Source organism: Heptranchias perlo, chromosome X (assembly GCF_035084215.1).
Source record: "Heptranchias perlo isolate sHepPer1 chromosome X, sHepPer1.hap1, whole genome shotgun sequence".
Classification (NCBI taxonomy): domain Eukaryota; kingdom Metazoa; phylum Chordata; class Chondrichthyes; order Hexanchiformes; family Hexanchidae; genus Heptranchias; species Heptranchias perlo.
Genome location: NC_090370.1, coordinates 2,654,676 through 2,726,764, shown reverse-complemented (window position 1 = coordinate 2,726,764; position 72,089 = coordinate 2,654,676). Strand labels below are relative to the sequence as shown.

General features: G+C 44.8%; 1 protein-coding gene across 1 annotated transcript; it reads right to left on the bottom strand.

Annotated features, from left to right (window-relative positions):
- Positions 1-16,042: 16,042 nt before the first annotated feature.
- LOC137306930 (growth/differentiation factor 11-like) lies at positions 16,043-64,312 on the bottom strand. The gene is made up of 3 exons (XM_067976309.1): positions 63,919-64,312; positions 19,860-20,233; positions 16,043-16,423 (listed from the first exon to the last, which is right to left on the bottom strand). The coding sequence occupies exons 1-3, from the start codon at positions 64,310-64,312 to the stop codon at positions 16,043-16,045; spliced, it is 1,149 nt and encodes a 382-aa protein (XP_067832410.1).
- Positions 64,313-72,089: the final 7,777 nt, after the last annotated feature.

Below are 72,089 nucleotides of genomic sequence, written 5' to 3'. Positions count from 1 at the left end.
AATCTAGTTCCTTGTGGGTATTAGCCTACAGCATGAAACTTGCCCATAGTTTAGCGCTAATTAGTAATCTCACTCCAAAGACCATAAGGTGGCTTATGTGTGAAATGGACAAATATCATTTTGGTGCAGGAGAGTGTGCTGTTGAAATTGGGATGGAGGTTTACTCTGCATCTAACTGCTGTATCAGACTTGGAGCCATAGAAGTGTACAGCCGGGAGGAACCCATTAGGCCCATCTTGTCTCTGCCAGTACTTTGCTGGAGCAATCCAAAACAAATTCTACTCACCTGGTCTCCCTATAGCTCAGTATCTTCCTTTTGTTTCAAATATCTATCCACTTTTCCCTTTTTAAAATATGCAGTGGTCTCTGAACTATTCTTTTGGAGTTTGACACTGAATACGTGAAAAAGGAAGTGTTTCATTCTCCAGCACAAGCTTCCTTCATCTTAATGACCGCATATTCATGAAAAAAGGTCAGTTGATCTATCCTATAACTTTATTTTGCTGCAGCGGGACTTTCCGTTTTTAAGAAAAGCTACCCCACATAAGGTCAAAAATATCTAAGATAGAAATGAACTGATTACACTGGTGGCAGTGTTGTAAATAATTAGAAATGCTTGCATTATTTTTAGCCTCCTTGTGCTCCATCGTTCCTTGATTGGGAAGGGAACTCGCGCACTGACCTTTTCCATTGTGTCTCTAAAGTAGCCTGGGGTGACTCATCTGTGCTGTTTAAGCCTACAAAAGAAGGAATTTCTGAATGTTTTGAGGGAAGGGGTAGTGAAGAATATCATCACCTGACTTGGTTGAATTGGGTTGGGATAAGATTGGCAATCCAGAGTTTCCACCCAGGTGGCCAGTATGTTTTGATCCTACTGTGCTATGGAAGGAGCCAGTGATAATGAGCAGTATGGTACCACAGTACTGGAGTCTACAGCTATGCTGAAATGTATTTTTGGATACAGTTTGTGCTTTTTAAGGTAAGACGGGAAAAGTACACATTACTAGGGCTTATGATTTGTCACTCAGAAACCGATATTTTCACCGCATCCTTGACTTATGCAAAATACTCTAGTAGCAAATCGTAGCAGGTGTAGGAATGCTCAATTTGCATCGTACTGTGGCAAATTACTTGCCCTACCCATCACATTCCTCCTCTTAAAAAGTGATGTATACTCCTTGACTGAGGAAGCAGACAAGTAGTAAACAGCTTGTTTTAACACTCCCAATATCATCCCTCACCCCCTGCCACAGTTGACCTTTCACCCTGAATTGTTCCCTTGTTCCACTCCACGTCACTGACCAGTGTCTGGCAGGAATCCTGCATTATAGCTCTTCAATGCAGAGGTACATGGCTTATTCCTTTCAGAAACCTGATAAATATTTGATTAAAGATTTAAAAATGGAAGTTTTCAGTTGAAACCAAACTTGCAGTTTTATGGATCTTACTAATGTGCTTGAAACAAAAAAAAATCAGTGAAAAATCAAAAAAGTCTATCCTCTTAAGAATTGAAGGAAGCTGGAATCTGAAAGATGGTTTGTGCTGCCTCTTTTCACACGTTCCTACTAGTTCCGCTTGCTGTATTAAATAGCTCCTTACAGGTAGACGACAGAACTAAACTGGTAGTTTCCTTTCTCACAAGTCCCTTTACAACCAAGTGCTTAACCCTTTGAGGACAGCACTGGCTCTCCCAACTGATGTCTTTAACTTGACAGCTTTTTTTCATGGCCCTAATGGTGCTTTTCTCCTTTCTATTTCTTCCCCACCTCTAACTGCTAAACTGTTTATTCTCACAGTCCATCTCCCATTACTAGCTGCTTTAGATATATCTTGTTCTTCAATCTGAACTACCTGCTGAGGAAATTAAAGAATTAGGTGCTGATTGGAATTAATCTTTGATGTTTTGCGATAAGGGGCACATCTGAGCCTAAAGGCCTCTTGTTGATCCTAAACATACTGTAAGTTTATTTTAGAGCAAAGATATTGCCAATTATATGTGAAACCAGCTTCTTCCCGCACTTGCAATAATTACTTGCCAAGCTCTTCCTTCAGTTCCCTGCCCCCAGCACGTTGACATCAAAGTTCTCATTTTCAAGTCCCTCCAATCTTACTCCACCTTACTAGAATGATTTTCTCCAGCTATACGTACCAACCCTAAATCATCTCTTCCTCTACCTTGAGTACACTTGTTGTTGTCGTTATTTACCCCAGTTCAGCCTTGCTGGGGTACGGAGCTGGCTGTCCTGCAGTACCTCACCCAAGTGGCCGTTCATCATGTTTGAGCCAAGACAGGTAGCAGGCTGACCAACTGTTGGTGTGTTGCTACTGGGCCTGACTGTACCTGATGTGCACTTTCAAAGTGGTGCTCAATGAATAGCAGTCAGCTGCAGGAACACACATTAGCCTAGATTTTCCATTATTTTAATGCTGGAGGTAACTGGAGGAACCTCAGTTTGAGATCTTCCCTCCCATACAGACCAAGAAGTTGCTGATTGGAATATTAGGCCGCTGAATTTTAGCAGTGAGTGCAGGTCGACTTGGCAATGATGTAAATCAATGTTTCTTCACCAGCTCCTGTGGATGCTGAAGTAAGGATTCAAGGACATTGAAAAAAGGGCTTGTGAAATGCTGGAGAGCTAACGAGTAAAACTGAAAGTTCAAAGAATCTGTCCTTGGAGGCATGGGTAGGTAAGGGTTAAAGATTTAGCCCTATTTTGTCACTGGAGAAAAACCAAGTAATTACACTGGAATTCCTAAATGTTTTTTCTTCCCGTGTTGTCGTTGGTTTATGGAGAACAGGTAGGGGGTCTTCCTCCTCACATCCGTTACATGTGGGAAAACCTGGTCTTAAAACGGAAGGAATCTTAACCAATTTGCATCTAAAGGGCAAGGGATCAAACCCTGCTCACTTTCCTGCCCCCAGGTCCTTTGTGAAGTTCCGAGCAGTGGTACAATTTCATTTACTTGAGTAGAATTTTTTTTTTAATTGAATCTATTCCGAATTACATTTCCTTACATTAAAGGAGGGAGTAACCAGGGTAAGTACTTTGAACGTGAAGTGCTAACTTCTGTCATTCCTTCTCCATCCCCCTTCATTTACTTCTGTTCTGAAGGCGATGACTTGTGCTGAGGTACAAGTCCATAGACCATTCTTCATTGCCTGTAGAGTATTTGGTCATGGGGGAGGATCACAACAAGCACAATTCTGACCAAAAGCACCATAAACTCATGTTTTGAGCAAAATGGGGGAGGGGTTGTCATTAGAAAACAATCTGGAACCCTTGCTAATTTTTCTCAAGCCCAGGGTTACTGAAGCCAATCGTAGTGTCCCCTCACTGCAGCCCCATTTTTAAGGACCCAGGCAATCATCTATGAATGTCAAAGGCCACATTGAGGGTGGGGGTATTGAGACCCCCTGTCAGAATGAACTTTCACAGACTTGATGGTACCATTGCTGTAATCAATCTGACTGTAGGGGACACAGCAGACTGTTATGGAGGAACCTCAGTTTGAGATCTTCCCTCCCATACAGACCAAGAAGTTGCCACATTTCGATTCCTGCTCTGTGCTGCGCTAGCTGGTCTTATTCTGAGCAGGGGCAGTGCAATTGGTGTCAGCAGCCCTGCAGTGGGGAGGGGCAGAATCAGCTAGGTTCCTGTTCCTAATCACTATCCAATCACACCTGTTGGAAAGCATATGTGCGCGGGCATGGTGTGAGGACCGGATTGGACTCAGTTATCCAATAGGCTTACCTGTGAAAAATGGTCAATTGGACAAGAGGCCCATCATCACCTGTGGAACTGCAAGAGGTAGTGCTACGGGAGAGGAGATTCTTTAAGTTAGAAAAGAAAATGAGACATGGGTATAAAGGGTTAAATGCTTTGGGCAGTAGCAGGAACATGTGCACTCTGTTGAACCATGCAGGTGGTGTCCATGGATTTATTGCCTGCTCTGTACAACGTTGATTTTCTTTTTGATGAGAGCTGTATGAAGTGCGTTGTGAGCGAGGCTTGAGTGCTATTGCGTGACTGAGTGGTAGTAAAAGTTTGCTTCCTCTAGGTTCAAGGACTTAGATTTTCAGAATCATTTGAGGAAGGGAGGGGAAGGTGGCAAAAGGTCCAAAATGAGCTTGTAAAGAGTCCAAATGCCTGGGGCAGAGGAAGGCCAGGTATGCAAGTGCTGTATATCATGTTTCAATTGAGATTTATAGCACTATGAAGATGGACTGTCCCTAGGACACTGGTTGTGTGGGATGTGAGGGCAAGAATTTGGCATTCTTGTGCAGCTAGGGGGAAGGGTGTCAAATGGAAGACACTGGCACCAGCATACAGAAAACTGGTAGCAAAATACAAACCTAATTCTCTACATTTATAATATAGGGAGTGTTGAGATTCTATTTGTGTAATTTATTTTGTCACAAACAATCCTGTTTTTCCCTGCGCTTCCCGAACCTCTCGCTAACTTGGAGTGCTGGGGGAGTGGGTGACTTGCTCCTAGGTTTTCAACGTTTCTCTTGAGCGTGAGAGGTATATCGCATTCACCCAGAGACGGTTGCCTTGTTGATGTTGATTAATATTTTAATTTATACCAAAAGGTCAGATCAGAACTGCCTATGGTGTCTCAAAAGTTATATTTGAGCTGATAATAGGCGCATAGAAATGCAAATTTCCTCATTTATTCATCCATGAGACACAGTGGTACAGCCCAGGGTGCCGGTGCATGGTGCCACAGAGGCACACTTGCTCCTCACTCCACTGAGCTGTTGACCTTAGTTGCTTGTGGAGAGGCACCAGGTGGAGACTAGGCATATCTCTCAAGGAGAGAGAGAACATCAGAGGGAGAGACATAAGAAATAGGAGCAGGAGTAGGCCGTACAGCCCTTTGAGCCTTCTCCACCATTCAGTAACATCATGGCTGATCTTCGACTCAACTCCACTTTCCTGCCCGATCCCCATATCCCTTGATTCCCCTAGAATCCAAAAATCTATCTATCTCGGCCTTGAATTTATTCAATGACTCAGCATCCACAGCCCTCTGGGGTAGAGAATTCCAAACATTCACAACCCTCTGCATGAAGAAATTCCTCCTCATCTCAGTCTTGAATGGCTGACCCCTTATCCTGCAACTATGCTCCCTAGTTCTAGACTCTAGCCAAGGGAAGCAATCTCTCAGCATCTACCCTGTCAAGCCCCCTCATAATCTCTTATATTTCAATGAAATCACCTCTCATTCTTCTAAACTCCAGAGAGTATAGGCCCATTCTACTCAACCTCTCTTCATAGGAAAACTCTCTCATCCCAGGAATTAATCTAGTGAACCTTTGTTGCACCGCCTCCAAGGCAAGTATATCCTTCCTTAGATAAGGAGACTAAAACTGTACGCAGTACTCCAGGTGAGATCTCACTAAAGCCCTGTACAACTGTAGTAAGACCTCCTTACTCTTGTACTCCAACCCCCTTGCAGTAAAGGCCAACATGCCATTTGCTTTCCTAATTGCCTGATTTACCTGCATACTAACTTTGCGTTTCTTATACGAGGACACCAAAGTCTCTCTGAACACCAACAGTTAATAGTTTCTCACCATTTATTAAAGTGTTTTTCTATTCTTCCTACCAAAGTGAATAACCTCACATTTCCCCACATTATACTCCATCTGCCACCTTCTTGCCCACTCACTTAACCAGTCTATATCCCTTTGCAGACTCTCTGTTCTCCTCACTGCTTACTTTCCCACCTAGCTTTGTATCATCAGCAAACTTGGATACATTACACTCGGTCCCTTCATCTAATTCATTAATATCGATTGTAAATAGCTGAGGCCCAAGCACCGATCCTTGCGGCATCCCATTAGTTACAGCCTGCCAATCTGAGAATGACCCGTTTATCCCTACTCTCTGTTTCCTGTCCTTTAGCCAATCCTCTATTCGTGCTAATATATTACCCCCAATCCCATGAGCCCTTACCTTCTGTAACGACCTTTTATGTAGAACCTTATCGAATGCCTTTTGAAAATCCAAATGTACTACATCCACTGGTTCCCCTTTATCTACTCTGCTAGTTACATCCTCAAAAAACTCTAATAAATTTGTCAAACATGATTTCCCTTTCATAAAACCATGTTGACTCTGCCTAATCATATTATGATTTTCTAAGTGCCCTGTTACAACTTCCTTAATAATGGATTCCAGCATTTTCCCGATGACCGATGTCAGGCTAACTGGCCTGTAGTTCCCCTTTTTTTTTCTCTCTCTCCTTTCTTGAATAGTGGGGTTACATTTGCTACCTTCCAATCCACTGGGACTGTTCCAGAATCTAGAGAATTTTGGAAGATCATAACCAATGCATCCACTATCTCTGCAGCCACCTCTTTTAGAACCCTCGGATGTAGGCCTTCAGGTCCAAGGGATTTGTCGGCTTTTAGTTCCATTAGTTTGTCCAGTACTTTTTCTCTGGTGATATTAATTGTTTTAAGTTCCTCACTCTCATTTGCCCCTTGGTTCCCCACTATTTCTGGTATGCTTTTTGTGTCTTCTACTGTGAAGACAGATACAAAATATCTGCCATTCCCTATTATAATTTCTCCTGTCTCAGCCTTTAAGGGACCAACTCTTTCCTTTTACATACTTGTAGAAGCTCTTACAATCTGTTTTTATATTTCTTGCTAGTTTACTTTCTTCTATTTTCTCCTTGTGTACACCCTAGAAGGTTGTGGAGGATAAACACCAACATGGTCTGGTCCAGCTGAACAAGCTGTTCCATATTGTATTTTCTATATAATCCAAATAGTATCACTGCCACTTTATGCTTAGTTATGGCCGGTTTTGTGTTGTAGACCTGTACGCACTAAGGATCTGAATTGAGACTGTCCAAACTCATTTCACTCAGGACCCTTGCAGTAAAAGATAGAGACTTTTCAAACCCAGGCCGAGAGGTGAAAGGCCCATGTTCTAATCCACTGCACCATCTTATGATCTTTTCATTTTGCCTTAAGTCCACTCTCTAACTTCCACCTCCCCCATCACATTCTCCCTTCAAGGACTGCGCACGGTTTTGCTTCATTTTTAGAATGGAAAAATGACACTGTTCTGTATAAATGTTTTATTGCTCCACAAAGAGATGCTCCAAAACCACCACAAACTAAAGCAAAAATTGAAAACAACATTTCAGCACTTGGCAGAAAAGAAAATGAATCTTCTTTCCACAACACACTGAGATTTCAAGGACACAATACAACTTAGCTTTTTTTTAAAACAAATCCCCTATTTTTTCTATGTAAATATTTCATGGTACCAAAAATACTGAAAACAACAAAATGGGACAGATGTAAATGGAATAATATACACAACACGAACATAACTAACACAAGCAACTATATTAACTTTAGTTTATACAATAGTGTATATTTAAAGCTTACACAACAGATTTACAGCTGATTTGATTTTATCCTCTGAGATGGTTTATGAAGATTAGTGGTGTGTCAAGTCCATCATGTACTGGTTACAATGAGTTGCTCCCCCTTCAAAAATTAGGCAGCTGTTTGAAATCAGACAGTGGTGGCACTGGGCCACTTTCTGCACGCACGATGCCATTCTTGCTCAATGCCCCCTCTGCTGGGTATTGAATACCATCCCGTTCTTTTTATGATGGTAGTCATTGACCAAGTGGCCTGCAGGCTGGTTCTGTGCTCCTTTCAGAGCCTCCTATCCATGACCCTCACTCTTCTTGCAGGTGACGGTGTTTGGGTTGAAAACACAGTAACAGAATGTATGCAGTCAAATGGCAGCTGGGCATTTGCAAGATTTAACATCAGTACGCTAATAAATGTCTAACCTGGCCCCTGAGGGATGAAAGATTAGCTATCGTCGGTCTCCAATGTTGATGGTGGCCATGTTGGATTTTTGCCAAAATGGCCATTTTGCTTAAATGTTTAACTTTTTGTTTCTCTCAGCCTGGTCCAAAATGGCTAAAAGCACCCACTTGGATTGTAACACACCCCTACTCAATTTGTGACTACTAAAGAAAGAGCTTGTTTCATAAACCACTGCAGACAATAATTTCACTAAGCCTCGATGCTATTATGTATTGTATTCATTACACACCCTATTTTAATATGCTTACAAAATAAAACTTATGAATGCAGAAAAAATGGCTTATGTTTCAATTTTGTGTGGTGAGATAATTTCTCCTGAAAGGCTGTCTAAACTCAAGACTTTTTTGGTACTTTACACCTTGTTACACTGGGGAGCTGAATAGGCACAAGATTTTATTTGCAGTGAAGTCTAGGAATCTTCAACAATGGTACTGAACATGGCACATTTCTGGAGGTTGGCATTGTGTGCTACTTTCCCCACTGGCCCAATAATGCACACTAGGTAAAAGCTGGCATTGATACATGTACTTGATTTGCACAATGACATCCACTTGTATTTGCACGTGTATCATGAGCTGTACACAATAGGGCTGTTTTAATGCAGGTGTGTAATAAACATCCTTTCATTTCTTTGATTTCCCAAAGTGCAAGATTTAACATTTCCAAGGCCAAGTCTGAACAAGGTTTTACACATTTGAAAATCTCTCTTTTCTCATCCTTCCAAACCTCATTCAGTGGCACAGTGCTTCTGTTTCAGTCCGACTATCCCTGATACTTTTATTCCCTCTGTATTTGTTATTTAGGCTTCAGCTATTGGTTGTGAAGTATGCTGATATTCAACAATGTACAAGGAGGGGGTGGGGGGAAGGGAAGAACCAAATGGTGGTGTGCAACATTGTGAAGGTTTGGAACAGAGAGCAGACTTAGGAAATGGGGTTATCCAAGCCTGCAGTAACTAAATGGAATAGAGGGGACATTTTTTTTCTCTATACACAGAGGGGCCCTTAAAATTGGGAAAAGCATAAAGTCAAGAGTGATCCTAAAATTCTTAACTCCTCCAGTTATTACGTGAGCTCCTCCCTCCTCCCCCCCCCCCCCCCCCCCACAGACACTCTACCTTTGCCCCAACCTTGACTAACAGATTTCATTGAAATGTTGCCATAAAAGTCCTGACTGCACAAGATTTAGAAAAAACTTGTTTTAAAGTAAATACTAGTTTGCTAGTTTTTAAGTAAGGACCAGTTATACTTTGAATCAAACCCGAGAAAGAGACCGTGGCACTTCCTAATTCTCGTCTTATTTTTGGATCTTCAAAGTACTTCTGTAAAGCAGGGTGGTCATCCATCTTGCTACAGCCAGGACAGTTCAGATGTTCCACCTCACTGCTTGCTGTATCCTGAGCAGGGTCTATTTTGGGCAATAACCGGGGAAATGAACACATCACAGGCAAAGGAGAAGGTGCATCCCATACAATCAGAGTCACTCATATCTTGGACACTGTCTCAGTAAACTATGCCTGAAAACCTCCACTTCATAGTTTGTAAGGCCCAGCTATCGCAGCAGATGTCACCTTACAGTCCACTGGAGGTCAATGCAAGGTGTGCCTTGTGTCTCCAAGGTGATTGACTGATTATACAGGGGTAGGTTCCCTTCGTAATATACACAACATTTTTCTGTAATCTACTGTTAAAAGATATGGTAATGCTGCAGACTCTCTAACAGTCCTCTAAACCTTCAGGTCCTATGTCGTAAATCTGTTCAATAAATACAGTACTCCATTCAAATTCAGGTGACTTTTTAAAACCTCCACTAGATAAAATGGACTACCACTTCTGGTACGAAAATAACAAGATGAATATTTAATGTCTGACTTATATACAACACACGAATTTAAGCCAACCATCCAATCTTGGACTTTGTTTGACAAACAAACAAACAGCTTGAGCTTTGCTTTCATGCTCTGTAATATCACTTGAACCCCAAGATTGGATTGGTGGCTGAATTCCATGGCGCGTACCCCTCATCTTTGATCGGCCTTCCTAGACTTCACTTTGAAATAGGGAGAAGACCACTTATTGGGAATGTGAGGCAGCTTCTAGTCTAGGTTCTTTTGCAAAGGACTGACAAAAAGGGGATGTTCTTTCTCTGAGATATAAGTTAATAAAACATCCAGTAACCAAACCGGTTGTCTCACTTTCAGTTCAACATGCCTCACCTCTGAAGGGGCTTGTTGCACCAGTCCAATTCTAAGCTAGAAACATAGAAAACTAGGGGATGCATGTGGAACTACCTGCAATTAGGCTCTAACTATATCTGCTAGACTATAATGTTTGACTCAATAGCATATTGTGTAAAAATATCAAGTATTTCACATCATGCAAATCCATCTTTTCTGATGTGTAGAGGATACTTTAAAGGGATTGAGTTTGATTTTAAAATTTCATCCGTGTTTTCAAATCCCTCCATGGCCTCGCACCTCCCTACAACCCTCTGAGATCTCTGCATTCCTCAAATTCTTACCTCTTGTGCGTCCCCGATTTCCATCACTCCACCATTGGCGGCCGTACCGTCAGCTGCCTGGGCTCTAAGCTCTGGAATTTCCTCCCTAAACCCCTCCACCTCTCCTCCTTTAAGATGCTCCTTAAAACCTACCTCTTTGACCAAGCTTTTGGTCACCTATCCTAATATCTCCTTATGTGGCTTGGTGTCAAATTTTGTTTGATAATTGTTTCTGTGAAGTGCCTTGGGATGTTTTACTCCGTTAAAGGCGCTATATAAATGCAGGTGGTTGTTGTTGTTACTCAGGGTGGAAGACCAAATCCATGTGTGATAAAACCACAAGGGAGTGCTCCTGTACTGGGACACACCTCATTCCAAAACTTCTATAAGTATAAAAATCCCTATCTTTATCTCCCTATCTCTGTAACCTCCTCCAGCCCTATAACCTTCCTCCTTACAAACTCTGCATTCCTTTGATTCTGGCCTTTAGTGCGTCCTCCCTACCTTTTGCGGCCGTGCCTTCAGCCGTCTAGGCCCCACACTCTGGAATTCCCTCCCCAAAACCCTTAAACTCACCACCTCCCTCTCTTCCTTTAAGACGCTCCTTAAAATGCACCTCTTCAATCAAGCTTTTGATCACCCCTTCCTAATAACTCCTCCTTTGGGTCGGTGCCCCTTCATTTCTGATTACACCTCTGTGAAGCACCTTGGGACTTTTTTCGGCGTGTAAGGCACTGTATAAATGCAAGTTGTTGTTGTTATCTAAACAGCTTGGTCACTCTCTCTGCCAAAATGAAAGGCCATTTTCTAACTAAAGCAGAGAGCACGCGTTGGGACAGCTTACTGGTTCAAAGATATCGAGAGTGCAAGACTTTCTGGTTGGTGATGCACGGGCCCACAAAATAAGCCAAAAAGTAGGAACAAAACCATAATGGTGAATGAAAATAGACCGTGAGAAAGAAACTGAAAGGGAATGAGAATTACATAGAACGTACAGCGCAGAAACAGGCCATTCAGTCCAACTGCTCTATGCTGGCGTTTATGCTCCACACGAGCCTCCTGCCACCTTACTTCATCTCACCCTATCAACATACCCTTCTATTCCTTTCTCTCTCATGTGTTTATCTAGAGAAAGGTAAGTACATTAACTGATGGGGTGATCAAAGCTCATTCATTTTGTTCGTTAACACCCCATCCACCCAGGACATTGGAATCCCCTAGTTTGAAAGCCTGAGGGGCTGCAAGGTCATCAGGTTCCTGTTTATCTGGGACGGGCATTCTGTGCACCATGATGAGCACACGCTCTTGAGAATTCAGTGTATTTAGGAGCACATCATTTCTATTGCTGTGCATGTACTAATATAAAAAAAATTTCTGCAAGGATAGCACCGTTTTCCTTTGAGAAGCTGACTCTGTGTATTGGAAGTTATGACCAGGGGCCCTGGGGTAGTGTGTCATTATTTGCCAGGAGCCCTCCACACAGACCAAGATAGGTACGATTTGAAGCTGAAACAACCCATGCTTGTGCCCTTCCCCCTCCCCCCTCGGAGAGGAGAGGAGAGAATTACACATGTACTCAATAAATGGTCATTAACCACCACAAACCATGGTGTTACAAGAGGGTTCTTCTTTTGTCCCATCTAAACTCCAAATGCCCTGTCCTACGCACACTTCCTCCTTCCTACATCCTCACAGTGCTGAAATCAAGACCATTTCCTGCTCTCTTTCCTTCCCATAACTTCAGAACTGTAGAACTCCTCACTCCCTCAGTCTTCCCTTTCTCCTACAATCTATCGGCTTTTAAAACCCAAGCTTGGCGTCATCTAATCCTGATTTCTCTCCTCTTCTTTCCAGCTCTTCGTGGTGTCCTGCACTTTGGGCCTCAACTGTTCATCTGACTTTCTCGATCTTTATTAAAAAAACAGGTTCGCTCATCAGTTTTGTTTTTAGTTAGGGAGGCTGTAGAGGTTACAGTGGTAGTTTGATCCCCATCCAGTATGTGAGATGGACTATATTTGGGACTGTGGAGACCTGGGTTTGAATCCACTAGGTAAGGCAAATGTCTGTCTGAGGATAAATAACTATTGACTGACATATTTTTAACAGAATTCCTCCAGTCCCTGGTCTGAATTCAGTGCTGATTAACTTCTCCAAGTTGTGGACCTGATTGAGGCTGTACAAAGCTGAGGTCACTATGGGCCTAATATTTTCTCTGCCAATTAAAAAAAAACCAAAATTCTGTCCCTCTCTTTGGATTCCTTCCGCTCCAGCATACAAAGCAGTGAGCTGGCAATCTGCTCACAGGTCCCTGCCAGTTCTATTCTTAATCTGACTGCTAGGGCACACATGCATGACAACAGCCCAGGTTGGTTCATCCAGGATTGTGTCAGAGTGGCCTGTTGTGGGGAAAGCTGATGACTCTTGTTGCAGTTTTTCCTCAACAACAACAACAACGTGCATTTATTTAGTGTCTTTAACATAGTAAAACGTTCCAAGGCGCTTCACAGGAACGTTATCAGTAATAACTTGACACCAAGCCACATAAGGAGATATTAGGGACAGGTAACCAAAGGTTTGGTCAAAGAGGTAGGTTTTAAGGAGCGTCTTAAAGGAGGAGGGAGAGAGGTGGAGAGGTTTAGGGAGGGAATTCCAGAGCTTAGGGCCCAGGCACCTGAAGGCACGGCCGCCAATGGTGGAGCGATGGAAATCGGGGATGTGCAAGAGGCCAGAATTGGTTCTTGAAGCAGGAACCCCCATCATTCTAATAGTAATCACAGTAACTGTTGAGAGAGGGGATAGCAGGCTGATGCTTATAAATATTCACAAGAAGCTGATTTAATATGCGCATAGTGATGCTGACCCCTAAGGATCTCATTACTATTCCAACATTTGTATCATAGTGCATAAAATAACACAATCAGGAAATGTGCCACAATTTGCTACAGTCTAACTTATTTACATATTCCTTCAATCTTTGGCGTTTAATGAAACTACTGTTTCTCGACGCAGCTATTTGTATTCGATTGCAACATCTGTCAACTCTTCGTCCATTCCAGCCACTGTACACTGATCAGCATATTCATGAGCTGTTTTGCAGGTCAGCATCACGGCATGCATATTAAAGAGCAATGCTCATAAATATTAATGAGCCTAGGAAGAACACTGCAGCTCAACAGGGAACCCCTGTCACAACCACCTGGAATGTTTTAAAGTGCTAGTCATGGCGTTTGTTGTGATCTCCTTACGGACCTCCTGCTTGTCCACCAGAGTATGGGATGGTATGACCACAGTCCAAGGTGAGGATAAAGTTTGATCTGCTGACTTCATTTATGGGTAAATAATAATTAGACTACAATAACCTGCTAGAAATGCTCAGAGGATAGGGATACAACCTTGGTCAATGCTGCTCTGAACTTTCCTCTTTTGTTCTCCCTAATCTCCAAATACTTTGTCCTACACACTCTTCCTTCTCCCTGCATCCTCCCTGTATTCAAATGAAGACTCATTACACCATTTCCTACCCTATCGCATTCTTTTCCAGGACCTCAAAACTGTAGAACTCCTCACCTTCCCCAGTCTTCCCTTCAATCTACAGGCTCTTAAAATCCAAGCTTGGTATCATAGGAACAGGAGTAGACCATTCAGCCCCTCGAGCCTGTACTGCCATCCAATTAGGTCACAGCTGATCTGTAGCTTAACTCCATTTACCCGCCTTGGTTCCATAACCCTTAATACCCTTACCTAATAAAAATCAATCAATCTCAGTTTTGAAAGCTCCAATTGACCCCCAGCGTCAACAGTTTTTTGGGGGAGAGTTTTCCAGATTTCCACTCCCCTTTGTGTGAAGAAGTGCTTCCTGACATCACCCCTGAACGGCCTAGCTCTAATTTTAAGGTTATGCCCTCTTGTTCTGGACACTCCCACCAGAGGAAATAGTTTCTCTCTATCGACCCTATCAAATCCTTTAATCATCTTAAACACCTCGATTAGATCACCCCTTAATCTTCTATACTCAGGGGAATACAAGCCAAGTTTATGCAACCTGTCCTCATAGTAGGAGGTTTAGGGGTGATCTTATAGAAGTCTATAAAATAATGAGGGGCATAGATAAGGTAGATAGTTAAAATCTTTTCCCAAAGGTAGGGGAGTCTATAACGAGGGGGCATAGATTTAAGGTGAGAGGGGAGAGATACAAAAGGGTCCAGAGGGGCAGTTTTTTCACTCAAAGGGTGGTGAGTGTCTGGAACGAGCTGCCAGAGGCAGTAGTAGAGGCGGGTACAATTTTGTCTTTTAAAAAGCATTTGGACAGTTACATGGGTAAGATGGGTATAGAGGGATATGGGCCAAGTGCAGGCAACTGGGACTAGCTTAGTGGTATAAACTGGGCGACATGGACATGTTGGGCCGAAGGGCCTGTTTCCATGTTGTAAACTTCTATGATTCTATAATTTAACCCTTTTAGCCCGGGTATCGTTCTGGTGAATCTGCGCCTCACCCCCTCCAAAGCCTTCCTGAGGTGCAGTGCCCAGAACTGAATGCAGTAACTCCAGATTGGGTGTGACCAACGCTGTGTACAACTGAAGCATAACTTCCTCCTCTCTGTATTCTAGCCCCCAAGCTTGTACTCACACAGTGTACCAACTCCTTAAGTCAAAGAAGCTAAAGTGGTCCCCTGGCCAGAGACTGTTTCTCAGTTGTTCAGTACTTACTAGTGAGATTCCCAGCATCTTGCTTGTGATGCTGAAGGAAAACTGTGAATTCTGGAAGTCTGAAATAAAACCAGAAAATGCTAGAAATGCACAACAGGTCAGTCAGCATCTGTGGAGAGAAAAGACAGGTTAACGTTTAGGGTGAAACTCTTTGTTAGAACTATTCTGGGTGTCTGGCTGATATCCTGTGCCTTCCCAGTATTCCCTGGTGTTATCTTTCAGATGAATATGAGTTCAGCTATGAATAAAAATGGAGAAAACAAACACTACACGTCCTCTTGAGGGCCCCTCTTCTTCTATCTACAGCTCACTGAAGTCTTCATTTGAACATTTTTGAGGAGCGTAAACTTCAAGAGCGTCCCTGCTCCGTATTTTGACTCTCTTTTTGTTTTCCTCTTAAAGTGGGAGTCTCACTATCAGCACTCCCTTTTAAAAAAAATCAAACTTTTGTAGAAAATCATTATTAACATCAAGACCCATTTGATCTTTCTCTACTTCTGTTTTTTAAAAAATATTTTTTATTTAAACAGTGAGGTTTGATGACATCATCAGGGACACTGTCTTGGAGGGTTACTGATTTGAAGAATGTGTGGGAACGGAACTCAGGTCAGTTGAATCCATTTACTCAGGGTGTTTCAGGGTGTTTTGCCTTCACCTATGAATATGTCAATTAATTTCACTCATACTTAGTAACTCCTGCAAAACAATTTGCTCTGCTAATACCATCAGCACTCACTCTGTGGAAAAAAAACAGAAATTGGAATGAAAAAAATCAAAGTTAGTCCTAGTTATAATTAACCTGATAGTTTTTAAAAGGGTTCCTGATGATGAGTCTCCATCTTGAGGCCCAGTTCTCTCTCTCTCTCTGCTTATTGCACAGTGCATGATGTAGTTTTGACATAACATTCAAGAACAATGAGCATTTCAGTTCCCAATGACAGGGGAAAGGAAGTTTGGCTGATTTTTAAGAGCAGCCACATCGATCGACCACCATGCCTGGAATTTGCCCGTTGATAATCTGTTGCTTGTCGTTGAAGTAAAGCATGTTGATAGGCGACATTTTGGTTGGTGTGCAGCAAGGACCTGCTGAGCCCCGGGCATTGGCATGGTGCACCAGGTGGGTATGTGGGTATTTCTGCATGAACATGTACTCGCATTGACCAGAGCAGTAGTTGGCTTTGTATCGTTTGGGAGCAATAATCCAGTCCCAGCCAAAGGCCTCAAAATCAACTGTTAATGGGTAGCGGCAGCAGCGCGACTCCGTGGAGTGCTCGTCACAGTCTAGCCCCAGGTTTCGCCGGGTACGTTTGTTTGTTTCTGCCACTTTGACTTCCAGGAATGGTTGCTGTCAAAACAAAAGAAACATTTTTTTAATTGGACTGTTTCTGTAAATCTTTCTCATTCTAATTCTGCTCTGCTACAATGATGTGGAGATGCCGGTGATGGACTGGGGTGGACAAATGTAAGGAGTCTTACAACACCAGGTTATAGTCCAACAGGTTTATTTGAAATCACAAGCTTTCGGAGGCTTCCTCCTACGTCAGGTGACGAAGGAGGAAGCCTCCGAAAGCTTGTGATTTCAAATAAAGCTGTTGGACTATAACCTGGTGTTGTAAGACTCCTGACATCTGCTACAATGGGACAAAGAGCAAAATATAAAATCAAGAACAAAATGCCTTGATTTCCTCCTCTATGCTAGTTTGCGATATTCACTCCACATGCGGTGCAGGAAAGAAACACATTGTTAAAATTCATATACTCCTAACACATACGTGGCCAATATTCACGTACACCTAATGCTTTGTTAAAATCCACAAACTCCTAGCAGCCATTTTAAATGCATTGTGAGAATTTGCGTCCTTCTAGCACCCATTTTAAATGCATTGTTAAAATTTGCATACTTCTAGCAGCCATTTTAATGCTTTGTTAAAATTGACATGCTCTTAGCAGCCATTTTAAATGTATTGTTAAAATTGACATGCTCTTAGCAGCCATTTTAAATGTATTGTTAAAATTGACATGCTCTTAGCAGCCATTTTAAATGCATTGTTAAAATTCAAATGCTCCTAGCAGCCAATTTAAATGCATTGTTAAAATCCGCATATTTCCAGCAGCCATTTTAAATGCGTTATTAAAATTCACATACTCCTAACAGCCATTTTAAATACATTGAGAAAATTCATGGAATCCTAGCAGCAATTTAAATGTAAAAAGCAAAAATACTGCAGATGCTGGAAATTTGAAACAAAAATAGGAAATGCTAGAAATGCACAGCAAGTCAGTCAGCATCCATGGAGAGAACAGACAAGTTTATGTTTCAGGTGTGGACCCTTATTCAGAACAGAATGTTTTATATGTCTGGTTAGATTTTACCTAATCCTAGTAATCAATGTAAATGCATTGTTAAAATTTACATATTCCTATTATTCAATTTGAATGTAAGGAGTCGTACAACACCAGGTTATAGTCCAACAACTTTATTTGAAATCACAAGCTTTCGGAGGCTTCCTCCTCACCTGACGAAGGAGCAAAGCTCCGAAAGCTTGTGATTTCAAATAAAGCTGTTGGACTATAACCTGGTGTTGTGCGACTCCTTACATTTGTCTACCCCAGTCCATCACCGGCATCTCCACATCATTCAATTTGAATGCATTGCTAAAATTCACACTTGGCAGTCATTTTAAATGCATTAGAATTCACATAGCCTTAACAGTCATTTTAAATGCATTAGAATTCACGGAGCCTTAGCAGTCATTTTAAATATTGATGATATTCAGATACTTCTAGCAGTCATTTTAAAACGCATTGTTAAAATTCACATACCAGTGGCAGCCATTTTACATACATTGAGAAAATTCACATACTCTTAGTATCCATTCTAAATCCATTGTTAAAATTCACATAATTTTAGCAGACATTTTTAATTAATTGTTTAAATTCTCATACTTCTAGCAGTTGGTTTAAATGCATTGTTAGAATTCACATTCTCGTAGCCATTTAAGGCACATTGTTAAAACTTACATACTCCTAACAACCACTTACCATTGCATGCTGGGAGGAATGAACCTCATCAACCTGCCTTAAGGTAAGACACTGTTCAATTTGGTTTTCCCATTCTATATTCGTAGTTCAGGAGTGAAGGAAAATTATACTGGTGCATCTAACTGTATTCCTTCCCACTGCTGTACCTCCTCCTAGGAGTCTATGCATTAGCTCTCCACCATGTGGATTAATGAATAGGACTGGTCAGTTGAGACAATGAGATAATGGCGAGCTGTAAATATTGCCCTGGACAGAGGCCTCACCATGGACTTGGATGAGATTCAGCTGCTTGGTTGGTGAGGAAAGCGCACGTGTATCAGGGTTGCTGCCCCCTCTCTCCCCCCTCACCCCCCCCCCCCACCCCTCCTTAGTTGCGACACTCATTGTTTAGGCTCGCTCATGCAAAATGGCTACTTGGGTGATGTAACAAAGGGCTATTGGTGCCTGTGGAACTGTACCTCACCATGAGTTCAGTGCCTTCAGGAGCAGTGAGGAGTGAGCATGCTGCAGTGATGCATGTGGCGTCATCAGGCATCAATACAAATGAAAGTCAAGTATATTGTTGAACACTGCTGTGTAAGCAAGGAATTCTCTAGCCATTATAAAGAAGAAAGAAAGACTTGCATTTATATAGCGCCTTTCACAACCTCAGGACGTCCCAAAGCGCTTTACAACCAAATAAGTACTTTTTTGAAGTGTAGTTGTAATGTAGGAAACGCAGCAGACAATTTGCGCACAGCAAGCTCCCGCAACCAGCAATATAATAAGTGACCAGATCATCTGTTTTAGGGTGTTGGATTTGCGCAGGAAGTCATCATGGGAGCTCAGTTTAAAGTTCCTGCTACGTTGCCACAACCTTAGAACAGTGCCCCCCTATTGCATCATTGTGACATTTCCATTTCCCACAGCAGCCGTCATTGTGGCCTCACAAAGTGAGATTGCCAATTATGGAAGATGTTTTCTGCAGTAACATCTGCATTGAAGCTTGCGGAAAACTATGCTTGTCTTTTTTCCTTTTTTTTGCGCGACTCTCAGTTCTCTTCCCAAAAAAGGTATGAAATTTGTAACAACTTTTTTATCCCGAAAAATCTGCGGTTGCTCGTGAAGGGCTTTTCGTGGCCCTTCAGAGAAAGATTCATCAGTTTTCCACTGCGGGGGAAATTAAAATGACCAGGTAGGAATTAGCCCACCCACTGAGCTGGGGGTAATTCAACAGTGGAGCAGCTAACCTCTTTGACAGAGTATCTGCTCAACGCGGATTCCGCTGCAGTTGTCGCATTAACTGGTTCAGTGTAGCCATTGATGTGAGAGGGCTGTCCAGGAGCATAGAGCTTTTAGTATGCTGCACTCACCAGCACTTTGATCAGCTGAGCGGTGATTTTTCTCGAGAATATTTTAAACAGACAAGCAGTAAACTATTAAAAAGCTTAGCTGTGCTGTTCAACCTGTCCCCCTCCGATGTCCTGCTCAGGCAGTGCATTCCAGATCATAACAACTGGCTGTGTAAAAATTTTCTCCTCATCTCCCCTCTGGTTCTTTTGCCAATTATCTTAAATCTGTGTCCTCTGGTTACCGACCCTCCTGCCAGTGGAAACAGTTTCTTTTTTTTAGCATAGGTGATCAGTGACACAATGGTGTCTTCAATCGCCAATCACATCCTCTATATGTGTGTGATGCTCATGAAATTGGAGATACCTGTATCTCCTCGACATGGAGGACTTAATGTGAACAGTACTCACCAGTCCCTTCTCTCCAATTCCTGGAGATGTGATAGCCAAGTCGTTGCCGTTCATATCAAAGGCGTTGATCTCAATGCCCCAGTTGGTGTGAGGTTGCTTGAACCAGTTCTGCAGCACGTGTTTAAAGTCGATACTTTGCCAGCGCCCGTTGCGGGAGTTCAGATCTATTTTTAAGGATCGGATCCGCGAGTGCCTGCTGCCTTTCTCTGTTACTGGTTTCAGCCTGAGGATCTGCAGGTACACAGTAGAGGTGTGCAGGACTGGACGCAGGTAAACCCACAGGTGAGCTCGTACCACTTTTGTAAATGTTATTTTGGGGCTAAATTTAAAAAAGCAACATTTTGGGCTCCCATCCACTTGGACACAGGGGTCAGCTACAAAAAAAACAAATCAAAAAATAGAATCACAGCCAACTAATACAGATCTGATTGGATATAACTCTGATCCAAACATAGAATTTAGTTTTATTATGTAAAGAAGAACAGTCTGGTACTTAAAAAAAAATGTCATCTTCAGTAGAAATATCAGGAACCAAACTGATTGCAAGGATGTCACCTTACCCAGAATGCACCATTACATTCAAGGCAAAGAAATCAATTGTTATATACCGCGTGCCTCTGTGTACTCGAGGAATGAGGCTTCAAAACATTGAATTTCCAAACTATTAAAATGAAAGCTATTCCTTCACCGTTCTGCAGTGGTGCATTATAGGTAGGATGATGCGCCAGGTTTGGACTCTGCTTCTGTGCTAAATAGCAGAAATTTAGTTTGTAGACCAAATAGATTCTTATCTGAAAAGCAAATTTAGTAATTTGTGAGCCACAGTGGTATGGAAAGATATACAGCACAGAGTGGCAATTGGCCATGGTGATGCCCTCCTACCCAGAACGCATCACTGCAGGAAAGTGAAGCAATGAAGTCTTCCCTGGTAGTGAAAATATACAAGATTACAGCAGGAAATCTTTACAACACAGCATCCATCAGATTCTGAGAAAAGGGTTTTATTTCTGAGTAAACTATTGATATATTTTCTGTTACCGGTTTTAATAATTTTATTCTGGATGGGCTGATTTATAACACCCGTCTAGAAAAATGCCAGTGAAATACAAAATGATCACAGTGACGCAGTAACATCATTAGGTAGCCTCAGTTTAAGTGTTTTAAGTATAAAATTACAAAATATTCCTTCAGGTTTTTTTTTGGAAAACCTGTTGCAGGATATGTACTGGCCAGCAATATGACAGGAGAAAGAGATCTACCCAGGAGTTATTTGGTCATCTTCGTTTATGGAGACAATAATCATATACATACAGCTGTCCACAACATATCTTCTACGTGGCTCCAAAGAGTTAATTTCAAAGTATTTTTGGGCTCAGTTCATAGGTTCCATGCCCAGTGTCGAGCTGAGCCCCACAGATCAGGAAGGTCCCAGGTTTGATCCCTGGTCTATGTTGAGTGAACCTATCTCAGCTGGGTTGACGGTAGTGGAAGTGTGACCCTTGACCTCGGTATCCCTGAGCTACACGTTCAGGTTCCTGCTCCTGACTCCTGTGAGTCCTGCTGGAAAGCACATGTGTAGATATTATCTGAAAGTAGAACCCAGCTTGGCTGTGATGCCCTTCATGTACTAATAGTCTGCTAACATTCCCTGTCTGGGCTTACCATTTGGCAAGGTACTGAAGAGAGCCTGGTGCACATGGAGCAGTACTCCAACTAAGAGTCAGCACCTTCAGGAAAGGAGGAGAGAAAGGAGTGGGGAATTGCTCCCCAGCACCTCCCATTATATGTGATCCAGGACAAGCAATGTTTCCTTCATGCATGTATTCAGTGTCCCTCACGCTACAATCAGATTATTGCTGAGTTTCACCTAAAGACAAGTTCAGCCTCTGATTTTTACACTTTAACATATTCGCAAAAGGATATTTTATGTTCATTATTTTTTATTATAACAAGGAAGTATTCTGATAGCTTTTTGCTGTTTCAGTCAGAAGCAGAATTATGGACAACCCTTGATCAAAAATCTGGGTGTTGTAAGGAATTTATGGCACCGACTACTTTAGTCTGCTTCCTCTGACTTCAGCCCTCTGTACTGCCTTCTGCTATTTCTGTACCAATGGATGAGGGTATCCCAAGGTACCTCACAATAGGTTATTCTACAAGAAAGAATCTTGTGGAATAAATGGTAAATTGCGACAGTGGATTTAGAATTGGCTGCATTGTCGTAAACAGAAAGTTGTTATTAGCGGCTTTGGATCTGGTTGGAGGCTGGTTACCAATGGTGTCCCACAGGGATCGGTGTTAGGGTCATTGCTTTTTACTATCTTCATAAGTGACCTAAGTATAGGTGTTGGGGGATTGTCAGCAAGCTCACGGATGATATGAAAATTTGTGCAAGTGTTAGGACTGTGGAGAGCAAATGTCTGCAAGCAGATTTAGATACACTAAAGGAATGAGCCAAATTCTGGCATGTGGGCAGGACCAACACCAAGTATACTTACACCTTACGTGGAACAGAACTGAAATTGGTTGAGAGAAAAAAGGATCTTGGCGTTATAGTTCATAATTCTCTAAAGGTTCATGACCAATGCTGAGAAGCCATAACCAAAGCAAACAGGGTATTAGGTTGTATCAACAGGACTATTCAATATAAAACAAAGCACACCATTTTCTCCTTGTACAAGACCTTGGTTAGATCACATTTAGAATACTGTGTCCAGTTTTGGTCCCCTCATAAGGTGGGTAATATAAAGGTTTTGGATAAGGTTCAGAGAAGGACCATAAAAATGATTCCCAGCTTAAACAACTGTAGTTACTCAGATAGGCTTAAAAAGCTGGGTCCATTCACTTTGGAGATGTGTAGACTTTGGAGTGATTTGACAGAGGTTTATAAAATAGTTAATGAGCTAGATTGTGTTCCTATTGATAGATTATTTCAATTTAATAGATTGGGAAAGACCAGGGGTCATGCATCTGTTACACAAGGATAGGGCTAGGTTAGATATTAGGTGGCTCTGCTTTTGCCAGAGAAGAGTAGACCTATTGAACAAGTGACCGGCTCATGTGGTGACTGCTGACTCTACATAACTTCAAAAGAGAGCTGGACCAGTTCCTGGCTCGGGGATCACGTCTTATAAAAGGTAGGTGATGTACAAGGTAATATAAGCATGATCAATGTGGTCTCCTGGACTACTTTCGAATGCCTGAAGGGGTCGGAGACGAATGTTGACTCTCAAATTATCCATCACCTTGAAAGTTCTGCTCAATCCATGATGGTTTTTAGCATGGCTGTTCCCCTGGTGATGATGTCACTCATGTTACACACCTCTGGACCTCTGCTACTGAGCACTTTGGTGAACAGAATGGAAATGAATAGTTTATTTTGTTCCTCCCTACTTTGCCTGAAGGGGCTGGCTGTTGCTGAGGTACAGGTTCCACAGATGCCAGTTGCCCTCTGGTACCTCACTCAAGTGGCCATTTCTTCATGTGTGAATCTAGACAGGGATTTTCCATTTGATGTTATTTTAGTGCTGGCATCAAACCAGTCATTTTGATTAGGTTAATGCTGGCATTAAAGTAATGCCAATTGGAAAATCTAAGCTAGAGCCTTGGCAGGCTATTTGAATGTGGGGCATCAAAGCCAAGCCCAATCTTCTCTGTACCTGGGGAGCACCAGGTACAACAGCATTGCAAATGTATTTGTGAAGGTTTCATCTGTTCAGTATTTCCAGCAAAATCCTAAATGTTTTGAATATAGCATGGACTTCTTATACGCATCACACTCACTTCCTGTCACACTTCAGTATATTCTCCAACTTATCATAAGCAATGCCACGGGAGACCAAACTATATGTATATGAATAAAATCTTGTCTGCCTGCACTTCTGGTCAGCTTTTTCCAATATAAATTCCTATATCCCCATTTATAACGGAAAATGCCTATGTAAACTTGTCACACTGTAATTACACTCTCCCGCCAGTGGTGGTGCTGTAGTGCTTGTTTTGTATCTCTTCGCTTCTCACAGAGAAACTCCTATGCTCCAACCAACTCTACTTCTCTGCTTCCTAAATTGGTACTTAACTGTAAAAATAATGATATAAAATCAAAGTGTTAAACAAAACAAGGACAGAATGTATGACTTTAAAATGGGGATTGAATGATGTCTGCATGCCCTGTTCCAATGATTCCCTGCTCTTCAACCCCACTTCACTTGAAGACTACATTTAGTCTTAACTCCCTGGGGGGTAAGTTTAACTTTGGGCGGTAGTGCAATAATGACCGATATCGAATTAGCCGCCGATTCTAGTCCCCACCTGATTTCCACTTCCATTGACCAACAGAAAGGAAAATCAGACTGTGTGTATAACGGGTGGCTAATTTGACATTGTCCATTTTACACTAACGCCCAAAGTTAAAATTAACCCCCTCAGTGGGCAATGCCACGGGCACGATTAGTATATATGCAAAGATCTAGAAAGACAATCCTGGTCATTTGGTTAAAAAAACTTTTCTAGATTCTGGATCCGCAGTCCTGTGAATAAGAGACATGCTGTATATATTTCATCTATGTATCTATCATTATAGATACAAGTACTGGAGGATCTAGGATTCTGAAACAAGGGGCTCAATTTTGAAATGGTGGCGGGTTGTCTGCGGGGGGGCGGTGAAGGTGGGTGTGGCAAACCCCAATAAAAAAAATTAACGTTTCCGACACGATCGCAATGTAATTGATGGTGATTAAAGTTCTTTCCGGGTTTTGCACCCGGCAGCCCCTGATTGACAGGCTGGCTACCGACAGGAGCTGCAACGCCGAGGGTTGGGGGGGTGGGGTGCGGGGAGAAAGAGAGAGAGTGAGATGTCATCCGGCGCTGGAACGGAAGATCGGGGGGGGGGGGAATGGAAGATCAGGGGGACATCAGGGGGGGGGGGGGGGGGGGAGAGGGGGAGATCAAAGAGGGAGACATCGGACATCGGAGCAGGGTGGAAAGGTAGGTTGATTTTGAGTTTTAACTTTGGCAATAGTTTGTTATTTAATTTATTTTGTTTCTTTTTGCCTGATCCGGTCCTTCGCCTGGTTTAACCAGGCGTGAATCAGAAGCCGTGGGAAAGCCGCCCAGGTAAGTTAAAAATCGTTTTAACTACCGAATATGTCATAAGTCAAGTACCTTAAGTACCTCAATGAGATTCATTTGGTTCTTTAACTATCATCTCGCCGGCTTTAATTGCCAGCGGGACTTCCGGATTCGGGACTTCCGGACTCGGGACTTCCGGATTCGGGACTTCCGGACTCGGGACTTCCGGATTCGGGACTTCCGGACTCGGGACTTCCGGACTCGGGACTTCCGGACTCGGGACGCCCGCGCGCACACAGGTGCATCTGTGGGAAACTCGGAAGTCAGCTGGCTGGAGCCGGCTTCCGAACCCGCTCTGCATTTCTGCAATTTTCATAGCCCCCGCCCCCAATGCACCTGCAATTTAGGTTTAAAATTGAGCCCAAGCAGTCCATTCAGACTCCAGTATTAAATTTAACAAGGCAAAGTGGAGGAAGAGCTAGTGCAGTAAGGGTCATCTAATCATAGATATCATTTACAGGCTTTGTAAATATAGGATATATTGGAGGGGGGCGGGGGGGGGGGAAGATTTGTGAGCTGGATTCATAAGCCACAATTAGTGAGTGGGTTACCTATGATTAAATTGCTTGTGAATGAGGCAGAATCGTGAACAAAGATTATGCATTTCCTGGAAGATGCTGAGTACCCGTTTGTAGTTAGAAAGCTGACTCTCTGGAGACAATTCTCATCTCCCACTGCCCAGCCATTGGCAAAAAGCACCGAGTTTTTAAATAATCTGAAATAAAGATGTCCTTCTAGTTCAAGGGTTTACTCCCAACTCTTACACCTGAATTCCAACTAATCTGATTTTATTTTTCGAAATTAATATTTTGAAAACTGCTCTCTGCAGGTTGCAAGTGGTCCCTACCGGGGGGAAACGTGGGATATTAGACAGGAAACAAATACGTTAATAGTAAGTTTGTTGGGGGGGCGGGGGAACTGGGGGAGCAGGGCCCAAGAGATTGAGAATGAAAGGAAACGGAGAACGAGGGGCAGTGGGGACAAGCTGGACACAAGGAACTGACCAAGATTTACTAGGATGCTACTGGGACTTGATGGTTTGACTTATAGGGAGAGGTTAGATAGGCTGAGACTTTTTTCCCTGGAGAGTAGGAGGTTTCGGGGCGATCTTATAGAAGTCTATAAAATAATGAGGGGCATAGATAAGGTAGATAGTCAAAATCTTTTCCCAAAGGTAGGGGAGTCTATAACGAGGGGGCATAGATTTAAGGTGAGAGGGGAGAGATACAAAAGGGTCCAGAGGGGCAATTTTTTCACTTAAAGGGTGGTGAGTGTCTGGAACGAGCTGCCAGAGGCAGTAGTAGAGGCGGGTACAATTTTGTCTTTTAAAAAGCATTTGGACAGTTACATGGGTAAGATGGGTATCGAGGGATATGGGCCAAGTGCAGGCAATTGGGACTAGCTTAGTGGTATAAACTGGGCAACATGGACATGTTGGGCCGAAGGGCCTGTTTCCATGTTGTAACTTCTATGATTCTATGATTCTAAGTGAGTAGGGGGGAGGTGAGCCTGAGGGACTGAGAGTAGCTGATAGTCTTGAATTTCTTCCCTTTATTCTGCTATTTCTAATTTGTCTGTTGTGATTGTGTTTTTCCTCAGGTTTTATGGCAGCAGTATCTCTGTGCTATATTTTGCTACCTTTGGGAACAGAACACTTTTCCAGTCTCAACATCCGGATAAGGTTAGACGGTGACTCGGGCTGAAGCTATCACTTATTCTGCCCAGCAACATGCTGAGGGTGACTGTTCCCATTATACACAGTAGCCCTCCTTGTGCTTTCTCTGCATGGCACTGATTGCTAGAATGGAGGTGAATTCCACCCACTTTTGTGCTTTGGTTAAAGGTTCACCATGACCTGGGTTGAGAGTGCCCCAATTCTCTTAGGAACTTTACAGTCAGTGGAGAGAGGAGACTTTTAGCCATCAATCAAACCCAGCTCGCAGAGTTATGCGGGTTTATAACTCTGACCTTAACCCACTCCACCAACCAGTCCCTCTTACAGTGAAGTACTTTGTATCTTTCTGTTTATCTAATTTAAAAAAAAATTACAGTCCCATTGCTGCCAGGTCCAGGTTGCAAAGGTCCTTTCTGGGGCAAAGTCGGACAGGGATTAACAATCTTCTTAAAATGAATGGTCGGAAAATCACACTGACTTTTTGCACCTGAATTTCTGAAATATATTTCTGTTACATGAAGCCCTGTGTTTGGGAGCTCTCATTCATAAAATGTACTCCCATAATCGGAAAATATACCTGATAGAAATTTGAGCACAGGAAGAGACTCCTCTTTGTGTTTTATTTAGGCTCCCCCTGGGGGCTCACTTGACATGGATCAGTTCTCCTGCTTTCGGCCCAGATCTTGTATTATTCCTTCAGGAATTATCCAGGACAAATTTGAATGCTGTTATTGATTTAGCATCGATTACACTTGTGCCAAGCACTTCACATTGCATAATTGTATGAAAAAGTTACTCCGATTCTCCCCATTCATGTATTCAGTGCTTATATTGATAACTTGGCCTCTTGCTTCATTTTCCCGACCAATGGAAATAATCTGGCAACAACTGAACACATGGATTTTAGTTGTTCATTGCGTAGTGCGATCGGTAATTGCTTCCACTCAGAAACCGGGAACTCAGAACAACTCAAGCGCCATGTAAGACAAGCTGCTCCAATGACAATTTATGATCAAGCTTGCATCAATTATGTCACTGTTAGATGAGTACAGTTAGAAAACAGGACCCAGGGTTACAAGGGTGAGCACAGATAGAGAACAGGACCCAGGGTTACAAGGGTGAGCACAGATAGAGAACAGGACCCAGGGTTACAAGGGTGAGTACAGATAGAGAACAGGACCCAGGGTTACAAGGGTGAGTACAGATAGAGAACGGGACCCAGGGTTACAAGGGTGAGTGCAGATAGAGAACAGGACCCAGGGTTACAAGGGTGAGTACAGATAGAGAACGGGACCCAGGGTTACAAGGGTGAGAACAGATAGAGAACAGGACCCAGGGTTACAAGGGTGAGTACAGAGAGAGAACGGGACCCAGGGTTACAAGGGTGAGCACAGATAGAGAACGGGACCCAGGGTTACAAGGGTGAGTACAGATAGAGAACGGGACCCATGGTTACAAGGGTGAGTACAGATAGAGAACGGGGCCCAGGGTTACAAGGGTGAGTACAGATAGAGAACGGGACCCAGGGTTACAAGGGTGAGTACAGATAGAGAACGGGGCCCAGGGTTACAAGGGTGAGTACAGATAGAGAACGGGGCCCAGGGTTACAATGGTGAGGACAGATAGAGAACTGGACCCAGGGTTACAAGGGTGAGTACAGATAGAGAACGGGACCCAGGGTTACAAGGGTGAGTACAGATAGAGAACAGGACCCAGGGTAACATGGGTGAGTACAGATAGAGAACAGGACCCAGGGTTACAAGGGTGAGTACAGATAGAGAACGGGACCCAGGGTTACAAGGATGAGTACAGATAGAGAACGGGACCCAGGGTTACAAGGGTGAGTACAGATAGAAAACGGGACCCAGGGTTGCAAGGGTGAGTACAGAGAGAGAACAGGACCCAGGGTTACAAGGGTGAGGACAGATAGAGAACGGGGCCCAGGGTTACGAGGGTCGGTACAGAAAGAGAACGGGACCCAGGGTTACAAGGGTGAGTGCAGATAGAGAACAGGACCCAGGGTTACAAGGGTAAGTACAGATAGAGAACAGTACCCAGGGTTACAAGGGTGAGTACAGATAGAGAACGGGACCCAGGGTTACAAGGGTGAGTACAGATAGAGAACGGGACCCAGGGTTACAAGGGTGAGTACAGAGAGAGAACGGGACCCAGGGTTACAAGGGTGAGTGCAGATAGAGAACAGGACCCAGGGTTACAAGGGTGAGTACAGAGAGAGAACGGGACCCAGGGTTACAAGGGTGAGAACAGATAGAGAACAGGACCCAGGGTTACAAGGGTGAGTACAGAGAGAGAACGGGACCCAGGGTTACAAGGGTGAGCACAGATAGAGAACGGGACCCAGGGTTACAAGGGTGAGTACAGATAGAGAACGGGACCCATGGTTAGAAGGGTGAGTACAGATAGAGAACGGGGCCCAGGGTTACAAGGGTGAGTACAGATAGAGAACGGGACCCAGGGTTACAAGGGTGAGTACAGATAGAGAACGGGGCCCAGGGTTACAAGGGTGAGTACAGATAGAGAACGGGGCCCAGGGTTACAATGGTGAGGACAGATAGAGAACGGGACCCAGGGTTACAAGGGTGAGTACAGATAGAGAACGGGACCCAGGGTTACAAGGGTGAGTACAGATAGAGAACGGGACCCAGGGTTACAAGGGTGAGTACAGATAGAGAACAGGACCCAGGGTAACATGGGTGAGTACAGATAGAGAACAGGACCCAGGGTTACAAGGGTGAGTACAGATAGAGAACGGGACCCAGGGTTACAAGGATGAGTACAGACAGAGAACGGGACCCAGGGTTACAAGGATGAGTACAGATAGAGAACGGGACCCAGGGTTACAAGGGTGAGTACAGATAGAAAACGGGACCCAGGGTTGCAAGGGTGAGTACAGAGAGAGAACAGGACCCAGGGTTACAAGGGTGAGGACAGATAGAGAACAGGACCCAGGGTTACAAGGGTGAGTACAGATAGAGAACGGGACCCAGGGTTACAAGGGTGAGAACAGATAGAGAACAGGACCCAGGGTTACAAGGGTGAGTACAGAGAGAGAACGGGACCCAGGGTTACAAGGGTGAGCACAGATAGAGAACGGGACCCAGGGTTACAAGGGTGAGTACAGATAGAGAACGGGACCCATGGTTACAAGGGTGAGTACAGATAGAGAACGGGGCCCAGGGTTACAAGGGTGAGTACAGATAGAGAACGGGACCCAGGGTTACAAGGGTGAGTACAGATAGAGAACGGGGCCCAGGGTTACAAGGGTGAGTACAGATAGAGAACGGGGCCCAGGGTTACAATGGTGAGGACAGATAGAGAACGGGACCCAGGGTTACAAGGGTGAGTACAGATAGAGAACAGGACCCAGGGTAACATGGGTGAGTACAGATAGAGAACAGGACCCAGGGTTACAAGGGTGAGTACAGATAGAGAACGGGACCCAGGGTTACAAGGATGAGTACAGATAGAGAACGGGACCCAGGGTTACAAGGGTGAGTACAGATAGAAAACGGGACCCAGGGTTGCAAGGGTGAGTACAGAGAGAGAACAGGACCCAGGGTTACAAGGGTGAGGACAGATAGAGAACGGGGCCCAGGGTTACAAGGGTCGGTACAGAAAGAGAACGGGACCCAGGGTTACAAGGGTGAGTGCAGATAGAGAACAGGACCCAGGATTACAAGGGTAAGTACAGATAGAGAACAGTACCCAGGGTTACAAGGGTGAGTACAGATAGAGAACGGGACCCAGGGTTACAAGGGTGAGTACAGATAGAGAACAGGACCCAGGGTTACAAGGGTAAGTACAGATAGAGAACAGTACCCAGGGTTACAAGGGTGAGTACAGATAGAGAACGGGACCCAGGGTTACAAGGGTGAGTACAGATAGAGAACAGTACCCAGGGTTACAAGGGTGAGTACAGATAGAGAACGGGACCCAGGGTTACAAGGGTGAGTACAGAGAGAGAACGGGACCCAGGGTTGCAAGGGTGAGCACAGATAGAGAACGGGGCCCAGGGTTGCAAGGGTGAGCACAGATAGAGAACGGGGCCCAGGGTTACAAGGGTGAGTACAGATAGAGAACGGGGCCCAGGGTTACAAGGGTGAGTACAGATAGAGAACGGGGCCCAGGGTTACAAGGGTGAGTACAGATAGAGAACAGGACCCAGGGTTACAAGGGTGAGTACAGATAGAGAACAGGACCCAGGGTTACAAGGGTGAGTACAGATAGAGAACGGGACCCAGGGTTACAAGGGTGAGTACAGAGAGAGAACAGGACCCAGGGTTACAAGGGTGAGTACAGATAGAGAACGGGACCCAGGGTTACAAGGGTGGGTACAGATAGAGAACAGGACCCAGGGTTACAAGGGTGAGTACAGATAGAGAACAGGACCGAGGGTTACAAGGGTGAGTACAGAGAGAGAACGGGACCCAGGGTTACAAGGGTGAGTACAGAGAGAGAACGGGACCCAGGGTTACAAGGGTGAGTACAGAGAGAGAACGGGACCCAGGGTTACAAGGGTGAGTACAGATGGAGAACGGGACCCAGGGTTACAAGGGTGAGCTCAGAGAGAGAACGGGACCCAGGGTTACAAGGGTGAGTACAGATAGAGAACGGGACCCAGGGTTACAAGGGTGAGTACAGAGAGAGAACGGGACCCAGGGTTACAAGGGTGAGTGCAGATAGAGAACAGGACCCAGGGTTACAAGGGTGTGAACAGATAGAGAACAGGACCCAGGGTTACAAGGGTGAGTACAGAGAGAGAATGGGACCCAGGGTTACAAGGGTGAGTACAGATAGAGAACGGGACCCATGGTTACAAGGGTGAGAACAGATCGAGAACAGGACCCAGGGTTACAAGGGTGAGTACAGATAGAGAACGGGACCCAGGGTTACAAGGGTGAGCACAGATAGAGAACGGGACCCAGGGTTACAAGGGTGAGCACAGATAGAGAACAGGACCCAGGGTAACATGGGTGAGTACAGATAGAGAACAGGACCCAGGGTTACAAGGGTGAGTACAGATAGAGAACGGGACCCAGGGTTACAAGGGGTGAGTACAGATAGAGAACGGGACCCAGGGTTACAAGGGTGAGCACAGATAGAGAACAGGACCCAGGGTTACAAGGGTGAGTACAGATAGAGAACGGGACCGAGGGTTACAAGGGTGAGTACAGATAGAGAACAGGACCCAGGGTTACAAGGGTGAGTACAGATTGAGAACGGGACCCAGGGTTACAAGGGTGAGTACAGATAGAGAACGGGGCCCAGGGTTACAAGGGTGAGTACAGATAGAGAACAGGACCCAGGGTTACAAGGGTGAGGACAGATAGAGAACGGGACCCAGGGTTACAAGGGTGAGTACAGATAGAGAACAGGACCCAGGGTTACAAGGGTGAGTACAGATAGAGAACAGGACCCAGGGTTACAAGGGTGAGTACAGATAGAGAACAGGACCCAGGGTCACAAGGGTGAGTACAGATAGAGAACAGGACCCAGGGTTACAAGGGTGAGTACAGATAGAGAACGGGACCCAGGGTTACAAGGGTGAGTACAGAGAGAGAACGGGACCCAGGGTTACAAGGGTGAGTACAGATAGAGAACAGGACCCAGGGTTACAAGGGTGAGTACAGAGAGAGAACGGGACCCAGGGTTACAAGGGTGAGTACAGATAGAGAACGGGACCCAGGGTTACAAGGGTGAGTACAGATAGAGAACGGGACCCAGGGTTACAAGGGTGAGTACAGAGAGAGAACGGGACCCAGGGTTACAAGGGTGAGTACAGATAGAGAACGGGACCCAGGGTTACAAGGGTGAGTACAGATAGAGAACGGGACCCAGGGTTACAAGGGTGAGTACAGATAGAGAACGGGACCCAGGGTTACAAGGGTGAGTACAGAGAGAGAACGGGACCCAGGGTTACAAGGGTGAGTGCAGATAGAGAACAGGACCCAGGGTTACAAGGGTGAGCACAGATAGAGAACGGGACCCAGGGTTACAAGGGTGAGAACAGATAGAGAACAGGACCCAGGGTTATAAGGGTGAGTACAGAGAGAGAACGGGACCCAGGGTTACAAGGGTGAGCACAGATAGAGAACGGGACCCAGGGTTACAAGGGTGAGTACAGATAGAGAACGGGACCCATGGTTACAAGGGTGAGTACAGATAGAGAACGGGGCCCAGGGTTACAAGGGTGAGTACAGATAGAGAACGGGGCCCAGGGTTACAAGGGTGAGTACAGATAGAGAACGGGACCCAGGGTTACAAGGGTGAGTACAGATAGAGAACGGGGCCCAGGGTTACAAGGGTGAGTACAGATAGAGAACGGGGCCCAGGGTTACAATGGTGAGGACAGATAGAGAACGGGACCCAGGGTTACAAGGGTGAGTACAGATAGAGAACGGGACCCAGGGTTACAAGGGTGAGTACAGATAGAGAACAGGACCCAGGGGAACATGGGTGAGTACAGATAGAGAACAGGACCCAGGGTTACAAGGGTGAGTACAGATAGCGAACGGGACCCAGGGTTACAAGGATGAGTACAGATAGAGAACGGGACCCAGGGTTACAAGGGTGAGTACAGATAGAAAACGGGACCCAGGGTTGCAAGGGTGAGTACAGAGAGAGAACAGGACCCAGGGTTACAAGGGTGAGGACAGATAGAGAACAGCACCCAGGGTTACAAGGGTGAGTACAGATAGAGAACGGGACCCAGGGTTACAAGGGTGAGTACAGAGAGAGAACGGGACCCAGGGTTACAAGGGTGAGTACAGATAGAGAACAGGACCCAGGGTTACAAGGGTGAGTACAGATAGAGAACGGGACCCAGGGTTACAAGGGTGAGTACAGATAGAGAACGGGACCCAGGGTTACAAGGGTGAGTACAGATAGAGAACGGGACCCAGGGTTACAAGGGTGAGTACAGAGAGAGAACGGGACCCAGGGTTACAAGGGTGAGTACAGATAGAGAACGGGACCCAGGGTTACAAGGGTGAGTACAGAGAGAGAACGGGACCCAGGGTTACAAGGGTGAGTACAGATAGAGAACAGGACCCAGGGTTACAAGGGTGAGTACAGAGAGAGAACGGGACCCAGGGTTACAAGGGTGAGTGCAGATAGAGAACAGGACCCAGGGTTACAAGGCTGAGTACTGATAGAGAACGGGACCCAGGGTTACAAGGGTGAGAACAGATCGAGAACAGGACCCAGGGTTACAAGGGTGAGTACAGAGAGAGAACGGGACCCAGGGTTACAAGGGTGAGCACAGATAGAGAACGGGACCCAGGGTTACAAGGGTGAGTACAGATAGAGAACGGGACCCATGGTTACAAGGGTGAGTACAGATAGAGAACGGGGCCCAGGGTTACAAGGGTGAGTACAGATAGAGAACGGGACCCAGGGTTACAAGGGTGAGTACAGATAGAGAACGGGGCCCAGGGTTACAAGGGTGAGTACAGATAGAGAACGGGGCCCAGGGTTACAATGGTGAGGACAGATAGAGAACTGGACCCAGGGTTACAAGGGTGAGTACAGATAGAGAACGGGACCCAGGGTTACAAGGGTGAGTACAGATAGAGAACAGGACCCAGGGTAACATGGGTGAGTACAGATAGAGAACAGGACCCAGGGTTACAAGGGTGAGTACAGATAGAGAACGGGACCCAGGGTTACAAGGATGAGTACAGATAGAGAACGGGACCCAGGGTTACAAGGGTGAGTACAGATAGAAAACGGGACCCAGGGTTGCAAGGGTGAGTACAGAGAGAGAACAGGACCCAGGGTTACAAGGGTGAGGACAGATAGAGAACGGGGCCCAGGGTTACAAGGGTCGGTACAGAAAGAGAACGGGACCCAGGGTTACAAGGGTGAGTGCAGATAGAGAACAGGACCCAGGGTTACAAGGGTAAGTACAGATAGAGAACAGTACCCAGGGTTACAAGGGTGAGTACAGATAGAGAACGGGACCCAGGGTTACAAGGGTGAGTACAGATAGAGAACAGGCCCCAGGGTTACAAGGGTAAGTACAGATAGAGAACAGTACCCAGGGTTACAAGGGTGAGTACAGATAGAGAACGGGACCCAGGGTTACAAGGGTGAGTACAGATAGAGAACAGTACCCAGGGTTACAAGGGTGAGTACAGATAGAGAACGGGACCCAGGGTTACAAGGGTGAGTACAGATCGAGAACGGGGCCCAGGGTTGCAAGGGTGAGTACAGATAGAGAACGGGGCCCAGGGTTACAAGGGTGAGTACAGATAGAGAACGGGGCCCAGGGTGACAAGGGTGAGTACAGATAGAGAACGGGGCCCAGGGTTACAAGGGTGAGTACAGATAGAGAACAGGACCCAGGGTTACAAGGGTGAGTACAGATAGAGAACAGGACCCAGGGTTACAAGGGTGAGTACAGATAGAGAACGGGACCCAGGGTTACAAGGGTGAGTACAGAGAGAGAACAGGACCCAGGGTTACAAGGGTGAGTACAGATAGAGAACGGGACCCAGGGTTACAAGGGTGGGTACAGATAGAGAACAGGACCCAGGGTTACAAGGGTGAGTACAGATAGAGAACAGGACCGAGGGTTACAAGGGTGAGTACAGAGAGAGAACGGGACCCAGGGTTACAAGGGTGAGTACAGAGAGAGAACGGGACCCAGGGTTACAAGGGTGAGTACAGATAGAGAACGGGACCCAGGGTTACAAGGGTGAGTACAGATAGTGAACAGGACCCAGGGTTATGAGGTGAGGACAGATAGAGAACGGAGCCCAGGGTTACAAGGGTGAGTACAGATAGAGAACAGGACCCAGGGTTACAAGGGTGAGTACAGATAGAGAACGGGACCCAGGGTTACAAGGGTGAGTACAGATAGAGAACGGGACCCAGGGTTAGAAGGGTGAGTACAGATCGAGAACAGGGCCCAGGGTTACAAGGGTGAGTGCAGAGAGGGAACGGGACCCAGGGTTACAAGGGTGAGTACAGATAGAGAACGGGACCCAGGGTTACAAGGGTGAGTACAGATAGAGAACGGGACCCAGGGTTACAAGGGTGAGTACAGATAGAGAACAGGACACAGGGTTACAAGGGTGAGTACAGATAGAGAACAGGACCCAGGGTTACAAGGGTGAGTACAGATAGAGAACGGGACCCAGGGTTACAAGGGTGAGTACAGAGAGAGAACGGGACCCAGGGTTACAAGGGTGAGTACAGAGAGAGAACAGGACCCAGGGTTACAAGGGTGAGTACAGATAGAGAACAGGACCCAGGGTTACAAGGGTGAGTACAGATAGAGAACGGGGCCCAGGGTTACAAGGGTGAGTACAGATAGAGAACAGGACCCAGGGTTACAAGGGTGAGTACAGATAGAGAACAGGACCCAGGGTTACAAGGGTGAGTACAGAGAGAGAACGGGGCCCAGGGTTACAAGGGTGAGTACAGATAGAGAACGGGACCCAGGGTTACAAGGGTGAGGACAGATAGAGAACAGGACCCAGGGTTACAAGGGTGAGTACAGATAGAGAACAGGACCCAGGGTGACAAGGGTGAGAACAGATAGAGAACAGGACCCAGGGTGACAAGGGTGAGAACAGATTGAGAACAGGACCCAGGGTTACAAGGGTGAGTGCAGATAGAGAACAGGACCCAGGGTGACAAGGGTGAGAACAGATTGAGAACAGGACCCAGGGTTACAAGGGTGAGTACAGATCGAGAACAGGACCGAGGGTTACAAGGGTGAGTACAGATAGAGAACGGGACCCAGGGTTACAAGGGTGAGTACAGAGAGAGAACGGGGCCCAAGGTTACAAGGGTGAGTACAGATAGAGAACGGGACCCAGGTTTACAAGGGTGAGTACAGATAGAGAACAGGACCCAGGGTTACAAGGGTGAGTACAGATAGAGAACAGGACCCAGGGTTACAAGGGTGAGTACAGAGAGAGAACAGGACCCAGGGTTACAAGGGTGAGTACAGATAGAGAACAGGACCCAGGGTTACAAGGGTGAGAACAGATAGAGAACAGGACACAGGGTGACAAGGGTGAGGACAGATTGAGAACAGGACCCAGGGTTACAAGGGTGAGTACAGATAGAGAACAGGACCCAGGGTTTCAAAGGTGAGAACAGATTGAGAACAGGACCCAGGGTTACAAGGGTGAGTACAGATAGAGAACTGGACCCAGGGTTACAAGGGTGAGTACAGAGAGAGAACGGGACCCAGGGTTACAAGGGTGAGTACAGATAGAGAACGGGACCCAGGGTTACAAGGGTGAGTACAGATAGAGAACAGGACCCAGGGTTACAAGGGTGAGTACAGATAGAGAACAGGACCCAGGGTTACAAGGGTGAGTACAGATAGAGAACAGGACCCAGGGTTACAAAGGTGAGGACAGAGAGAGAACGGGACCCAGGGTTACAAGGGTGAGTACAGATAGAGAACGGGACCCAGGGTTACAAGGGTGAGTACAGATAGAGAACGGGACCCAGGGTTGCAAGGGTGAGCACAGATAGAGAACGGGACCCAGGGTTACAAGGGTGATCACAGATCGAGAAAAGGGCCCAGGGTGACAACGGTGAGTACAGAGAGAGAACGGGACCCAGGGTTACAAGGGTGAGTACAGATAGAGAACGGGACCCAGGGTTACAAGGGTGAGTCCAGATAGAGAACGGGACCCAGGGTTTCAAGGGTGAGTACAGAGAGAGAACGGGACCCAGGGTTACAAGGGTGAGTACAGATAGAGAACGGGACCCAGGGTTACAAGGGTGAGTACAGATAGAGAATGGGACCCAGGGTTACATGGGTGAGGACAGATAGAGAACAGGACCCAGGGTTACAAGGGTGAGTACAGAGAGAGAACAGGACCCAGGGTTGCAAGGGTGAGTACAGATAGAGAACGGGACCCAGGGTTACAATGGTGAGTACAGATAGAGAACGGGACCCAGGGTTACAAGGGTGAGTACAGATAGAGAACAGGACCCAGGGTTACAAGGGTGAGTACAGATAGAGAACGGGACCCAGGGTTACAAGGGTGAGTACAGATGGAGAACAGGACCCAGGGTTACAAGGGTGAGTACAGATAGAGAACGGGGCCCAGGGTTACAAGGGTGAGTACAGATAGAGAACAGGACCCAGGGTTACAAGGGTGAGTACAGATAGAGAACAGGACCCAGGGTTACAAGGGTGAGTACAGAGAGAGAACGGGGCCCAGGGTTACAAGGGTGAGTACAGATAGGGAACGGGACCCAGGGTTACAAGGGTGAGGACAGATAGAGAACAGGACCCAGGGTTACAAGGGTGAGTACAGATAGAGAACAGGACCCAGGGTGACAAGGGTGAGAACAGATAGAGAACAGGACCCAGGGTGACAAGGGTGAGAACAGATTGAGAACAGGACCCAGGGTTACAAGGGTGAGTGCAGATAGAGAACAGGACCCAGGGTGACAAGGGTGAGAACAGATTGAGAACAGGACCCAGGGTTACAAGGGTGAGTACAGATCGAGAACAGGACCGAGGGTTACAAGGGTGAGTACAGATAGAGAACGGGACCCAGGGTTACAAGGGTGAGTACAGAGAGAGAACGGGGCCCAAGGTTACAAGGGTGAGTACAGATAGAGAACGGGACCCAGGTTTACAAGGGTGAGTACAGATAGAGAACAGGACCCAGGGTTACAAGGGTGAGTGCAGATAGAGAACAGGACCCAGGGTGACAAGGGTGAGAACAGATTGAGAACAGGACCCAGGGTTACAAGGGTGAGTACAGATCGAGAACAGGACCGAGGGTTACAAGGGTGAGTACAGATAGAGAACGGGACCCAGGGTTACAAGGGTGAGTACAGAGAGAGAACGGGGCCCAAGGTTACAAGGGTGAGTACAGATAGAGAACGGGACCCAGGTTTACAAGGGTGAGTACAGATAGAGAACAGGACCCAGGGTTACAAGGGTGAGTACAGATAGAGAACAGGACCCAGGGTTACAAGGGTGAGTACAGAGAGAGAACAGGACCCAGTGTTACAAGGGTGAGTACAGATAGAGAACAGGACCCAGGGTTACAAGGGTGAGAACAGATAGAGAACAGGACACAGGGTGACAAGGGTGAGGACAGATTGAGAACAGGACCCAGGGTTACAAGGGTGAGTACAGATAGAGAACAGGACCCAGGGTTTCAAAGGTGAGAACAGATTGAGAACAGGACCCAGGGTTACAAGGGTGAGTACAGATAGAGAACTGGACCCAGGGTTACAAGGGTGAGTACAGAGAGAGAACGGGACCCAGGGTTACAAGGGTGAGTACAGATAGAGAACGGGACCCAGGGTTACAAGGGTGAGTACAGATAGAGAACAGGACCCAGGGTTACAAGGGTGAGTACAGATAGAGAACAGGACCCAGGGTTACAAGGGTGAGTACAGATAGAGAACAGGACCCAGGGTTACAAAGGTGAGGACAGAGAGAGAACGGGACCCAGGGTTACAAGGGTGAGTACAGATAGAGAACGGGACCCAGGGTTACAAGGGTGAGTACAGATAGAGAACGGGACCCAGGGTTGCAAGGGTGAGCACAGATAGAGAACGGGACCCAGGGTTACAAGGGTGAGCACAGATCGAGAAAAGGGCCCAGGGTGACAACGGTGAGTACAGAGAGAGAACGGGACCCAGGGTTACAAGGGTGAGTACAGATAGAGAACGGGACCCAGGGTTACAAGGGTGAGTCCAGATAGAGAACGGGACCCAGGGTTTCAAGGGTGAGTACAGAGAGAGAACGGGACCCAGGGTTACAAGGGTGAGTACAGATAGAGAACGGGACCCAGGGTTACAAGGGTGAGTACAGATAGAGAATGGGACCCAGGGTTACATGGGTGAGGACAGATAGAGAACAGGACCCAGGGTTACAAGGGTGAGTACAGAGAGAGAACAGGACCCAGGGTTGCAAGGGTGAGTACAGATAGAGAACGGGACCCAGGGTTACAATGGTGAGTACAGATAGAGAACGGGACCCAGGGTTACAAGGGTGAGTACAGATAGAGAACAGGACCCAGGGTTACAAGGGTGAGTACAGATAGAGAACGGGACCCAGGGTTACAAGGGTGAGTACAGATGGAGAACAGGACCCAGGGTTACAAGGGTGAGTACAGATAGAGAACGGGGCCCAGGGTTACAAGGGTGAGTACAGATAGAGAACAGGACCCAGGGTTACAAGGGTGAGTACAGATAGAGAACAGGACCCAGGGTTACAAGGGTGAGTACAGAGAGAGAACGGGGCCCAGGGTTACAAGGGTGAGTACAGATAGAGAACGGGACCCAGGGTTACAAGGGTGAGGACAGATAGAGAACAGGACCCAGGGTTACAAGGGTGAGTACAGATAGAGAACAGGACCCAGGGTGACAAGGGTGAGAACAGATAGAGAACAGGACCCAGGGTGACAAGGGTGAGAACAGATTGAGAACAGGACCCAGGGTTACAAGGGTGAGTGCAGATAGAGAACAGGACCCAGGGTGACAAGGGTGAGAACAGATTGAGAACAGGACCCAGGGTTACAAGGGTGAGTACAGATCGAGAACAGGACCGAGGGTTACAAGGGTGAGTACAGATAGAGAACGGGACCCAGGGTTACAAGGGTGAGTACAGAGAGAGAACGGGGCCCAAGGTTACAAGGGTGAGTACAGATAGAGAACGGGACCCAGGTTTACAAGGGTGAGTACAGATAGAGAACAGGACCCAGGGTTACAAGGGTGAGTACAGATAGAGAACAGGACCCAGGGTTACAAGGGTGAGTACAGAGAGAGAACAGGACCCAGGGTTACAAGGGTGAGTACAGATAGAGAACAGGACCCAGGGTTACAAGGGTGAGAACAGATAGAGAACAGGACACAGGGTGACAAGGGTGAGGACAGATTGAGAACAGGACCCAGGGTTACAAGGGTGAGTACAGATAGAGAACAGGACCCAGGGTTTCAAAGGTGAGAACAGATTGAGAACAGGACCCAGGGTTACAAGGGTGAGTACAGATAGAGAACTGGACCCAGGGTTACAAGGGTGAGTACAGAGAGAGAACGGGACCCAGGGTTACAAGGGTGAGTACAGATAGAGAACGGGACCCAGGGTTACAAGGGTGAGTACAGATAGAGAACAGGACCCAGGGTTACAAGGGTGAGTACAGATAGAGAACAGGACCCAGGGTTACAAGGGTGAGTACAGATAGAGAACAGGACCCAGGGTTACAAAGGTGAGGACAGAGAGAGAACGGGACCCAGGGTTACAAGGGTGAGTACAGATAGAGAACGGGACCCAGGGTTACAAGGGTGAGTACAGATAGAGAACGGGACCCAGGGTTGCAAGGGTGAGCACAGATAGAGAACGGGACCCAGGGTTACAAGGGTGAGCACAGATCGAGAAAAGGGCCCAGGGTGACAACGGTGAGTACAGAGAGAGAACGGGACCCAGGGTTACAAGGGTGAGTACAGATAGAGAACGGGACCCAGGGTTACAAGGGTGAGTCCAGATAGAGAACGGGACCCAGGGTTTCAAGGGTGAGTACAGAGAGAGAACGGGACCCAGGGTTACAAGGGTGAGTACAGATAGAGAACGGGACCCAGGGTTACAAGGGTGAGTACAGATAGAGAATGGGACCCAGGGTTACATGGGTGAGGACAGATAGAGAACAGGACCCAGGGTTACAAGGGTGAGTACAGAGAGAGAACAGGACCCAGGGTTGCAAGGGTGAGTACAGATAGAGAACGGGACCCAGGGTTACAATGGTGAGTACAGATAGAGAACGGGACCCAGGGTTACAAGGGTGAGTACAGATAGAGAACAGGACCCAGGGTTACAAGGGTGAGTACAGATAGAGAACGGGACCCAGGGTTACAAGGGTGAGTACAGATGGAGAACAGGACCCAGGGTTACAAGGGTGAGTACAGATAGAGAACGGGACCCAGGGTTACAAGGGTGAGCACAGATAGAGAACAGGACCCAGGGTTACAAGGGTGAGTGCAGAGAGAGAACGGGACCCAGGGTTACAAGGGTGAGTACAGATAGAGAACGGGACCCAGGGTTACAAGGGTGAGTACAGATAGAGAACAGGACCCAGGGTTACAAGGGTGAGTACAGATAGAGAACGGGACCCAGGGTTACAAGGGTGAGTACAGATGGAGAACAGGACCCAGGGTTACAAGGGTGAGTACAGATAGAGAACAGGACCCAGGGTTACAAGGGTGAGTACAGATAGAGAACGGGACCCAGGGTTACAAGGGTGAGTACAGATGGAGAACAGGACCCAGGGTTACAAGGGTGAGTACAGATAGAGAACGGGACCCAGGGTTACAAGGGTGAGCACAGATAGAGAACAGGACCCAGGGTTACAAGGGTGAGTACAGATAGAGAACGGGACCCAGGGTTACAAGGGTGAGTACAGATAGAGAACAGGACCCAGGGTTACAAGGGTGAGTACAGATAGAGAACGGGGCCCAGGGTTCCAAGGGTGAGTACAGATAGAGAACAGGACCCAGGGTTACAAGGGTGAGTACAGATAGAGAACGGGGCCCAGGGTTACAAGGGGTGAGTACAGATAGAGAACAATTATGCAACAATTGGCACTTCTGAGTTCATTTCCTGTAACAGGAAATCAATCATTTAAACCGCGTCAAAATAATTGTTGAGTGTAATTGTAACTTGTGTTGTCATTTTGATTATCGGGGAAACGTGTGCATTTGATATCTAAGAAATCTGAGTGAAATGCAAAACATGAATGGAGTTCATCTTAAGATTGTGCCCCCAAACGTTTGGGAGATTTCAGGGAGCCCTGATTTGTCTCGTTCGTTTTCATCTCATTTTAAAGAAATTACAATCGTTAATTCAGCCTGGATGTGGTGGATTAAGTTTGGTTACGAACAGCACCCTTTGGAATCTTGTGATTGACTTGCTCAAAAAGGACCCCAGTCCAGGAAAGTTGTGAAGGGTCTTCTGCCCTCTTTATGGCAACAAAGGGAGACATCTTGTGATTGGACTGTGCTGACCACCAAAGAGTTAACAAAATAAGGGGTATTAAACACCTTTCAACTACAAAATGGGAATAAATGATTTCACAAAAATTGGGCTCTAATCTGAAACATTTGTCGGCATATCCTTGTGAACATGAGACAAGATAAGGAAAAACTTGTTTTTAAATCAGTTAAAATGTTGTCTTCCCCAACAGGATTGTGTTTCACAGAAATATGAAAGTTAACAGTGATGATATCGATTGACTAATGGTTTCTCCTTGTATATTTGCATTTCCTGAGGATGCAAGTTCTTTGTAGTTATACAGTGCACCTGTGGTACTGTCACTTAAAATAGCAATGGTTAAAATTGGGAAAACTTTTTTGCCTTCACAAATAATGTTTGTAAAATTGGAAATCAAGGAGGAGTAACCTAGACCTATTTAGGCTGAAATTTATTTGACAGACTTCATATGCATTTGATTGGGCAAAACATATCTATGACTTTATATCATGATCTTTGTGCAAGTTTTATTTTAAGTTAAATTGATTGTAGCAAGTTTTATACCTCCACAGGATACGTTATATCACTGTTAAATACGCAAAGAGTTTTAAAATAAAATAAAAGGGTGTTTTGGAAAATTACAAGGTTACAGTTACAGGATGATGTCTGGTTTTTCAAATCACTGTTGTTTTCAAATTTGCGAATCTGAAACTGCTGTTGTGGCGACTGACTCCACCACCCAAGGTTTTCCAAGAAGTAATTAACCCCTTACTTCTATTTGTCAAGTTGCAATGCTGGGTATGCTGACATCAATGCTGTATTAAGAGTTTTTTTAAATGACAGAAGGAAATCAGAAACTCGCCAAGGCTTCTTCGACAGCACCTCCCAAACCCGCGACCTCTACCACCTAGAGGGACAAGAACAGCAGGTACATGGGAACAACACCACCTGCACGTTCCCCTCCAAGTCACACACCATCCCGACTTGGAAATATATCGCCGTTCCTTCATCGTCGCTGGGTCAAAATCCTGGAACTCCCTTCCTAACAGCACTGTGGGAGAACCGTCACCACACGGACTGCAGCGGTTCAAGAAGGCGGCTCACCACCACCTTCTCGAGGGCAATTAGGGATGGGCAATAAATGCTGGCCTTGCCAGCGACACCCACATCCCATGAACGAATAAAAAAAAATCAGAAATTTGACAAATGCATGCTATGCAGATTAACTCAATCAAGGGCTCTCCAGAAGAGCCACAATGGATTTTCTGTTATTTATTACAGGTGATTGTGGTTTTCTGAATGGTGTCAGTGGCAATGGTGCAGGATTACCGCGAGTATTTTGTTTACATGAAAGTAGCTCCACAGAGTTACGGAGCAGCCTTTGCTGGAAAGGTGTCGGTGCAAGGAGGAGATCCAGTCGTGTTAAGAATTTAAGATCAGATCTTCAGACATCAGAAGAATATCATCATATGTCACAGCATGGTGACAAGAAGGAGTAAAGCTTAGCCTCTCAGAGGCCTGGTTTTAGCCCATTCAGTGTCCTTTATCAAATTGCTCAATAGGGGGGAGAACAGATTAAAATAGAATGATATTTCAAAGAAGAGGAAAGGTCTAATAAACTAAGTAAACAGACCAAACTGGGAACTTTTAATCTATGTTTTAAGGGGTAATGATTTTTTAGTTTATTGGACAGTAAGGTTCCTCCAGGACTCATGAATGAGATAAAATGGTAATACATTGGGACATGTAAATTGGACATGTGGAAGTGACTGAGGGTATAAGGTATAAACAGGAAAATTGCATCACCAATGGGGTCTAAAATCAATGCCCCATGGGTGATAATGGTAAGTTTTGTGATAACCAGAACTAGGGTCAGGAAAGGATGTGAGAGTACATTCACGAGAAACATAAATCACCTAGGAACAACCACCAAAGGGTATCAATCAGGAATCAATGCACAATCTAGTGAAAGTTAGGAAAGAATAGTTAATTGATAGCTTTCTCTTGGAGATGGTTGTGTCCTTGCTTATACTGAACAATAAGAAGATATAGCCTGGCCACAGCCAAGACATTCAGACACCACTCGATCTTTTGATAGGAGAGCCTGGAAACGCAGGAATGGCTTATATCTGATGTCACGTGTGGCATGACCTTAGGATCTGTGTGTGCAGATGTGATATGTTGCGCATGAGGTAACCAATACGTGGAAGGTCTCAGATATGCTCAGTCATGTTGACACCATCACTGCATGAAATGGATAATGTGGCTCAGGAGAGTGAGAACATATACTGTATCACTGTTGATTTGAACTTTTAATCAAGGCACTGACATGCTCCAATAGAGAAATCAAAATTTTGCATACAAATTAACAAAATAATCAGGATAGAGTTAAACACACTGGTACTTACCGGAGGGACTGAAATTAAATTAAAGAGGGACATAGAATTTGGATTTCCAAAATTCAGGGTTGGGTTCCCTTGGGTTAACAATGAAATTGGGACAACTGAGGGTCGGGGAGAAATAATACTTAGTCAGAATCATCCACAAGATGGATAATGGTAAAAGGAGAGCTGGAGGATCTTTTAAGTCCAAGGGATGATTTCTTGATAATATGGTAGTATTTTTGGGGGGGGAGCTTAATTTTCACTGCAGCTTTCTGTATTTTCTATGTCTGTATCATGATGTGTAATATTAACCAAATGAAACTTAGACTAGAAGAGCAAATGGCTCGAGATTGGTATGTGATGCTAACAAGATGAGGTGTGGATCTTAGGTACGACCTCCAGGATCCCACAAAAAGGAAGGGTGGGGGGGTGCTGTTGGAGATTAAGATTAAGAAGTAGTAAGGGAAACCATTTTCTTGGATTATTTGGGTGAGTTTAAACCCCTAATATTGAAAGACTGACAGTGCATATGAAACAACATAATGCTAATATTGAAAAGGGATATCTACTCTTGGGGAATCATGAATGGTGGCAGATTGCTTGTAACGTGGAACAGCATCCTTGGGTGAGGATCATGTCTATGGTCTTTGTTCTTGCACAGCTTGTTATGATTGTAACACTTTAAAAAAAATTCTCAGTTGTAGTATTCAGAAGAACTTTTGTGTAAATGCTACGGCAACTTGAGCTTTTTTTTAACAACGCTTAATCTTATCTGTGGTGAGTGCGATTCACTTTCAAAGAATGATCAAATTTAAAGTGAGCATTCAATCTTTCACACTTGAGGGGGAACTGAAGGATTTTGGTCTTTTCAATATGGACTTTTTAATACCTGTTTTTAAGGAAGACTGAAAGAATGGACTTCAAACCCTGGACTACATAGTAAAAGAGCAGAATTGGATACAAATTATGAACTACAAAAAAAAGAACACAGAACTGTTAAACTTGACTGAAATCAGAAAGCATGCTGGGCTATTGTTAAACTTGAACAAGTTTGAAAGATATCATTGTTGCTTCAGACTGTTCTGAGAGAAAAACTTGCCGTACATTCGGAGAGATAAGACCCAAAGTGACAGACAGGAAAGCTGTCTGGCTGGACCTTGGATATTGTGTGAAACTGACATCAATACCAGCAAGATGTATTGCCAGCAGCAAGACAGTATAAAAACATCCATTTTACAGTGATTTCTAGAGAGAGGAGTTCAAACAAGAAGCTGAAGAAGAATTGACACCTCAGTCTCCCAGAAGATGGATTGATCCACCTTGCTTCTGAGTTGTACTCCAGGATAAGGTTGTAGGCATCATTATCTGTAAAACTGTTATAAGGGTGAGTACAGATAGAGAACAGGACCCAGGGTTACAAGGGTGAGTACAGATAGAGAACGGGACCCAGGGTTACAAGGGTGAGTACAGATAGAGAACAGGACCCAGGGTTACAAGGGTGAGTACAGATAGAGAACAGGACCCAGGGTTACAAGGGTGAGTACAGATAGAGAACGGGACCCAGGGTTACAAGGGTGAGTACAGATAGAGAACAGGACCCAGGGTTACAAGGGTGAGAACAGATAGAGAACGGGACCCAGGGTTACAAGGGTGAGTACAGATAGAGAACGGGACCCAGGGTTACAAGGGTGAGTACAGATAGAGAACAGGACCCAGGGTTACAAGGGTGAGTACAGATAGAGAACAGGACCGAGGGTTACAAGGGTGAGTACAGATGGAGAACAGGACCCAGGGTTACAAGGGTGAGTACAGATAGAGAACAGGACCCAGGGTTACAAGGGTGAGTACAGAGAGAGAACGGGACCCAGGGTTACAAGGGTGAGTACAGATAGAGAACAGGACCCAGAGTTACAAGGGTGAGTACAGAGAGAGAACGGGACCCAGGGTTACAAGGGTGAGTACAGATAGAGAACGGGACCCAGGGTTACAAGGGTGAGTACAGATAGAGAACGGGACCCAGGGTTACAAGGGTGAGTACAGAGAGAGAACGGGACCCAGGGTTACAAGGGTGAGTACAGATAGAGAACAGGACCCAGGGTTACAAGGGTGAGTACAGATAGAGAACGGGACCCAGGGTTACAAGGGTGAGCACAGATAGAGAACAGGACCCAGGGTTACAAGGGTGAGTACAGATAGAGAACGGGACCGAGGGTTACAAGGGTGAGTGCAGAGAGAGAACGGGACCCAGGGTTACAAGGGTGAGTACAGATAGAGAACAGGACCCAGGGTTACAAGGGTGAGTACAGATGGAGAACAGGACCCAGGGTTACAAGGGTGAGTACAGATAGAGAACAGGACCCAGGGTTACAAGGGTGAGTACAGATAGAGAACGGGACCCAGGGTTACAAGGGTGAGTACAGATAGAGAACGGGACCCAGGGTTACAAGGGTGAGTACAGATAGAGAACGGGACCCAGGGTTACAAGGGTGAGTACAGAGAGAGAACAGGACCCAGGGTTACAAGGGTGAGTACAGATAGAGAACGGGACCCAGGGTTACAAGGGTGAGTACAGATAGAGAACGGGGCCCAGGGTTCCAAGGGTGAGTACAGAGAGAGAACAGGACCCAGGGTTACAAGGGTGAGTACAGATAGAGAACAGGGCCCAGGGTTACAAGGGTGAGTACAGATAGAGAACGGGACCCAGGGTTACAAGGGTGAGTACAGATAGAGAACGGGACCCAGGGTTACAAGGGTGAGTACAGATAGAGAACAGGGCCCAGGGTTACAAGGGTGAGTACAGAGAGAGAACGGGACCCAGGGTTACAAGGGTGAGTACAGATAGAGAACGGGACCCAGGGTTACAAGGGTGAGTACAGATAGAGAACAGGACCCAGGGTTACAAGGGTGAGTACAGATAGAGAACAGGACCCAGGGTTACAAGGGTGAGTACAGATAGAGAACGGGGCCCAGGGTTACAAGGGTGAGTACAGATAGAGAACGGGTCCCAGGGTTACATAGAATTACATGGAATTTACAGCACAGAAATAAGCCATTCTGCCCACAGTTCTGTGCTGGTGTTTATGCTCCACACGAGCCTCCTCCCATCTCATGTTATCTCACCCTATCACCATATCATTCTCCCTGTTGTACATATCTGGCTTCCCCTAAATGTGGAGAGTCATCGAAAGTTACGGCACATAAGGAAGCCATTCGGCCCATCGAGTCCATGCATCTAAGCTATTTGCCTCACATTCTAACCACTCTCTGGATAAAGAAGTTTCTGTTGAATTCCTTATTGGATTTATTAGTGACTATCTTTTATTTACGGGCTCTAGTTTTGGACTCCCCCAGAAGTGGAAACATCTTCTTTACATCTACCCTATCAAACCCCTCGTAATTTTAAAGACCTCTATCAGGTCATCTCTCAGTCTTCTCTTTTCTAATGAAAGGAGTCCCAGCCTGTTCAGTCTTTCCTGATAGTTATAACCTCTCAGTTCTGGTATCATCCTTGTAAATCTTTTTTGTACTTTCTCCAGTGCTTCTGTATCCTTTTTGTAATATGGAGACCAAAACTGTGCAGAGTACAAGTGTGGTATAACCAAGGTTCTATATAAGTTTAACATATCTTTTCTTTTGAATTCTATTCCTCTAGAAATGAACCCCAGAGCTTTGCACTTTTTATGGTTTTGTTAACTTGGGTTGCTACTCTTAGTGATCTGTGTATCTGTACCCCTGATCCCTCTGCTCCTCTACCCCATTTCGACACTTATTTTCCAAGAAGTGTGTGGCCTCCTTATTCCTCCTACCGAAATGCAGCACTTCACACTTATCTACATTGAAATTCATTTGCTATTTACACACCCATTCTGCAAGTTTGATAAGGGCATCTTGTATTTTGCCGCTGTCTTCCTCCGTATTAACCATACTGCCCAATTTGGTGTCATCCGCAAATTTTGATATTGTACTTCCGATTTCCAAGTCCAAATCATTTACGTAAATAGTGAACAACAGTGGTCCCAGCACCCATCCTTGTGGAACACTTCTCACCTTCCGCCCATCTGAGTAACTACCTCTAACCCCTACTCTTTTCTGTTTTGTAGCCAGCTTGCTATCCATTCTGTACTTGTCCCCTGACTCCACATGCTGTGACCTTAAGTCATGAGTCTACTGTGCTGTACTGTATTGAAGGCCTTTCCAAAGTCCATGTATATTCCATCCACTGCATTACCTTTGTCTACTCTTTCTGTTATTTCTTCAAAGAATTCACTAAGGTTGGTCAAGCATGACCTTCCCTTTTGAAATCCGTGTTGACTATTCTTTATTATATTCTTGGTTTATAGATGTTTTTTCTATTACATCTTTGAGTAAAGATTCCAATATCTTTCCTACCACCGACTTTAAGCTAACAGGTCCATAGTTCCCTGGATTTGTTCTATCGTCCTTTTTTAATATAGGAATCACATTAGCTGTCCACTAGTCCTCTGGCACTATTCCCTTTTCTAATGAATTTTTTAAATTTATATAATTGTGCCTCTGCTGTCTCTTCCTTAGCTTTTGAGTATGTGTGGATGCAATCCATCTGGACCAGGGGTTTTATCCTCTCTAAGTTTGACTAGTTTATTAATTATCTCCCTCCTTTCTATCTTAAATGTCTTGATATCGTTTTTGATCTCTTCTTCTAATGTCATGTCCACCATGTTAGTCTCCCTGGTAAATACTGAGGCAAAGTAACTATTCAATATTTCTGCCATTTTGCTATCGTTACCTGTGAGTTTATCTTGTGCATCCCTTAGTGGCCCTATCCCTATCCTGATTTTCCTTTTGTTATTTATGTGTCTATACTTTACTATTTATTTTTATATTTTTTGTTAATTTCATTTCGTAGTTCCTCTTTGCATTCCTAATTGTTTTATTAACTTCTTTCCTAATCTCCTCATATTCCCTTTTGTCATCCTTTCCTTTATTGTCTGCGTACTTAGAGTACGCCCTTTTTAGTTTCAATTTTGACCGTAAGTCTTTGTTCATCTAGGGTGTCTCATTATTATTCTTGGTTTTTTTAAGAAGAATATATTTCTCCTGAACTCTATTGATCACCTTTTTAAATATTTCCCACTGCTGTTCCATCTCTGTCAATATTTTTTTTCCAGTTTACCTTCCCTAGTTCCATCCTCATCCCCTCAAAATTAGCTTTTTTCCAATCTATTACTTTGGTCTTTGCTTTACTTCTGTCTCTCGCATACATTATCTTAAACCTTATTATGTTGTGGTTGCTATTGTCTAGATGCTCCCCTATGCTTACTTCTCTTATCTGCTCTGGTTCATTTCCCATTACTGGATCCAGCAGTGATTCCTCTCTTGTTGGGCTTCTTATATACTGGGTAAGAAAGGAGTCCTGTACACACTGTAAAAGCTCCATTCCCTTTTCCTCTTTCCCTGCCTCTTCCTGACCCTTATTATGTTGTGGTTGCTATTGCCTAGATGCTCCCCTATGCTTACTTCTCTTATCTGCTCTGGTTCATTTCCCATCACTGGATCCAGCAGTGATTCCTCTCTTGTTGGGCTTCTTATATACTGGGTAAGAAAGGAGTCCTGAACACACTGTAAAAGCTCCATTCCCTTTTCCTCTTTCCCTGCCTCTTCCTGACAGTATATTTGGTGGAATGTTGAAATATTCCATGATTATTATGTCTTTTACTCATTTCAAAGATTTGCCTACATATTTCTCCCTCCACTTCCCTTCCATTATTTGGTGGTCTGTAGAATATATCTATTAATGTGATCAATCCCTTCTTAGCCTTTGTCTCAATCCATATCGATTCTGTTTCTATCTTTAATGTTACTTATGTCCCTTTTTTCTACTGCCATTATGTTGTCTCTAATTAGTACAACTACCCCACCCCCTTCTTCCTCCCCGATCCTTTCTAAATACATTATATCCTGCAATATTTAACTGCCAGTCCTGTTCTTTATGTAGCTGTGTTTCAGTTATCCCCACTACACCTTGCTCCTCGGTATGATTTATTGCCTCTAGTTCCCCCGTTTGGTTTCAGATGCTGTGCACATTGCTGTACAGGCAACTTCATTTGTTTTTGTTAATCACTCTTCTCATTTAGTTTTTAACAGTTATTTTATATTCATCATCTATATATATGTTACCCTTAGTCCTTTCCTTGGTCTGACCTTTACTCTTGTCTATTTCTTTTATCTTCAGGCTACTGTTATCTCCCTCTCCTCCGTCTTACTGGTTTAAAGTCTTATTTGCAGCCCTAATTATCCTTTCCGCTAGGACTCTGGTCCCATTCCGGTTCAGGTGGAGCCCATCCCAACAGTACAGCTCCTTCCTGTCCCAGTACTGGTTCCAGTGTCCCATGAAATGGATCCCCTCCTTCCCACACCACTCCTTCAGCCACACATACACCTTCCTGATCTGTTTATCCCTATGCCAATTAGCACGTGGCTCGGGTAGTAATCCCGAGATTACCGTCCATGGGGTCCTGCTTTTTAATTTAGTTCCTAACTTCTGCTATTCTCTTAGCAGGACCTCCTCCCTATTCTTCCCCGTCATTGGTCCCGACATGGATCACGGCAACCGGATCTTCCCTCTCCCTTTCCAAGTTCCTCTCCAGTTGCCCCGAGAAGTCCTTTACCCTGGCACCAGGTAGGCAACACACCCTCCTGGTCTCTCGGTCACAACTGCAGAGGACACTATTGATCCCCCTAATTATCGAATCCCCGATGACTACAACCTTTCTATTCTGCTCCTCCCCCCCTCCCCCTTGGACTGCCTCCTGCTCTACTGTGCCATGGATAGCATTCTGACCATCCTCTCTGCAGCCTTCATCCTTATCCTCACAGATAGCAAGTACATCGTACCTGTTGGATAGGACCAGTGCCTGCAGGATCTCCTTCTCTGCCTCCCCTAGGTTCCACCCATCCTGCTGACTGACAGTCACGCTCTCCCCTTCCTGCATCCGTGTTTTACTACGAGGTGTGACTGGAGTAAACTATCCAGAGATTCCTCCCCCTCCCTAATGTGTTGGAGTGTCACTAACTCGCATTCCAGCTCAACGACTTTGAGCTGGGCTGTCTCAAGGCAGAGACATTTCCTACATGTTACAAGGGTGAGTATAGATAGAGAACGGGACCCAGGGTTACAAGGGTGAGTACAGATAGAGAACGGGGCCCAGGGTTACAAGGGTGAGTACAGATAGAGAACGGGACCCACGGTTACAAGGGTGAGTACAGATAGAGAACGGGACCCAGGGTTACAAGGGTGAGTACAGATAGAGAACGGGACCCAGGGTTACAAGGGTGAGTACAGATAGAGAACGGGACCCAGGGTTACAAGGGTGAGTACAGATAGAGAACGGGACCCAGGGTTACAAGGGTGAGTACAGATAGAGAACGGAACCCACGGTTACAAGGGTGAGTACAGATAGAGAACGGGACCCAGGGTTACAAGGGTGAGCACAGATAGAGAACGGGACCCAGGGTTACAAGGGTGAGTACAGATTGGGAGAGAGGCCCAGGGTTACAAGGGTGAGTACAGATAGAGAACGGGGCCCAGGGTTACAAGGGTGAGTACAGATAGAGAACGGGACCCAGGGTTACAAGGGTGAGTACAGATAGAGAACAGGACCCAGGGTTACAAGGGTGAGTACAGATAGAGAACAGGACCCAGGGTTACAAGGGTGAGTACAGATTGGGAGAGAGGCCCAGGGTTACAAGGGTGAGTACAGATAGAGAACGGGACCCAGGGTTACAAGGGTGAGTACAGATAGAGAACGGGACCCAGGGTTACAAGGGTGAGTACAGATAGAGAACGGGACCCAGGGTTACAAGGGTGAGTACAGATAGAGAACGGGACCCAGGGTTACAAGGGTGAGTACAGATAGAGAACGGGACCCAGGGTTACAAGGGTGAGTACAGATAGAGAACAGGACCCAGGGTTACAAGGGTGAGTACAGATAGAGAACAGGACCCAGGGTTACAAGGGTGAGTACAGATTGGGAGAGAGGCCCAGGGTTACAAGGGTGAGTACAGATAGAGAACGGGGCCCAGGGTTACAAGGGTGAGAACAGATAGAGAACGGGACCCAGGGTTACAAGGGTGAGTACAGAGAGAGAACAGGACCCAGGGTTACAAGGGTGAGTACAGATAGAGAACAGGACCCAGGGTTACAAGGGTGAGTACAGATAGAGAACAGGACCCAGGGTTACAAGGGTGAGTACAGATAGAGAACAGGACCCAGGGTTACAAGGGTGAGTACAGATAGAGAACGGGGCCCAGGGTTACAAGGGTGAGTACAGATAGAGAACAGGACCCAGGGTTACAAGGGTGAGTACAGACGGAGAACAGGACCCAGGGTTACAAGGGTGAGTACAGATAGAGAACAGGACCCAGGGTTACAAGGGTGAGAACAGATTGGGAGAGAGGCCCAGGGTTACAAGGGTGAGTGAGTGTGTCCAGTAGAGATGGGGACGAAACTGGGGGAAATTTGTTTTATTGAATTATTTAAAAGGTATTAGATGTGCATGTCCCTCCTGGGTGTGTGTGATATATCGATATGAGGCAGTGTGATGTTCACAGTCCGATTAAAGACAATGCCATATCATTACTCCAGGTTTACAGAGGGATAATCTGCTGTTCACCATGTATTAAGAGGATAGGAAGTTCAATAGTCTTAACAGTTAATTTACACTGTTCAGTCTCTCAGTTAATGGATGAAACCAGGAACTAGGTGCGTCCAATATTAACTCATGATCCTAAAAATCAAATTCACCGTAACACGATTTTAATACCCAATATGTTCATTTTATGAAGAGCTGATCTTGTCCCACCGACATCTGTGGAGAATTGCACTGGGATTTGTATTCCCCAGTATGTGCTGCTCTGTTTAATAGTGTCCTTGGGCCACTGGGCGGTTCATCAGCTGAGTCCCAGCCCATTTGCAGTTAAATGACACTACCCTAACAGGCAGGGGTCATGACCTCATATCTCCGTCCCTACATAATGACATTCATCGGGTCCCCAAAGGGTTTCGCCCAGATTGAACCGCAAACAAACACTTCACGATGTGAAAAGCACAAGATACCTTTAAGCCCCTCCAGTAGAATATTTACCATGTCTTTAGTAAATTGGCTTTTTTTTAAAAAAACACCTTTTATTGCACACCTTCTTTATAGAAATACTGTTGTGCAAATTCATCCTAAATGAACTTTTACTGATGCAGTTTAAGCACATTTACCCTAATCCCCACTTTCACACTGCCAATGAAGTGTCTTAAACTCCCCATTGGGCACATCAAGAGATTCAGTGGAAAGGTTTTTTTTATTATTCATTCTCAGGATGTGGGCATCACTGGCAAGGCTGGCATTTATTGCCCAGCCCTAGTTGCCCCTTATATAACTGAGTGAGTGTCTCACTAGGCCACTTCAGAGAACAGGTAAGAGTCAACCAGATCAGTGTGGGACTGTGGTCATAGAGGCACAGACCAGGTAAGGACAGCAGGTGAACCATTTTATTTCCAAATTCTGAAAGTGCTATGGTGGGATTTGAACTCATAGTCTCTGGATTACTAGTCCAGTAACCTAACCACTACACTACTGTACCTGATATATTGTATGTCACAGGCTGTATGGGTGATGTACAAAAAGCAGTGGTGTTAACCACAAGCAAAGCGTCCGTGTTCCATGTACATGGTCCGATGGAACACATACTTTTCTCTGCACTCCTACTGTGCAAAAGGAAATGGGGGTGAAAAAATGCAGAATGACCAGGGAGGCTCCAGATTTGGTCTCCTCTGGAGGGCCCTGTGATTTTGTTTTTCACTTGCCCCTAGCTGAAGCAGACTTTTAAAACAAACACTCTTGAGCAATTAATCTTTATATGTAAAGCTTTTGCAAAACAAAGGAGAGTTCAAGGGAACCACAGTGACAAATAGTTAAATGCACAGATCCACAGAGATTGGATGCAGTACCTTAAACCTAACCAGGACAAGACTCCGAGACTAGAGAGGCCCTTAGCTAAAGGGTCATGGGGTCATGGAGGTTTGATAAATAGCTTTCCTAACTAATTAACCTCCAAGGTCTCTTTTCCCACTGGACAAGGGAGGCCTCAGATGAAACGTCTCGCAAGTGGCGGGGGGGAAATCACTGTCTTTTATATTAATGCCTCCTATATAAAACCTGTTTCCTCACTGTCAAATCAAACAGGCGATTGTTAAGAGAAAAACTTTCTTTTTGTGCCATTGTGTCATTTCTAAATGAATAGTGTGGAGAGAAAAAGAGGGGCAGGCTGTTTCCTTTTGTTCACGGGTGGGGTTTTTTGGGAGAGGGGGGAATCTCATCCCATCAGATTATAATCTGCTTTATACTGGTTCAAATTGTTCAAAAGTTGGGGGGGTGGGGGGAGCTACTATAAACAGACAAGATAAACACTGCCAATTTCATGGGTAATAACACTTCAAAGGATCTTAATCCCTCCAGTACAGATGGGAAGTATTTTCACTGTGTGCTCTGCACTCTCTTGCTTTCGCTTTCATCTCCCTAGAATCTGCCTGTATCTTCCCCATTTTTTCCATGCTCTCCCAATTTTGTGATCAGAGGGTAAACGAGTGCGATTTACATTTTATCGCACATATTTACATATTTAAACAATCTCGTGTCTTACACATACAAACTATAGCTTAAAATTACAGTTTGCGACTTACATAAATTATAGGTTAAAATGACTCTGCGACATACAAATGCGAACTATAGCTTAAAATGACTCTTTGCGACTTATACATGAGCCAAAGCTTAAAATGGTTCTTTGCGACTTACACATACAAACTATAGCTTAAAATTACTGTTTGCGACTTACACATGAGCTATAGCTTAAAATGACTCTCCGCGACTTACACATACGAACTATAGGTTGAAATGACTCTGCAATATGCACTTACGAATCTAATATTTTTCCCCCAAGAGCATTTCGCTCCTTCTGCATCAAACATTTAACATACTTTTATTTCTTTCCTCATTTTTCTCCTTTTGTACTGTAATCTTGGCAATTAATGCTGCAGTACTTGAAGGGACAAAATTTGCTGGGCTATGGGGAAAGGGCAGGGGAATGGGACCAATTGGATAGCTCTTTCAAAGAGCTGGCACAGGCATGATGGGCCAAATGGCCTCCTCCTAGGCTGTACCTACTATGATACTATGATAGAAGCTGGAGCTAACCAAGTGGGGAGGATGTGAATTCCTTTGGCTAACGCTGTATAAATTGAATAAGACTTGAGGGGACCTGTTATATTTTTTGAGTTTTTACTCTAGGTATTTTTCTCAAGTTCAGCGTCTCAGACCACTCATGTAGGGGAACCTTTGTCCCCCGGATATGATTTCCAAAACATAATCAGACCAAAGCAGATTTAAATACATGTCCGTTAAACCCGCAAGAGTCACCAATCAAACATATTCAGACAGAACCCACAAGATGCTTGTGTTTGAATTGATTGGTTTAGGCCCTCTCTCGGGTATCTGGCCTAGATAATAATATCTGGTCCTAATAATCTGGTCCATTTTTGTGAGTTAACCTGGTCTTTAATCCTACATTTACTGTGACAGCACAAAGGAAAAGAAAGAAAGAAAGGATTTGCATTTATATACCGCCTTTCACTACTTCAGGATGTCCCAAAGCACTTTACAACCAATGAAGTACTTTTTGAAGTGTAGCCACTGTTGCGATGTACGAATAATGAAGGCCAATACCAGGATACATTATGGACAAAAATGCTTCACAGACACAACAGCTCTGACTTTGCAATCCTGGCAAACCTGCAGTGTGGGCCCTGTTGAATTTGTTGCTGGGAGTCCCTGCTCTAATTTGAATCAGCTACTATGACAAGAAGAGCTCGCCCAGGGAGCTTTGGTCTGGAGCATACTTGGCTGGGAGGAGCACAGAATCCAGCAAGGCTACAGCTTGCCATGAATAGGGAAGTTGCGGTGGGGACTAATTGTTCACAGTGGCACAGTGAGGGCAGGTGATGCTGAAGATTTGGAGGTCCAGCTGCAGAAGGTGCACCAAGGCAGGGTGACCCTATTTAGGGGGGTGAAGCCCCCCACCGCCAACTTCCAGTAAAAGCACGTGCCAGCTGCATGGTGGGAGATTGCTGGCACGTGCTCAGGTTCCTTATACTTGGCTGCAAATGAAGACGATGTGTGCTGGTGTAAGGAGCAAGATGAGGGTGCTCTTGTGGGCTCCATCAAGCATAACACAAACATTAGTTGGGAACTGCCATAGCCTCAGAAGTACCTTTTAAAACATGGCAGAACAACCATTGACCTTTCATTGTGTCTAGGTTGCATGGCACACTTTTCTTAAAGATGGAGATGGCAGCTGCAAACAGATGTTGAGGCGTCCAGGTTGAGCTTCTCCCCAGCTGTTAAGGGCTTTCTCAGTGGGGTCAGCAGCCATGGTTGCAGAAGGTAGTCTTGTTCTCCTACAAGCCATCCACCCAGTGTCTCCCCTTTGGGCACCATGAGAGGCTGCACAATGAGGGCATCATGGCTGCTTCCTGGATAAAAGCCACTGACGTACATGATGATACTTCTGTGCTCAGACGCCATCTGAACAGTAATTGAGTGCAAATCTGCTTCATGAAGGCCATGGGGTTGACATGAAGAGCCTTGATGCCCACATGGGTACCACGTATGACTCTCTGCACTTGAGGGAATCCTGTCACCCAGCCAAAAGCTGTGTGCCCTGTCCAGCTGATGCCTGCTTCCCACAGGAAAACTGATGAGGGTGTCACCCCCTTCCAAACATAGCAGCTGTCAATTCCCTGATCCAGGTGTGTCACTGCAGACTGCTGTGGCTGGTGTCTCCTGGGGTGGCTCAGAAGGATCCAAAAGCAGGCAAGCTTCCTGCTACGGTAACCTTCGCTTCTACAAGAGGAGGCATTCCCATTCCAGACGTGTGCACATTATCATACGGCAAATTGCACAACTCTGATAGACTGAAGTGGAGTCGGCAAAGAAGGTTTCCTCTGACATGGGCGGATACATGTGGAGAGGTCTATAGATGCACGTCCTAGGGTAGTGATGGGTGTGGCCAAAATGCCTCAGGGTCTTCGCACCTGCATTGTTTGACCAGGGCTACCCTTTGCAGCCATGGTTGATGACCACAACCAGAAACCCCCGACTCCAGCACAGTACAGATACACTGAGACCCACACTGGCACCTGAGGTTCTGTGGAGAACACCAGAGTGCTGTTGAAGCAGTGATTCCATTGTCCATCAGAACAGGCTCGTGGGGCTGAATGGCCTCCTGTTCCTATGTGTGGACTGCTCAGGTGAGGTGCTGCCCTACAGCCCAGCCAAAGTCTCCAGAAGCATTTACCGTCTGCTGCATACAGCAAAATGTTGTCCCCCAAAGAAGAGTGAACATGGGACATGGCAAGGAGCAGGCCCATGGGGCCCAGAGGAAGAGGAATGGATTGACACCGATGCCATTGACTTGCAGGCAGGAAGATTGCTACAGAACTCTGATCAAGAACTACTTCTGGTAATGGACCCCTCCTGTCACTCACCAGCTTTTCTTTCCCCGAAGTACGGCCACACATTGTCACCCCAAGGACATGCTGCACATTCCTTCCAAAGCATTGTCAATGCAAAGGAGAAATAAGAAGATCTACATTTAATCTGTGCTATTTTCATAGGTGATGTGGTTTAAGCACTACACTCATGCTTCCCCTTGGTGACCCCATAAAGTGTGTTTGTCTTGGGCTGTGTTCAAGTGTTTCCTTGATTTGGAGGAGCGACTGTGGTGGCAGGTTGAGGTCGGGTGCTCTGGCCCTGTTGGGATGGTCGTGGTCTTGGACTCTGGACACATGGTCACGTAGTGTCCCTGCAACAGCTGGAGCCAAATGACGCAGTGGCTGCCAACACCTGCCCATTCTCAGGCACCTCCTCAATCCTTTTGAGGGGCCTGGTTGGAATGGGAGGATATGTGGACATGTAGAAAAGGAAACCACTTCATCGGACCCTTCTCCTGCCAAGCCCCAGGGCTGGACACCCAAGCTGCACGAGGAGTAGTCCGTAGGGCATACCCGATGTGCGTAAAACGTACTCTCATTGCTCTTTGCAAACAATCGTCCAGTATCTCCACATCCAGACATAGTAGCTTTGTGTAACTGGGTGCCCAAGGTTTCAAAGTGCCAGTCACAGGGTTGGTGAGAGAATGCTATTTAGCACTTGTTCCCTCACAGTTTTAGGGCTCCCCTGCAGATGACTATGATGATACCACTCACTCCATGGCATTTTGCATTAAATCCCTCCCGCATGACTGCAGTGATGGCAGAGGTGCCCTGCTGCCCATTCTCTGCCAGCTGCTGGAGGCTGCTCGTGGTGGCCTCAAAAGATGTAGCAAATGTCCTTTTTGCTCCTGTATCAACTCTCATCTGAAGGCAGGCCCAGTAGAATACCCTAACCCTAACCCTAACCCTAATGCAGTCCCTTGCCCATATAGTCGACATGTGGCATGGGGTTGCAGCCTGGTCAGATCTTGTTCTTTCCTCTCCTGCCACCTCCATTTCCTCCTCCTCACTTGTCAATTGTGATTCACCTCGTGCCCCTTCCTCAAACTCTCTAACTGCAGTCCCTGGGTACTAGCGTACCCGTACTGACTGATGGGGGCGGGAGGAGTGCTTGACACAAATTGCCGAGAAGTGCCAGGGTCCCTGGAGCCAACTCGTCTCGCCTCATTTTGGGTGGAACCTACAGAGGAAAGGAAAGGGGATTACAATGCCCCTGTAAGACAATGCCTTCAAACAGAGGTCAGATCATTAGGCTTTTGGTGTGACACACAGCCACTTCTCTAGTGAGGATTACAAAAGAGAATGAGAAGTATGAAGGGCCAAAATTAATGGAGGATGCTTGCTCGTTGGTGGTACCAACGCCTCCGAACTTGCCCTCGCCAATGCCCTCTGCAGCTTCTCCACCAAAGAGGGCAATGGCCATCTCCTCATGTGGCGTCAGTTGCTCCATGATAGCTGGCTCCCCCACCTGTCCTGGTCCTCTCTCTTTGATTGCGCCTGCAAGCAGAACAGAGTAAAGAAGATGATAGGAACTCCCCTGAGCATCCTCAAGCTGCACCCTGTGCCCTGGTCACCTCCCTCCCCGGGGCCAAGACTTTGTGAGCTGCTATGGTGTTTCTGCTGGCAGTACTCTATGAGCTGAACTGGAAACTGCTATGTGCAGATATTACTGTGCTCCACTGTAATTATGCCCTCCACCCTCTTCTTTGCTGGGGTACAGCAAAAGGGGGTAAATATGCTCTCTCCCCGAGAACGCAGGAGAGAAACTTGGGACCATGCCTTCCATAGTCAAACAGCAAGCATGTATGCAAAAGATGGAGCACTTACCTTGGCACTTGTTTGGATACAGGACAATCTCTTCCTCATTTCCTCCCGGGTATGACTCTCGTCCACCTCCCTCCATGCAGCTTGCACCTCGGTCTCCACAAGAGGGTTGGCTTCTACTACACAAAGTGCAACCCTGCTTTGCCACATCTGCAGCACGAACTCCAAGGCATTGCCAGTGAGGCAGACAGTTTGGCCCACACATCCTCCGACAATAAACAGTATCTTTTCACAACCAAAAATTGTCCAGTATTATGGAGAGCCACAGGAGACCACAGCCCCGATACTGCTAAAAATGACTGATTGTGATATTAGTGTCAAGTCTATAATCTAGAAATTAGTGTTAGTGATATTAGTGTAAGATCTATAGTCTAGAAATTACTGATTGTGATATTAGTGTCAGATCTATAGTCTAGAAATTACTATTTGTGATATTAGTGTCAGATCTATAGTCTAGAAATTACTGATTGTGATATTAGTGTCAGATCTATAGTCTAGAAATTACTGATTGTGATATTAGTGTAAGATCTATAGTCTAGAAATTAGTGTTAGTGATATTAGTGTCAGATCTATAGTCTAGAAATTACTGATTGTGATATTAGTGTAAGATCTATAGTCTAGAAATTAGTGTTAGTGATATTAGTGTAAGATCTATAGTCTAGAAATGATTGATTGTGATATTAGTGTCAGATCTATAGTCGAGAAATTAGTGTTAGTGATATTAGTGTAAGATCTACAGTCTAGAAATTACTGATTGTGATATTAGTGTCAGATCTATAGTCTAGAAATTAGTGTTAGTGATATTAGTGTAAGATCTATAGTCTAGAAATTACTGATTGTGATATTAGTGTCAGATCTATAGTCTAGAAATTACCGATTGTGATATTGGCCCAGATTTTCCTGTCAAAATAATGGTGAGGCTATAGGCACTCAATGTTATTTATGCGCAAATCACACAGCAACTTCAGGCGAGGGCAGATCCACGGTTAAATGCGAAAATCCGGAAGTTGCTGTCCGAGATGTGCTGCTTCGCTGTTAGATTTGTGAAAACGGCATCTCGCTGTCTGACTCACCATTCAAATACATTGAACAGCGTGGCGTTCCTGTACTTGCACGGTAGATACACACTAAACTCACCACAGAAAGTTAGGGCTTGTTCATTTCAGTCTAAGTACCCTTTTTAACAGTGTGATAAGTGTTAATTACTGCCTAACACCTCTCTGGCACTGATAATTAACTTTTACAAGTGTGGAATCTCCTTTACTTTTAATTGTTGTTGGAGATTTCTTTCTGTCTCTTTTTTCTCTCCTATTCCAATCTTTCTTTCCCTCTCTTTACTTCTCTTTCTATACCTGATTTGACATTGAATTCACTATTCTAACTTACACTCCCTGGTTCAGACTCTGCGCTGTTCAATTCACAATCCTTCAATCTGATTGATTAAGGAGATGCACAGTTGCTTGCCCTGTACAGGTCTCAGATGCCCTGTAGAGGTTGTTGTACTGTTTCCATCTCCCATTTCCAGCAACTTGCAGTGCAAAATCTCATGAAAATTAAATGGGCAAAGGCAAGTCTGAATAACGGTGGGCAGTTTGTTCACCGGCTATAGTCATTCTGGGCCATTAATGTAAAATCTTAAGTCCATAAATTACTGCTGGTCATGTTATTTTATAAATATAGAAATTACTGCTTGTGATATTTTCTGAACTATACTCTAGAAATTACTGCTTGTGATATTTTCTGAACTATAGTCTAGAAATTACTGCTTGTGATATTTTCTGAAATATAGTCTAGAAATTACTGCTTGTGATATTTTATAAACTATAGTCTAGAAAATTCTGTTTGTGATATTTTATGAACTAGTCTAGAATTTACTGCTTGTAATATTTTACGAACTATAGTCTAGAAATTACTGCCTCTGATCTTAATTTATAAATATTGGCCTAGAAATTACTGTTTATGATATTTTATGAACTATAGTCTAGAAAATTCTCTGTGATATTATTTTAGAAACTACAGTCTAGAAATTACTGCTTGTGATATTTTATGAACTATAGTCTAGAAATTACTGGTTGTGATATTTTATGAACTATAGTCTAGAAATTACTGGTTGTGATATTTTATGAACTATAGTCTAGAAATTACTGGTTGTGATATTTTATGAACTGTCGTCTAGAAATTACTATTTGTGATAATTAATGAACTATAGTCTAGAAATGACTGCTTGTGATACTTTATGACTATAATCTAGAAAATTCTGCTTGTGATATGATTTTATAAACTACAGTCTCGACATTACTGCTTGTGATATTTTATGAACTGCAGTCTAGAAATTACTGTTTGTGATATTATTTTATGAACTATAGTCTGGAAATTATCATTCGTGATATTGGTCTAAAAGTTATCATCTACAAATTACTGGCTATGATATTTTATGAACTATAGACTAGAAATTACTGTTGATGATATTAGTGCATGAACTATAGTCTAGAATTTAGTATTTGTGATCTGTGTATAAACTATAGGCTAGAAATGATTATTTATGATATTAGAATATGAATTATATTCGAGAAATGACTTATTAGGTTGAAGTATTGTATAAAAATTGTAATAAAGTATAAGCTAGAAATTATTGTTTGATATTGATGTATCACCTATAGCCCAGAAATTAATATTTGTGATATTAGTTTAACTATGGGTTAATTATTATTTGTGACATTCGAGTATGAACTATAGTCTAGAAATGACTTTGACAATAGTGTATGAAGCATTATCTAGAAATTGCTGGTTGTGACATAAATGCATAAACTATAACCTAGAAATGACTGTTCGTTATTAGTGCATGAACTATAACGTTAAATGGAATATTTGTGATACTGGTGTAGGAACTGTAGTCTAAAAAAATCACTGCGTGTACTATTACCATGTGAACTCTAACCTGGAAATTACTGTTTTGTGATATATGCAAGTGAAACAGATAAGGGATTGGTCCAAAAATCCCTTCGTCAATGTTTAAAATGCATCTTCATTGTACTGTCGATCTAGAATGGGTTAAGGGACGGTGTGTGTGGGCTCCAGTGAGCTGGGGGTCGTCTCTTTATCTCCAATAAGAATTAACGGTGTACAGACTGCATAGTGCCATAAGATGGGTGAGGACGTTTTAAAGACTTACTGGTCTCTTAAGATGGGCTAAATTTTCTAGTGCCCCATCATTGAGAAAAGTTTCGGTGTGTTCATTGTGAATGGGCTGGTATTGAGTTCCGTTAGAGCTACCAGCGGCGTTAGAGACAGAACCCCGGGGTTGATAGCAGTAACCTAGATAGAGGCATTTCACATTTAACTCTTGCTCTAGCAACGATCACGGTTAAAGATTAAAATCTCTGTTAGGAGCCCCCCCCCTCCTAATGTAAGCATTTCCCCTTTCATTTATATTTGAGCCGCTCGACATGATTATCGCACAGTGTGTGGAAGATGGGACAGGTACTCACGTTCGTTGGCCATGGTAATGACAGTTTCTGTCGTGGCGTGATACTCGTCGTCTTCCAGAGGCTCTTTGGCTAAGCAGTCATCTCCTTGGATGTCATATCGGTCCAGCAGTTGCTGCAAGGGGGGAGCTTTGGGTAGGAGCTGATTGACAATATCTCGACTGATGTTGGGAGCTTGCTTCAGACGCAGCTTGCTCAGTATCTGAGATTTAATGGATTCCAACCTCAAGGCTTTGCTGTGCTCCCTCCATAAACAAGCAGAGCATTCTTGTCTCTCAGGTTCCGCCTGGTCTAACACCCTCTCCTCAGCCTCCAAATCCTTCTCCAAGGCTGGCTCGTCACTGCCTGTCAATCCCAGGGAGATCAGGAGGCAAAGGAAAACGTGTGGTCTGTGCATGATCTGAGTGTGTGGGGGTGTGTGTGTCGGTGGGTGTGTGTGTCAGTGGGTGTGTGTGTGTCGGTGGGTGTGTGTGTCTGTGGGTGGGTGTGGGTGTGGGTGTCGGTGGGTGTGGGTGTGTGTGTCAGTGGGTGTGTGTGGGTGTGTGTGTGTGGGTGTGTGGGTGTGTGTGGGTGTGTGCCCTGATGAGAATGAAGAGACGTCCTAGATCCAGGTTGCAGCCGGGAGAGAGGAGAGGAGTGGACAGTGGGTAGGTGACACGCCGGTGGATGATAAGTGATCAACTGAGGCGCCCCTTTTTATATCACAACTTTGGCCACAACTATTGTGTCGTAAAAATCCAGGATTGGCTGAAGAGACAAACAAAAGGCTTTTTGGCTGGTCAGGAGGAGAGAGAGAAAAAATAAGAGATCGTCTCGAGTCAGTGCTCGTTACCCCCTCTCTCCCGATCACATTCACACACACACCACACACACACACACACCTTATCTCACTCTCTCTCTCTCTCTCTTTCCCTATCACTCTCACTCACTCTCACACACACACACCTTATCTCACTCTCTCTCTCTCTCTCTCTCCCTATCACTCTCACTCACTCTCACACACACACACCTTATCTCACTCTCTCTCTCTCTCTCTCTCCCTATCACTCTCACTCACTCTCACACACACACACCTTATCTCACTCTCTCTCTCTCTCTCTCCCTATCACTCTCACTCACTCTCACACACACATACCTTATCTCAGGCTCTCTCTCTCTCTCTCTCCCTATCACTCTCACTCACTCTCACACACACACACCTTATCTCACTCTCTCTCTCTCTCTCTCTCCCTATCACTCTCACTCACTCTCACACACACACACCTTATCTCAGGCTCTCTCTCTCTCTCTCTCTCTCCCTATCACTCTCACTCACTCTCACACACACACACCTTATCTCACTCTCTCTCTCTCTCTCTCCCTATCACTCTCACTCACTCTCACACACACACACCTTATCTCAGTCTCTCTCTCTCTCTCTCTCTCTCTCTCCCTATCACTCTCACTCACTCTCACACACACACACCTTATCTCAGGCTCTCTCTCTCTCTCTCTCTCCCTATCACTCTCACTCACTCTCACACACACACACCTTATCTCACTCTCTCTCTCTCTCTCTCTCCCTATCACTCTCACTCACTCTCATACACACACACCTTATCTCAGGCTCTCTCTCTCTCTCCCGATCACTCTCACTCACTCTCACACACATACCTTATCTCAGGCTCTCTCTCTCGCTCTCTCACTCACTCTCTCTTCCCCTATCACTCTCACACACACATACCTTATCTCAGGCTCACTCTCTCTCTCTCTCTCACTCACTCTCTCTTCCCCTATCACTCTCACACACACATACCTTATCTCAGGCGCTCTCTCTCTCCCTATCCGTCTCACTCACTCCCTCTTCCCCTATCCCTCCCATTTAAGTAATCTTGTTTTAATCGGCAGACAGTATATTTCCCTTACAGTTTATTTTTATATATAGAAATCACCGGCGTTCTCCTCACGTTTAATTTCTATAATTTCTTTCCATAGCTTTTATGTTTTATTGTATTAATTTGTTTTCTAAGTTGCTGCTCTGCGTCGAAATCAACTAAGCAGGCGGGAGATTGACGGTCGAGCAATCGCGCGCCTGTGAAACTGACCTGTAATTAACATCATTGAAGTTTATTGCTCCTTGTGCCCAGTGCTCGGGACTCGTGAGGTGCTGTTTGAAATGTGCTCCGTGTGCTTTGTTTTCCACCTCCTTTGTTTTCATCTCCATTGATTTAATATTTTAGCGAGGCTTTATTGTGAAATAATCTATTAATTTTTTTGGTTGTGGGGTAGATTCACAATGCGGCATCGTTCGCTTCCAAGGGGGAAGAAAAGCTTTTAGTCTTTTCAATATTTGGTTATAGTATAATAAAGCTTGAATTTCCCTCCCAGTTTCATTGTGTGTAAGTGTGTTGTTCGGGCCTGTTTTTAAAGCAGGGTATTAAAGGCATAAAAATATTATTTTCATTATTCATTCATTTATTCATCCGTTCGTTCATCTATTTATTATTGAAACAAACAATGGTCGCTACATTACAAATGATATTGACTAGATGTATTTATTTGCCATGTTGCGTTGAACCTCTTCGAAATGCTTTTCGTGTCAGTTGTAAGTCAGTTTCATAGTCCGACGGGCTCCGGGCTGTTACAGGAGCTGAAATCGTGGTGATTCTCAGCTTCATTGTAACTAAAACGATCGAAGGAGGCCAACGCAAGTGACAATATCCAATAACCATTTATTTTATCATAGATTAGAGCGCATGCACCAGACCCAAGGGAAAGGAGCATTGCAATTTACAGCATAACCTGGAGGAACTGATGAATATATATTGACCCTCTCTAGTCCCTAATGTTACAATGCAAGATGTGGACCCTGCAACATGATGGAGAGGTGAAATTTAAAATCGAAATTGATTAAGTACGCCTGGTTAGTTTCAAATCCTGATTGCAATGGAATGAATGTTGCTGGGTATAGATTAAGAGGACAGAAGGAGTCTTTTGTGTTCAGGTAATGTAAAATCGCATTTTCAGCAAACAAAATATAAGGTGCAAAAATACATCATCTGTTGGGATTCGAAAAAGAGAAAACAAGTTTCTTATTGCCAGATTTATATATCACAGGACTTGAACAGAGCCAGATTGGTGTATCATACGATTTAATCATGACGAGACTTGCATAAACCAGATATCTATACTGTCAGGCTTGCATTTAACCTGCGTTTCAATTGTAACCATATTTGGGTATAAAACTAAGAGCACTAGAACATACGAAATAGACCGACAGTCAAAGACCACCCTGATGGCCAGACAATAATACATGTTTAAAATCACCAAAGTTTGGGCCCCTCCGGATTACGTGATTATCAAATCCAATTATTGAATGCAATACGTCGGATTTATTAAGAATATTCGTTTTTGTGTACAAACCCAAAAAAAAGGCCCCTGCAGTTTATTTTGTGTGTGGGTGACCTACGTAATGACATAATCAAGGATTAATAAATAGGGATTTCTGGTTTGCCTTTATCCACTTTAACAGTGAGAGGATCTGGACGTAACATTTAGACGAATCAGTGTTTCCGGAGAGCGACTGGGGAAGTTTTCAATCTGTTCACTGTATCGGATACAATACTTTTGAAATAACGTTTTAATACAAATTTCTACACGAAAAACATCCGCTGGATTTTGTTGCATTAAAATTCCTCCATCGCTCGGATTGCAGGAATCACCCTTGTAGTCCCGGACACCTCGTGTTGTCAGAGTGTAACTATATACATCAGTTACTTTAAGGAGGTGCAGTCCCGTACGCCTGTTTTACTGTGTGGCGACACGTGCAGAGTGACACAGACCTGGATAAAACACAATATAATGTACGTATTACACCAGAAACCAATTTAGAAAACCTCCATCGCTTCCAGCAAGTGAATTTAACAGAAAATAATTGAGACTACACCGAATTTGTGAAATGATCTTGTTCTGAATCTGACAATTAATTAGACATCCAAAAAAAAAAGTTCTTAAAAACCCCCCCGAGAAATCAGATCTTTTTCACACCGTGGTGATATTGGAGAGAGTGGGCAGGGCAGAGGGCCAGTAAAGCGGGGGCGGGGCGGAGGTTTGAGCAAGAATTATTAACATCAAATAACATTTTCAAAGGTAATTTCCATCATGACTGTGTGGAAACAGAAGTGCTGGAGAGAACGCTGGAAACAGGCTGACATCAAGTGATTTAGGCTCGTTGAACATAAAACTTGTAATGTGTTGAGAAAAAGGACACTTAAAATGATTTAGTGGTGCATTTGTCTCGCTTCTGGATTCCGTCTGTAGCAGCTTTCAGTCTAGGATTGTGTGTTTGTGTTGGTGCCAACCTCCGACTGATTTGTACAGTTTAAAGGGGCATATATGACGTGAAAACATCTGGCCTGACAGCCCAAACCTGAACAAGCACAAATCATACGAGTGGCGCCTCTCGAACTTAATTGTGAAAATGATGGCAATCGATTGTTTGGCTTGCAAGTTCAAAATAACTAGTCACAATGCTTCATAGGAACAGAAGGAGGCCATTCAGCCCCTCCAGCCTGTTCCACCATTCAATTAGATCATGCCTGATCTGTACCACAATTACATTTATCCGCCTTTGTTCCATATCCCTCAATACCCTTACCTAACAAAAATCTGTCAATCTTAATTTTGGCATTTTCAATTGACCCACGGGGAGAGAGTTCCAGATTCCCACTCCCCTTTGTGTGAAGAAATGCTTCCCGACATCACCCCTGAACGGCCCGGCTCTAATTTTAAGGTTATGCCCCACCAGAGGAAATAGTTTCTCTCTATCCACCCTATCAAATCCTTTAATCATCTTAAACTGCTCGATTAGATCACCCCTTAATCTTCTTTACTCGAGGGAATACAAGCCCAGTCTGTGCAACCTGTCCTCATAATTTAACCCCTTTAGCCCCGGTAACATTCTGGTGAATCTGCTCTGCACCCACTCCAAGGCCACGATATCCTTCCTGAGATGCAGTGCCCAGAACTGAATGCAGTAACTCCAGATGGGGTCTGACCAGAGCTCGGTACGTTAATTGAGACATGTGAGTGATATTACATTTGTTCTGACGGTCTCAGCACCAAAATGATGGAGTCATTTAATGGTTCTGTTATTTCAAAGCCGGATGATTTTGACTTGCAGTGACCTTTGAATCAAGATGGATTCAGTCTGTCTCTGGGAATGATTGGGACTCTGAGGTGATGGATGAGAAGCCCCGGGGCAGTAATCATCCATTTCAGAGTCCCCCTCCTCACCGACTCCCTGCCCCTGGTCTGAGGGTCTGCCCGTCCGTCCATTGGACTGAAAGCTGTTATACAATGCAGGGGAAATCCTCTTTTGTACTGTCACCGCAGCCTCTGGGGTGTTTGATTTATTCCGGTAGACACCAGATATGCTTCAAATGCAAGTCAAGTTTTTTTTGCAACCCTCTCTGATTTTTCCATTGCACCACTGACACAGACCCCTGTCCCGATCGTGTCAGACAGGCTGAGCTACAGCTTGTGGCAATTTCTGTTGGCGGACCAAAATCTGCGGAGTCTCTTATTGGAGAAGCCGTTTATCAGAGAGACTGACCCTTGAAGTCCAAAGACATTCATAAATCGTGTCCCTCTGTGTTTCTGATCAGAACTCGCTTTACCTCTCCATAATAAAACCAACCTGTTTAGACATCATTTTTTAAAATCTCAGTCGGTACTTTAGTGAACTCTGTGTTGTGTTTACAGACTTTGAGAGTTTTGTATAATAAATAATCACATGTTTCTTTACAAAATCGCCTCGAAGGTGCCTGGGATGTTTTGGTCGATTTCATTGGTGTATTTCACTTCCTCTAATGAAGTCCTTAAACTATTATCCCCTCCTTTTCCAGTCAGTATTGAAGTCCTGTTCTCACTCCCTCCAAAAACTAATTTAGTTAAATCTGAGGGTTTTTTTCTGGAAGAGAATCTGTAGATTGTTTTTTAAATACAGAATTTATCCAATTAATTACAGTTTCTACGTTGAAGAGAGTGGTATGTTGTGGATATTGAGTGAACACTGCTCTCCTGTGTTATGCAGGTTGCTGAACCGTTTAATGGTAATGAGGCTTATTGTGGTGCAGAATGACATCTGAGAAAGCAAAGTGATTGAGCAGACTGTTAGCAGTGGGCTGATACTGTGGAGACCCTGACACCTACTGGCCGTTACTCGTCCTTCAGCATTTCAGGTCTGGAGGATTTGTTTTTACTTAGTAACCCAGAAACAAAGACTTGCAAAGACTATACGGCGCCTTTTACGATCTCAGGACGTCCCAAAGCGCTTTACAGCCAATGAATTACTTTTGAAGTATAGTCACTGTTGTAATGTAGGAAACACAGCAGCCAATTCGTGCACAGCAAGCTCCCACAAACAGCAATTAGATGAATAATCAGTAAATCTGTTTTTGGGTGGTGCAGGTTGAGGGAGGAATGTTGGCCAGGACACCAGGGACAACTCCCCTACTCTTCATCGAAATAGTGCAATCTTTTACATCCACCGGAGAGGTTTAACATCTCATCCGAAATACAGCACCTCCGACAGTGCAGCACTCCCTCAGAACTGCACTGGGAGTGTCGGCCTAGATTTTGTGCTCAAGTCTCTGAAGTGGGACTGTGAACCCATGACCTTCTGGATCAGAAGCGAAAGTGCTGACACACAGGTAAAGGGGCAAAGCCCATTGTACAGGACACCATGTAACCAAGATTCAGAGAGTAGGAGGAGCGACTAAATCCAGCTTGGGTTTTAAACGCCTGTTGATTATAGAGGGAAGAGAAGACTTGGGTAGATCAAGAGGTTTTGAAGTGCTGATAAAGGACAATTTAGAGTGGGAGATGGTGCAACACAGTGAGGATGCAAGGAGGAGGGAGAGCACATCGGGTGGGGTATTTGGAGCTGAGGTGGGACAAGGGGAATGGTCAGAGGAGCAATATCGACAGTATTATCAACAAAAAAAGAGCCAAGAAAGGTTGGGAAAGTGAGAGAGGCTCGAGGTGAGAGAGGGGTGAGATCAGATGACAAGTTAATCATTTCATCAGTTAAATTTATTTGAAAATGAATCAATGTTTTTTTCATTTAGTGAGAGCTGGCAGTGATTGATGTGGAGACCAGTAACACCATTCATTAAATATTACTGCGCTGTAGCACATGCCACTTATAATGTATGTCCTAAGTCCAAGCTTAATGGAGCTTTGAACAGTGAAGGAGCTGTGTGTGAAATTGTACCATCTGCGGTCCTGTTTAATTGTTATTAGTGCTCAGCAAAAACTTGTTTTATGGACGTCAAAGATACTTTTGCTCTTATTACATTGAGCAGTGTTAATGAATAAAGTGGTAAGTTGCCAATTAAACCATTAATTATAGGTCAAAGAGGACAAAATAAGCCCAGAAATGATTTAACATCACTTTTTTTATATTAATATGCTATCAAGGCCACATTTGAAGTAAGCTTTGACACTCTCTCCTCCATAAGAGAAACTCTCAGTCATAAATCTGCCCGCTGTATTCCACTACATCTGTAAATGGAGTGATTTAAGGAACTATTGCAATTACAAACATTTTGGGATGAAGATAAAAACAAGCTTTTTACCCTCATCCCAAAATGAAGGGTATCATTCAGAACATCAGAGATCGAGTGAAAAATGACAAATACTGGAAATCTGAAATAAAAACTGAAAATGCTGAAAACACAAAGCAGGTCATTCAGCACCTATGTAGAGAACAGATAGACTATTGCTTCTATTTGAGAGCCTTCATCAGGACTGAACATTATATAAGTCTTATGTAGTGTGTTATTGCCATTGATTTTTAGTCTCGTATATTAGGGTGTCGGCCGTGGTTCAGTGGGCAGCACTCTCGCCTCTCGTCAGAAGGCTGTGGGTTTAAGTCCCACCCCAGAGACTGACACTCCTGGTGTAGTACTGAGGGAGTACTGAGTCTTTCGGATGAGATGTTAAACCAAGACATTGAAGACCTTCGCCCAGAGAATATTCTGTTCCTTTGCTTGCCTCAGTTTCCTTCAAATGATGTTCAGCATAAAGGAGTACTGATTCATCAGTTAGATGGTGATCAGAACATAAGAAATAGGAGCAGGAGTAGGCCATTTGGCCCCTCGAGCCTGCTCTGCCATTCAATCAGATCATGG

Coding starts and splice junctions, on each gene's coding strand:
- LOC137306930 (XM_067976309.1), bottom strand. CDS start 64,312: ATGCACAGACCACACGTTTTCCTTTGCCTCCTGATCTCCCTGGGATTG. Junction 20,234..63,918: donor CATTACCATGGCCAACGAAC/GTGAGTACCTGT, acceptor TTTTTTTTGTAG/CTGACCCCTGTGTCCAAGTG. Junction 16,424..19,859: donor GAATTGGAGAGAAGGGACTG/GTGAGTACTGTT, acceptor TTGTTTTGACAG/CAACCATTCCTGGAAGTCAA.